This window comes from Miscanthus floridulus, chromosome 7 (assembly GCF_019320115.1).
Source record: "Miscanthus floridulus cultivar M001 chromosome 7, ASM1932011v1, whole genome shotgun sequence".
Classification (NCBI taxonomy): Eukaryota; Viridiplantae; Streptophyta; class Magnoliopsida; order Poales; family Poaceae; genus Miscanthus; species Miscanthus floridulus.
In genome coordinates, this window is record NC_089586.1 from 26,614,185 (window position 1) to 26,685,632 (window position 71,448).

At 46.8% G+C, this 71,448-nt stretch overlaps 3 protein-coding genes across 3 annotated transcripts; all 3 read right to left on the reverse strand.

The window, feature by feature from the left end:
- Positions 1 to 21,407: 21,407 nt before the first annotated feature.
- On the reverse strand, positions 21,408 to 25,867 carry LOC136462897 (uncharacterized). Its single transcript, XM_066461940.1, has 6 exons — positions 25,547 to 25,867; positions 24,945 to 25,077; positions 24,636 to 24,739; positions 23,760 to 23,904; positions 23,531 to 23,671; positions 21,408 to 23,410 (listed from the first exon to the last, which is right to left on the reverse strand). The coding sequence occupies exons 1-6, from the start codon at positions 25,585 to 25,587 to the stop codon at positions 21,905 to 21,907; spliced, it is 2,070 nt and encodes a 689-aa protein (XP_066318037.1). The 5' UTR covers positions 25,588 to 25,867; the 3' UTR covers positions 21,408 to 21,904.
- Positions 25,868 to 32,958: 7,091 nt separating this feature from the next.
- On the reverse strand, positions 32,959 to 34,724 carry LOC136462898 (SNF1-related protein kinase regulatory subunit gamma-like PV42a). The gene is made up of 3 exons (XM_066461941.1): positions 34,098 to 34,724; positions 33,637 to 33,988; positions 32,959 to 33,550 (listed from the first exon to the last, which is right to left on the reverse strand). The coding sequence occupies exons 1-3, from the start codon at positions 34,598 to 34,600 to the stop codon at positions 33,107 to 33,109; spliced, it is 1,299 nt and encodes a 432-aa protein (XP_066318038.1). The 5' UTR covers positions 34,601 to 34,724; the 3' UTR covers positions 32,959 to 33,106.
- A 267-nt stretch (positions 34,725 to 34,991) lies between these two features.
- On the reverse strand, positions 34,992 to 56,218 carry LOC136462899 (protein PECTIC ARABINOGALACTAN SYNTHESIS-RELATED-like). Its single transcript, XM_066461942.1, has 8 exons — positions 55,734 to 56,218; positions 55,568 to 55,618; positions 55,389 to 55,479; positions 54,551 to 54,639; positions 53,507 to 53,626; positions 36,280 to 36,423; positions 35,526 to 36,137; positions 34,992 to 35,401 (listed from the first exon to the last, which is right to left on the reverse strand). The coding sequence occupies exons 1-4, from the start codon at positions 56,082 to 56,084 to the stop codon at positions 54,632 to 54,634; spliced, it is 501 nt and encodes a 166-aa protein (XP_066318039.1). The 5' UTR covers positions 56,085 to 56,218; the 3' UTR covers positions 34,992 to 35,401; positions 35,526 to 36,137; positions 36,280 to 36,423; positions 53,507 to 53,626; positions 54,551 to 54,631.
- Positions 56,219 to 71,448: the final 15,230 nt, after the last annotated feature.

Consider the following 71,448-nt stretch of genomic DNA (forward strand, 5'->3'; position numbering starts at 1 on the left):
CTTCGACTTGCCCTTCACGCTTGCAACCGGTCCATCAAGCCAAGTCTTGTCTTGATCTTCTCCACCTTGATCACATGACTCAATGTCATGTCTCATGTGCATTTAAGCTCCTTCATCATCACATGTGTGAGCTTTGCAACATCTCCAAGCCATTTTCACCTTCATGGCATATGTTGCTCACACACATGTACCTGTGGACTAATCACCTGTGTATCTCACATAAACACAATTAGTCCACCTAAGTTGTCACTCAATTACCAAAACCAAACAAGGACCTTTCAGTAAGCTACATTCCCACTCTTCTCTATGATCGGATATGGGCCTACATACCTAGGTGCAAGCTTCCTCTTTACTCCGAATCGCTGCACACCTTTCATCGATGATACTTTCAGATAAACATGATCACCTACTTCAAACTCAATGGGCTTCCTTCTCTTTTTTATATAGCTTTTCTACCTAGCTTGAGCGGCTTCCATATGTTTCTAGATAGTACGGACTTGTTGTTCAGCCTCTTCGACGAAATCAATGCCATAGTATCTCCTTTCTCTAGATTCAACCTAGTTCAGAGGAGTTCTACACTTGCGGCCATACAACGCTTCGAACGGGGCCATCTTGATACTTTCTTGATAACTATTATTATAGGAAAATTCAGCCAAAGGAAACCACTTATCCCATGAACCTTTGGATGATATGACACAAGCTCTCAACATGTCTTCCAATATTTGATTCACTCGCTCCGTCTGTCCGAAGGTTTGTGGATGATAAGTAGAACTTCTAACTAAGTTGGTGCCTAACATCTTGTGCAAATGTTCCCAAAAATGAGTGGTGAACTGAGGTCTTCTGTCAGATACAATGGTTCTAGGAACATCATGGAGACATACTATCTGATTAAAATATAACTCAGCATAGTCACTTGGGTGATAGTCAATTCTAACTGGTATGAAATGAGCAGACTTTGTTAAGCGATCCACTATTACCCATATGGAATTAAAATTCTTTTAGGTAGGGGGAAGTCCAACAATAAAATCCATACTAATCTCTTCCCATTTCCATCCTGGTATTGACAATGGTTGGAGAAGTCCAGTAGGCTTCATGTGAATTGCTTTGACTCTACAACAATTGTCACACCTTGCAACATAAGTTGCAATTTCTTTCTTCATTTTGGTCCACCAAAAGCGAGATTTCAAATCTTGATACATTTTGCTACTTCCCGGGTGGATAGATAACTTAGATGAGTGAGCTTCTTCTAAGATTTGGGTTCTAAGCTCTTTGTCCTTCGGTACTACAAGTCTGTCCTTAAACCATAGAATACCCTTCTCATCCATACGAAAGTGTTTTGTCTCTTGTTCCTTCATCTTTCTTTTGATGTGGAACACACCCACATCGGTTTTCTGAAGCTCGATGATTTTACTTTCCTGGGAGCAACTAAGGGTAATACTGTGCAACACAGTAGGATGTAACAGATGTACCAAATAATAATCTGCTTCCAAGAGAGAATTGCAATGAGATTTTCTACTCAAAGCATCGGCAACAACATTTCCTTTACCCGAATGATAATGGACTTCCAAATTATAATCTTTAATCAACTCTAGCCATCTTCTCTGTCTCATGTTCAATTTAGGTTGAGTGAAGATATACTTGAGACTTTTATGATCGGTATAAATATGACACACGTTACCGAGCAGGTAATGCCTCCAAATCTTCAAAGCATGAACAACATCAGCTAACTCAAGATCATGAGTTGGATAATTGGCTTCATGCTTCCTTAACTAACGTGAGGCATAAGCAATAACTTGTCCTTCCTGCATAAGGACACATCCTAAACTGGTACCTGATGCATCACAAAACACATCAAAAGGTTTCTCGATATCAGGTTGTGCCAAAACAGGAGCTGATGTCAACAAGGTCCTTAGAGTGCAAAAAGTAGTCTCACACTCTGGAGTCCAAACAAACTTTACATCTTTTTGAAGCAACCTGGTCATGGGCTTGGCTACCTTAGAGAAATCCAGGATGAATCGACGATAATATCCAGCCAAACCAAGGAAACTTCTAACCTCATGCACTGAAGTTGGTGCTTTCTAATCCATGACTTCTTGCACCTTAGACGGATCAACCGAAATCCCTTCATTGGACAACACATGACCCAAGAAAGGTACCTTCTTAAGCCAAAACTCACATTTACTGAACTTGGTATAAAGCTTATGTTCACATAGCCTAGATAAAACAACTCTTAGATGCTCGGCATGTTCTTCGACATTTGTGAAAAAGATCAAGATGTCATCAATGAAGATAACTACAAACTTGTCCAATTCCTCCATGAATACAGAATTCATTAGATATATGAAGTATGTAGGAGCGTTGGTCAGACCGAAAGACATAACCAGATACTCATACAACCCATATCTGGTGGAGAAAGTGGTCTTAGGCACATCCTTCGATCTATTTTTTATCTGATGATAACCAGATCTCAAATCAATTTTGGAGAATACCTTTGCCTTAGACAACTGATCAAACAAAATATCAATGTGGGGCAATGGGTACTTATTCTTGATTGTCACAGCATTGAGTGGACGATAATCCACACATATGCACAATGACTTGTCCTTCTTCTTCACAAATATAGCAGGACAACTCTAGGGAGAAGCACTAGGTCAGATAAGACCTTTCTTTAACAGATCTTGTAACTGAACTTTAAGCTCTGCTAACTCATTGGGTGGCATCCTATAAGGCCTTCTAGAAATAGGTGCAGTGCCTGGCACTAACTCGATCTTGAACTCGATATCTCGATCCGACGGTAAACCAGGTAAATCATCAGGAAATAGATCTGGAAATTCATACACTACTGGAATGTCCTCAATTCTTGGGGTCTGGATAGCATTAGCAGTGTTGTGGAGTTCTAGCTCTCTAGGAAGTGGCACTAGAAAAGCCTCCTGGCTAATAGGATCCCTCAACATAACGACCCTAGTGGAAGTATCAATGAGCACTCCATGACTGCTCATCCACTTCATCCCCAAGATTATATCTATACCAAGTCCTGACAAAACTACCAGATCGACCGTATACACTCGTCCCTCTATTTCGATACTCACATCCGGTACTATTTGATTGGTAGAAATATTACTTCCAGCTGCACTAATGCAATAACTACATGTGGATAGTGTAACTATCTTCTGATTGTATTTTGATGCAAAAGCTGGACTCATAAATGAATGTGAAGCACCAGAATCAAATAGTACAACTGCAGGATGTTGATTCACAAGAAACTTACCCGCAGTAACCACCTCTCCTGAGGGTATCTCAGTCACGTTGGTGTAGTTAACATGCCCTTGACGAGCACCAGAATTCCCTTGCTTCTGATTGTTCTTCTGAGGATAAGGACAATTCTTGGACCAATGACCTGTCCTGCCATAATTCCAGCAAGGCCTGTTCGCTGGTGGAACAAAAGAATTCCCTGGTCTGGTAGTGCCCTTTGGAAGAGGTACAGTAAATGCCTTCTTGAAACTAGCCTTTACCTGATTCTTCTTCTATGGCGGCCGGTACCTAACGGCTGTAGCCGGTGGGTGAAACTGAGTCTTAGCCACGGGAGCTTTAGCTTGAGAGGCACCTACCTCAAAGGCCCTCTTGCGATTTTTGGAAGCAGCATAGACATTATTGTTATTTTCTTGAGTAAGAGCATCGCTTACGAACTCATTGAAAGTGACACTCTTGTTGTTTCCTATAGACTTCATTAGTTTAGGACTAAGCCCTCTCTTAAAGCTAGCAATTCTCTTTGATTATGAATCAACGAATTCTGGAGCATACCTTGCTAGATGATTGAATGCATGAAGGTATTCAGTGAGGGTCTTGGTACCCTGCACCAGCTTCATGAATTCATTATGCTTTATGGCCATCAAACCAGGAGGAATATAATGACTCTTGAAAGCCTCCTGGAATTGATTCCAAGTGATCTAGGCATTTTCTGGTAAGGTGGACCTATAATGACGCCACCAAATACCTGCTGGATCTTGTAGCTAATGCGAAGCATACTTTGCCTTCATCTGCTCTATCAACCTGAGCAAACGAAACTTATGCTCAAGCGTGTTCAGCCACTCTTCTGCCTGAAGTGGCTCTTCAGCTTCTTTGAAGACTGGCGGCTTGGTATCTTGGAAGTCTTTGAAATCACTAAACTGGTTGGGCTCTGGTCCCTGTCATTGATTGTGGCCCTATGCTTGATGCTGGGCTAGGGTATGCATGGCGTCCCCCAACGCACGCTGACCTTCCACGAGCATGGCCAACAAATCAGACAGTGTGGGCGATGGTGGCGGTAGAAGATCATCATCACCACTACCCCCAGCACGGCCTGAATGCAGATTGCGCGACATCTGCAGAAGTGCATCTATGAGTAATGTTGGATGCTGTCAAATACATTGTAGATGAATTGTATAATTATGCCAAACTGAACTTATTGGAGAGATTAATTTCATGCAATAAACAGAGGCACAATAATTCATCCTCATAACATCGCCAATAACTTTACTCCGCACATTCTCGCGATGCATACGCTTACATGCCAAATTGTGCCAACATCAAAGCTGGACTTTTATTTAAAGCTCACATCTGTGCCCCTTCCCAAGGGGTCTGTCCATCGGCTTCGACGCTCCAACCAAGCCACTAGGGTCTGTTTACGTGAGGCAGGACAACCACCTCAACGTCATACCACAGCATCCCACCTTCAGCCTCCCCTTGTTTCCAAGTATAACGAGGTGGCTCCACATATCCCATGAAATGTAGCACTCTCCACAGTAGGGTTGGAGTGTCAAACACGTGTAGGAATGTGTCGCTCCTGGGCGGTAGTGCTGGTGCGGCCATCTATAGTAACATTGCAACTTGGGTGTGAGAGGAAAATCTTACAGGATGAGAAATCTATAACAGAATAATTAAAGATAAGGGAGGGAGAGATGTAAAAATGTAATGGCTTGAGTGAACATGATGCATGCACGTTCCGTACGTCCTCATGAATCTTAAGAAAATTTTAAAATTCTAGCGACATAGACGGTGGCATACATACGTTCTCTCGTATACGTATCTAGTCGAGCTACATGTTGCGTTGTTAGTGTACCTGCAGACAAATTCATTGCAGCCAATCCCAACAAAAGAGAAATAAGCACACAATGAAAGCAGTAAACTAAGATACTCTCCATATATACATCCTCGGATATATATACTTCGGTATCCAAAGCTACCCGATAGATATACCCACAATTAAGTACCTTCATATGTACATGTGTGCAACATGTAAATATTCTGGTAACCACAACTAACTCTCCCCTAGACCGACAGCTAGACGGTCATGCTCTCACAACTCACTTTACCTGGGCGTAGAGGCGATTGATCCATACATTACCACCTAAGCGGATGGCATCCATACAATAGCACATCGTATGGATGACAAAATAGAATGCAAGCAATTACCCCCCCAAAGTCATTACTTAAATAAGCCACCTGAAAGTCCTTATTTGGGCATAGAGGATATGACCACTAGCACACTTAAGTAAAATTTCAGATTTGAACACACCTATATCTAAGTAGCTATAAGTTGTCAAAACTGATTTTCACAAAAAAAACCTTGGTTTTAAATACACATATGATATGTTTAATGTTGAATCTAGCTTCGATACCAGCTGTAACGCCCTTGGGCTTACGCCAATGGTTCTCCACACATCCTTACTGCCATCTAGATTGTGACCAACTGCTCACGTCCCCGGCCTAAATTGAGCTACTAGGCTTCGTGGTCGGAACGAGTTATCCAGACAGCTAAATGTTAGGCTGCGTTCAATATGACATAAGGACGTATAGCGTATCGGTCCTTAAATGACACAGACGGGGATAGATTCACACCCAAGACCTCCATGCCTTGTTGCTGCACTACCATCATCCCGTCCGGTCTCTTTTCATTATTAACACATGGTTCTTTTTCATGATAGCAAATATAGCCAACCGTGACCAGAGCTCATCCTACATCTCACATGTGACAGGAAATCACCCGACTTCTACCGGTCTAAGCATAGCTAAGCATCATTCGATCCTATACTTAATTATGATTCATAGGATTTTATCTGGACAAGGTAAGGATATAATACAACAATTGGTTCCAACCAATTCCTATACTTGATGCATCATCAACAATAAAAGATACTCAAGATATTTGTAAAAACATGGGAGGCTTAGAATGCTCTGGGGCTTGCCTTTCAGGAAAGAGGATGGTTGGTGGTCAGGGCACTCGGGCAATTCCTCCTCGGCGGCTGCTTCATCGATTTCCTGCACCTTGGGCTCCTCCTCCTGGCTCGCTCCCTCGAATTCCAGCAGCGTCACTCCCTCTGGCACACCTATTGCATGTATGCGCACGATAAATATCATGGATGCACTACCCAAAAGAATTTTAATTCCATATGGGTAATAGTGGATCGCTTAACAAAGTCTGCTCATTTCATACCAGTTAGAATTGACTATCGCCCAAGTGACTATGCTGAGTTATATTTTAATCAGATAGTACGTCTCCATGGTGTTCCTAGAACTATTGTATCTGACAGAGGACCTCAGTTCACCGCTCATTTTTGGGAACATTTGTACAAGATGTTAGGCACCAACTTAGTTAGAAGTTCTGCTTATCATCCACAAACCTCCAGACAGACGGAGCGAGTGAATCAAATATTGGAAGACATGTTGAGAGCTTGTGTCATATCATCCAAAGGTTCATGGGATAAGTGGTTACCTTTGGCTGAATTTTCCTATAATAATAGTTATCAAGATGGCCCCATTCGAAGCGTTGTATGGCCGTAAGTGTAGAACTCCTTTGAACTGGGTTGAATCTAGAGAAAGGAGATACTATGGCATTGATTTTGTCGAAGAGGCTGAACAACAAGTCCATACTATCCAGAAACATATGGAAGCCGCTTAAGCTAGGTAGAAAAGCTATACAGAAAAGAGAAGGAAACCCATTGAGTTTGAAGTAGGTGATCACATTTATCTGAAAGTATCACCGATGAAAGGTGTGCAGCGATTCGGAGTAAAGAGGAAGCTTGCACCTAGGTATGTAGGCCCATATCCGATCATAGAGAAGAGTGGGAATGTAGCTTACAAGATAGAGTTACCTTACGAGATGAGAGCTATCTTCAATGTTTTTCATATCTCTCAATTGAAGAAATGTCTCCGTGTTCCCGAAGAAAGAGTTTCACTTAGAAATATCAAGTTGAAATCAGATCTATCCTATGAAGAAAGGCCAGTGCGGGTTATTGATACAAGAGAGAGAGTAACCAGGAACCATGTGGTTAAGTTTTACAAGGTTATGTGGAGTAACCAGGGTAGTGAAAGTGATGCAACATGGGAACAGGAAGATTATTTGAAGGACGTATACCCTACCTTTTATTCAAAATGGTACGCTTTTCAAATCTCGGGGCAAGATTTTTATAAGGGGGGGGGCTGTAACACCTCAGTGTTATGGTTGCACTAAAACACTTGCATCACATGAGCATGTGCATCATCATCTCATTCATAAGCATCATTCATTCATGCTAAGCATTTCTATATGAAACATTGCTATGAAACATGTGAAACATGCTATTTTCTTTTAAGTTTCATTGTATGTATGCTTTATGATCATGTGTGATTGAGTGCAAGTGATGAATGTGGGTAACTAGAATACCTTAGCTACACTTAGAATGTCATTAGGAACAATGTTCATGTTGACCATATTGCCTAATTACACTTCCAAGTAATAGTTTGACTTGTGTTGACCCTAGAGCTCTGTTGTTTGACTATTTAAAAAGTACAGCTTAGAGTGTTTGCATGTCTGAGTAACCTAAAGAAAAGTTGTAGCAAATTATATTGGGAACAAACTTTGTTTAGAGGCCAAGTCATGAAATGTGTGGAACAGTCTCAAACATGGCCCACAAGTTAGATTTGGGGGCTGATTCTACACTTAGAAAGTTTTCTAAGTCCTACTTTGAGTTTCAGTTTTAGGGTAGGCTACTTTGGTCCTTAATAGTTTGAAAACCGTGGAGTTTTAGATGAAGTTAATATTGACAATGTTGGAGTTTACATGTAGCTCTACCACTTTGATTAACGGACCTTTTGCTAATTCACCGTGGTTTAGGATTTAGGAGGGGTAGAAAACTCGCTGACAGTCGACTGATGCTGCATCTATTGGTCATCCCGGTCGGTTAGTCGTGGCCGACAGAGCTCAGGCCGCGTGCGCCATTTGGAGGCCGTACGTCGGCGCTGCCCCACCGGTCAGGCCATCACGGACACGACGATGCCACACGCCTGCTAGTTGCTTATTTGCTTCGCCCGCGTCCATCTTGCCTCACCAGTTTGCCAAAAGCAAAGCCGACGCCGTCGCCATTTCTCTGCTGAGCCCGTGCACCCTCGCCGTCATGTGTTGCTCGCTCTAGCTCGCCCACAGCGCCACCGTAGTCCACTTTAGCACGTCCACCTCGCCATTGAGCCGAACAGTCAAGGTAGAGGCCGCCTCTCTCCTTCCCCGCGGTGGAGCTCCATTGCCGCTGAGAGTTCCGTCGAGCTCTCGCACTCTCGCCACCGCATCTCACCTTGCTCCATCTCGCCCTTAGCTCTGCCTTGAGCTCCTCTATCACATTGTCATATCCACGCAGCCACCCAACCTCTGGTGTGGCCGCACTGTCATTTCCGCCACCGTCTGAGGCTCGCCGGTGTGGTGCTCACCATGACCGACCACCACCGGAGCCCTCTCACTCCCCGTTCTTCTTTCCCTTAGCTTCCCCGCGAACCCAAGATGCTCGTACCGAACTTAGCCATGCCCTTATGGCCGGACTTCGCCGGAGTGCCGATGGGTCCTCACCGCCGTCCGCCATTATCGTCGCCATCCTAGCTAGAGCTTGGTAGCAGTTGGGGAAAGGGCATAGATAGGTGCGGCTCGTCGCGAGGAACATGCCGGTGCCCTTGGTTTTGCCGGAGAAGCCACCGTCGGCGAGCACCACCGATCCGCGTCACCGGAGAGCCACCTCCTCTGTTTTCCTTTCACTTACATGCGGGCTCGGCTGACTAACGGACCCCACGTGTCAGTGACTCAAACTTGAAAAGCTAGTTCAAATATTCAGTTTTGGATGCTGTTTTGTAAATTTGATAACTGAAGTTTGGTAGATCTAAATTGTGTGGTTCAAATTTTGTTAGGATCATGGTGAAGTGTGGTATTTAGGAAAAATATAACATGAACACTTGTAGTGGAATTTTTGGAAGATTTAAATTGAAATTTGAGATGTGTTTTTAAATGAATGCAAACTTGTTTAATTTATATCTTGAGTTCCTGTGCTCCAAAAATAATGAAATTGTGTGGGTGAGCTCTTCTTGATTATTAGAAGCTCTGGTAAAAGTTTGGGAGTCAATGCTTGTATGGTTTTTGATTTATAAATTTTCCTTTTATCATTGGATGATCCTTGTGTGAATTTTAGTAATTTATCTATGAATCCAATGACCATGAAATTTATTGGAGGATGTCCTAGTACCTTAATGATGCTAGGAAAAATATAAAATATGTTGCTTGACACTTTTCACTTGGGTTTCCTATTTATGTCATTTTAAGCATTTATGCCTTGTTATTTTTGTGTAGGATGTTATACTTGTTCAAATGATGGGAAATTTATGTAGTAGCCTATTGGAGACATGTATAAGCTACTATAATGCTTGTGGAATTTTTTGTACACTTTGGACATATGTTTATTATTTAACCTAAGTATCTAAATAAATTAATAAAAGCATGAAAATAATTTATTTAGGAATGGCCACTATGTTTTCTGGTGTTCTTCCAACATGAGTGATGAGTTAGTAAAGTGGGTTTTGTCCATTTGTATGTTTACAACGTAAGTTAATAATTATTTTCTTGCATTGTGTCTTTCTGAATAGTTCTGGGAACTTTATAAAGTTCACCATGATAATTTGGGTTGCTGAGAAAGTGGTGAATACAAAAGTTGTAGATAACTTATGTATCTATCTCCCGTTACAATTTGGTGCCATTTGGCCTAGTAGTTTGGGAGTTACAGTCGTTCAAAGTTGGATCATAATTTTGTTTGCTCTCTGCCTTATTTAGACCTGATTCGGTGTTTAATTAAATTCGACCTGCTAAACTTGGGAATCATGTTGAGGTGATTAATAATGAATTGTAGACAATTTTATAAGCTTTCCAGATTATCTTGTTGCATATCTTTTGGATTAGTACAACTCCAGTTATGGATAAAACTAGTTACTACTGTTTGTAGCCTTGACTCTGTGATTTCAGTGAATAGCTTGTTTGTTTGATATGAGTCGGTATGATGAGTTAGATGCTAGGCTAACTAAAATAACTTGTTAGTTGCAGGTACTAGACCTCTTACTGAAGATGAACAACTTTATCTTAGGTTGTTAGATCTTGGTGAGTGTGTAGTTCTTGTGTTCTAAAAGAGATATGCACATACTCAGTAAAATAGATGTTAATCTTGTATCATCATGTCTTTCATGCGTCTATCTATACATGGATGTACATTTCATCATCATCTTCCATCTCTTGTGCATGCATGATTCTTATACTATGCATATGCATGCAATAGGTGTTCCAGAGGGAGTCACGCTTCTGGAATTCAAGCAAGTACTTCCGGAGGAGCAGCAGCAAGCTCAGGAGCAGGAGGTGCAGACACCTAAAGAAGGAGCCGACGAAGAAGTTCTTGAGTGTCCCGATCACCAACCTTCATCTTTTCTGAAAGGCAAGCCCCAGAGCATTCTAAGTCTCCTATGTTTTGAAAATGGTTACTTTGAGTATCTTTATTGGTGATGCATTAAGTGATAGGAACTAGATGCAAACACTTGTTGCATATATATATATCTATTCCTTGTCCAGTAAACGTACCCTGAATCCTATTTAGGTCCAGGAGCGAATTAAAGCTTAGCCTTGCTTAGACCGGTAAAAGTCAGGTGATTTCCTGTCACCTGCAAGTTAGGATAATGTCTGGTCACGGTTGGCTATATTTGCTATCGTGGAAAATAACCATGTGTTAATAATGAATTGTGACCAGACGGGATGTCGATAGAGAAGTAATAAGGCAAGGATGTCTTGGGTGTGGATCTATCCCCATCTGTGTCGGTTAAGGACCGATTCGTTGTACGTCCTCATGTCATGTTGAACGCATGCCTATCACTTAGTTGACCGGATAACTCGTTCCGACCACGAAGCCGAGTAGCTCAATTCAGGCTGGAAGTCTGGGAAGTGAAAGTGCGCACCCTAGCGGTAGTAAGGATGTGCGGGGAGCTATTGGCGTAAGTCCGAGGTGAGATTGACCACCTGGCAGAGTGGACTCCCTGAGGGTGTGGCGCTGCTCAGAACCACGATTCCTGAGTTGTACCAAAGGTGACCTAAGGCTGCCTTCACGTGGTATGCCTGGGTTTGTGTTAGGAATACCCCTCCAGCTGGATAGGAATCGATTTGAATCGCCGTCTCTCTTGGATAGTGAGAACTTGACTGGGCAGCGGCAACGTAGATGCACTTAATGGAACTTGATGGTTAAATCGATGATGACGATGATACAACATTATACCGGATATGGTTACTAATGTTTGGAGTTAATAAGTTGCTTGCTCTAGTACAGGTGCTAATCTAGTTGACAGGTTAATATGGATAACTTGCTGCTTACTCATAACTAAATTATGCTCTTATATCACTAACCTTTTATGCAAAATGGTTGTCAAGCAAGATCCACCGATAAAGCCTTGCATACTCCTTGGTGTCATTTATTTCTGGTTTATGACGGGTAAGTCTAGCTGAGTACATTCTCATACTCAGGGTTTATTCCCCCTTGTTGCAGATGACGTGCTCTATAATGGCTACTACAAATATTGTCTCCACCCTACGGGGGATGAAGACTAGATCATGGGCATGATCATCTATGTTATCTTATCTTGTTGCTTTTGCTGGATATGACTATGGAACTGGCTTGTATTTGAACTAAGTGTGTGTGATGGTCTCAAACTACTTTGCTTTCGCTATTTGTGAACTACGTGTGAAATGGATGTAACATGTGTCTTGTTATGTTGAATTACTGTGATCTTGGTTGTATGCAAGTTGGTTTGAAATCCTTCATGATTTCAGTTGACTACCGAGTTTATATGGGTTCAAGTATGACGGTTTGATGACTTCGGTGATTGCTTTCGTACTTGTGCTCTTATAAATTGGTCTTTTTAGGACATAGACTGCCCTCACAGACCCACACAAGTCTTTTCTGTGCACTTTGTCCTCACTCGTGCGCACCCGGGAAAGATTTCCCGATCGGTCACCCATCTTGAAATTGCTCTAGGCCAAGCACGCTTAACCTCAGAGTTCTTTAGAGATGGGCTTCCGGAAAAGAAGTTGCAAGCCTCTACAAGGCCGGGCCTACTTACATCTGGTAGCTTTTTCTAAGACATAGACTGCCCTCACAGACCCACACAAGTCTTTTCTGCGCACTTTATCCTCACTCGTGCGCACCTAGGAAAGATTTCCCAGTCGGTCACCCATCTTGAAATTGCTCTAGGCCAAGCACGCTTAACCTCAGAGTTCTTTAGAGATAGGCTTCCAAAAAAGAAGTTGTAACTTGTTGGTATGAGTATCCTATTAATCCTGTTAAGCCCTGGGCCGGGATGTTATAGACTGATTTTTGCGATTGTTGTCCGAGTTGTGCAACACATTTCCCTACTCTAGTCTTTTTCTACGCCGCCTCAAATGACTTGGTGAGAGAGCGCTCGTAGTCCGATTTTGGCAGGGTCTTTTGAGATTCCCGCTTTTTCTAGTCCACCTTCTTTCTTAGAAGATCTAGAGGTAGGTAGAAGTACGGTTTCTCCGGGTTATCCCTCACTTCTCGTTGCTTTCTTACTTTTTCAAAGAAACTGTTCACATCTTTTTGTACTGCAGCATTTAATTCATTTTCACTTTTCTCGTAAGATAGTTTTTGGGGAATAACTGGATTAGAGAAGGCTTTCTTCTTTGCTGGCTGGTGGGCCAACTACTTCATTTACGGGGCAGACCTCTTAGGAGCTGGCTGCTTCTTGGTCATCAAAGGAGGCGGAGCAGCCGTTGGAGACCTCCTTAGAGGCGTTGGAGACCTCCTTGGAGGTGGCGGCGGGGGCGGCGTTGCATAATCATTGCTCGGAACACTATGATGATCTGGAGATTGAATAATTGGACTTAGGTTGATGGAGGCCCTGCTATGTGAGTACAAAATAGAATAATTAGGTATAAGAAATTGTTATTATTAATCATGCATGTCAATAGAAAATTAGTGAAAAAATTGTCTGGCAGTTGAGGAAGCGGTGGTGGACTAGAGACCCCGAGAATAATAATGTAGCGCTTGCGCCATAGTATGAATGTCTTCTCTGCTTCTCCTAGAGTCTTCTCCCCATCACCTCCTAGAATGTCAAGAGCCAGATCACTAAAACCTTTGTTAACTCTATCCACTGAGACGCTAACATATCTAGGTGGTATTATTGCCCTATAGATTCTTGGTGTCTTGGTAGGATCTGGAGGAGAAAAAATACCGAGAGCCACCATGATTGTGGCATTCTCTTTTGGAATATGTAGCTCACATGATGTAAACGGTGCAGTGATGTCATCCATGGGGAAACGTAGCATTGCGTCATCTTGATTTGGCAACTCCGTGGAAGCGCAGTTGCTTTTCAACTGATCAGGGGGGCTAATATTAATGTTGATTCCTGGATCTGATGCCTACCTTTGGGCATTCATTGCTATTTGCACTTGCTTTATGATTTCTTCCTGCATTCTAGCTTGCATGTCTTTTTGCGCTCCTGTGCTTGAAGCAACGCCTCCCGTGACTCATGAACATATTCCTCCAACCTGCTGATCCGCGCTGCTTCCTCATCGTTCCTTCTCTGTCGCCTTCTATAGGTATCTCTGTCGTTATTTGATAGAATAGAATAAAGAAACAACTTGGGCTTAATAACGCCTTATTTGACAACATGGATACGTAGACCAGCGTTAGAGCTATCTCGTTAGCTTGTGAGGCGTGATCGGATTTCTAAGCATTTCAGCTGTCATTGGTTATTTACATCTATGCATTTGCATCAATGCATATCATATAGGTACGATGATGGATCAGCGGATCGATTGAAGAATGATTGGGAATCCGAACATGGTGTAATGGTATTCTCTCCAAGAGATGATGTAATGGGCTTTCTATCCAGTTGATGGTGGATGATCTAAAGATACAAATACTAACTTTTTAATATATATCTTACCCAGGCAAGCCCCGGTGCATAACCCCTACTTTTATGCAGTTTAAATTATTTTTGTGCATTAAGTTTTAAGGAGTTGAATGAAACCCACTTGCATATATATATACATATATATACACACACACACACACACATATATATATATATATATATATATATATATATTTTTATCCTATGAGTTTTACTAGTATGACAGGATCGTGTAGATTGCTATGCTACAGGACTCCGATAGAAGTCGAGTGATTGCCTATCACTCGCGAGAGATAGGAAATATATTACTGTATTATTATCACTTTGACAATATAAATGGTGGAAAGAAAAAATGGTGACCGAGTAATTTAGTATTCTCCCGTGAGTGCTTAGTGTCTAATGGAAGACAAGCACTCCTGGGAGGCATTAGATTAGGTGGTTCTGCCACACTCAATAACTAAGCAAATAGATATCCAACATCATTTCTTGAGAGACCACGAAGCCAAAGGAGATATCAAAATTCGCCATGTGAGCACCGAAAAGCAACTAGCCGATATCTTCACTAAGCCTCTTGATGAGTCAAGGTTTTGTGCTTTGCGTAGTGAGCTAAATATACTTGATTCTCGTAACGTGGTTTGAACTATAGCACACCTTAATTGATGAACTAGCGTGGATAGGAGAAATGAATTGCAAAAGTTTAAATATTATGCTTAAAAATATTTATCATAAGAAACAAGTGCATTATGATCATTGTTTGTATTGATTATTTTTTGCTGATCATAGTGTGCTTGAGATATGTGTTCATATCCTATATATATAGAGGTATTTAGTTAGTAGCTAAATTTGTTGTACTGGGGAGTGTGGCTATGCCGCGCCTACCCTGCTACAGTGCCGCACTAAGGCAGTGCCACGTGTGGCGAGAGGGAGTGCCGCACTTTGAATTTCAACTAGAATTCAACCAAAAACTATAGTTACTATGGGGGCCATCTTACCTATCTACTTCACCTGGCCTAAGCGTGTTCTTTGAAAAAAAAAAGGGATAGAGTGCTCACAATCCCTGCGCCCTTGATGTCAAGGCGCTATAGCAGACAGAGCCTACTGAGAACAGGGGGCAACCGCCCACCAAGGCCTAATTTGAAAATAAGGGGAAGGGAAACCCAAAAATGGAAAGCCTCTTATATAGGACTAAGTGGGTAATTAAAATGACATGTCTATGGATTGTCTACTACGGAGAAAAAAAACAGGATCCCGATGGGGTTGAAATTTCCAAACTAGCCACAATGGGGCTCTAGCCAAGCTCTAGTGACCTGAGTTGTGACATAGGGCCCAAGAACTTAGGGCCGCTGCCATTGAGGTTTGTTGAAGCCAATACGTAGATTGTGGAGCACCATCCTCACGAGTGATGTTGGTATGGGCCCAGTGAACGTGTGGGCGGAGATGTTGAGGTGCCAGTCGTTAGCGATGCGTCCGGTATCAGCACCATTCTTGTAGTAAAGGTAGAATCTTCCTCTTCGCACGCCATAGGAGCGAAGATATCTCAAGCTTGAAAATTGCCCTGCAAATCTGAACTGTTGGAGTGGTGTTCTTGAAGATTTTGTTGTTTCTGCACATCCAAATTGCCCAGGACATCAATACTCTGATTTCCATGAAGAAGGGGTTGTTGATCTGAGTCTTCAGCCGTTCTAGGTTTTGCTGTGGGCTTAAGTTTGCAGTGACATGCAGCCCAATTTTTTCCCAACAGGGTGAGGCAAATTTGCAAGTGATGTACAGGTGAGTTGTGGTTTCTGCTGTGTTTGCATTGCATAAGACACAGTTGTAGTCTAGTAGCTCCATACTTCTTCTTAGTAAGTCTCTTGTGCTTATTCTGTCCTTCAAAAGTAGCTAAAAGAAGATCTTGTTTATTTTGATTGGAACTTTTCCACAGCCACTGGAATGCTGGATCTGAATGGGCCGGCATGCTTCCACTTAAATGATTGTAGGCCCTTTTTGAGGAGAAGTTGCTCGAACCCCAGATGTAAGTCTAGGAATCATGATTGTCCTGCAGTTCTAGGATATTCAGAGTGTCCTTTAATGCGGTGAATGGGTGTAAATGGAACATATTGTGAAAATGCTCTGTATTCTTTGCTTCAAAGATGGTGATGGACTTATTTTTGGCAAAGGAGTAAAGGTGTGGGTATTGCCATTTTGCCATTTTGGAATAGAATCATTCCACAAGTTTTCCCACAGCATACTGCCATTTCTTCACTAGCTTCGTGGTAGTGGACCGGCCTTTCTTGTTGCCAGACAGACTCGAGCGAGCCATACCTCAACTTGCAGGCGGTCTCGTTCGCGGCCGGCCGCTAACCCGCCTTGCTTGCCGTAAAGTTTATTAGCGGGCTTGCGGCTTGCCACAAAGCTGCGGATCTTGCGGACAAGTATTCCGTAGACACAACAAACTTGTATGTAAAACCCGCAAGACCCGCAAGACGTACAGTACAATATCTATGTATTATGTTTCCTAGGCTGAAGGGATGTTGTCCCTCATGCAGTTTTAATGAGAACAATGTCGATGTCAAGCCACTGCCGTATGTGATCATAATGATTCGTTGGCCAGCCTGTATAAGAAGCAAAAATTAGCTGTGCAGGATGAAGATACATAAGTGCATGGAATAAAGATGCTGTACTGATTCTTTCTCATCACAAAACAGGCAGAGATCATTTTCTACCTTTCTTCTTTTACCTAAATTGTCTCTAGTTAACAGCTTATTTTTCGTCAGTAGCCAAACAAAATAGGAGGGACTTTGATATCCCAAACAGAAGAAACTAAAACAGACTCGAGCGAGCCATACCCATACCAATTACCAAATTCCAACCCTCGGCCGGTCGCTGTCAACTGTCAGCGTCGGGGCTTTGCGACCCCGACGAGGAAAAACGCAGCCACTCAGGCGAAGAGCAAGAGGAAGCGCATGCGGCAGAGTCCAAAACCGAGAGCTGGAGAAGCACAGCGACGAGACAAACAAGCAACTGCCGGTGCCCAACGCGACAATGGGCGCCCGTCGTTGCCACCGCCGCCCGTTTGCAGCCTCCGCCTCCCAGTAGATGGTTCCGATGCTACCTACTACTTGTATATATATAAACACCGGCGGCGAGCTAGCGCTTGAGATCTCACATGCATCGTCGAACGCAGCCGGGCGGCCACAATCTCGCATGGTGAGCACGTGGTTTCTCACTGCGTTTTGTGCTAGCTCTAGCTAGTTTGCTAACGCGTCGGTGTTGTTGTGTGCGGCACGCGCAGGGCCTCCTGCCGCTGTTCCTCCGGGCGGTCGCGCGGCTGGCGGCGTGCCTGGCCACCCGGCCGGTGTCCGAGACGGCGGCGACCGTGCTGTACCACGCCGGGGCGCTGCCGAGGGACCCCGCCCTGGAGCGCCTGGTCTGCGACGACATGCTCGACGGCGGCGACGACGACTGCATCTTGCATTTCGTCGTCGGCGTCATGAGGTCCATGGGCTAGCCACACCTGCCCCTGCACGACCCGCCGGAGTTCAAGACATGCGCTGCTGACTTTGCTTCCCCTTCTTTTTTTTCTTCCTCCCTGTATTGATCGACAAACTTGTATGACCTACCTAGCAGTTTGGCCTCGGCGTCAATGGTCTGAACCCATCAAAATCACAGAGGAGCGCCTGGTCTGCGGCGACAAACTTTTATTTTTCTATTTATAAATAGGCTACGGCTCCCGTACTCCTTTTTTTAAAAAAAATAGGGCAAATCTCAAAACAGACAATTAAAGAAATTAATTATTTTATATTATTTTGCACCTGGATCCATAGTGGAAGTAACGTGTGCAAGTCTCCATGACTCCGTCTTCAGTCTTCACGCCGTTGTTTCTCTCGCGTCCTGCTTCTTCTTCCTTTCTCGAGCAGCGACGGCCGGTGGACAGAGCCAAGTGCCGCGCCTCCTTCCCCCTCCGTCCTTGCCCCCACCGCACCACGGGCCACCGGCCGCCCGCCGCGGCGCTGGGCACAGGAATATCAATTCTAAATCCATACAGACCATGGGAATATCGAAAACCCTTTGGCAAATCATGTTGTGTAATAGTCATCAGGATCTACTACATATGCCTTGGATAGTCCCATAATGTCTTCAACATCATCGTAAGTAATGTGGATTGCCCTTCTTCGACCAAATCTAAGACATTCGTCCTTAGCATCGTAATTTTGTAGTAAAAACTGAATAAGACTCGGACGCATCTTAATGGGTCTAATATACAGCATTCATCAGTCCAAAAGCTACAATTTTCCTTTTCTGGTCACGGTCTAATTTATCCACTATATGCCAAAAACGCTCAACCGGGCAAGGGATGTCGCCATAATTGTCTGACATTTTTTCTGAGATCAAACAAATCTACACTAGATGCAAGAATAAAGAGAGACAAAATAAGTCTACTGTACATGTAGGAATAAAGATTTTGAATAACAGATTTACCATAAAACAGTGTATCGTAAAACTAGGAAAAAATATTATCGGATGTAACGAGTAATGATGATCTTACGGCGTGCACAGAAAATTAGTAATGATTAATCCTGATCTTACGGAATGCAACAGAATTAATAATTGAGTATATCATGAGCAAGTGAAAAAATAGATCTTAAGAATCAATCACTAATCTTACGGCACGCACAGAATTAATAATGATTAAAATTAAACTACCCATGGAATAATCAACTCAACAATAAATATATCGAGAGCGAGTGAAAAACAGATCGATCACTATGTTATCATCATTTCCTCCCCTCCGTACCTTTCCCCTGTTTCCTCCCCGAGTTATCCCCTCCCTTCCCCATTCCCCTCCATCCCGCCCTTCCCTACTGCCCTCCCCTAGTTGCGCAGCAGCTAGGCCTTGCACTTTGGATCCGTATCGGCGACGAAGGAAACGGGAGGTGGAAGCGGCGTCCGACGACACTTGCGGTACGTTTATATTAGGTTGCATAAACAGGAGGCGGAAGCGGCGTCCGACGACATTTGCGGTACGTTTATATTAGGTTGCATGCCCCATATATATATATATATATATATATATATATATATATATAGGGTTCATCTTACAGATCAGAGTCCGGGAATGTAATCTTTGCGGATAGGATCGTTTTTGTTAGGATTTGATTGCACAGGTAGTTGTGATTCTTATGGATGGGGTGAGTCCGGGGGAAAATGTAATATTTCCTGATAGGATCGTTCTTGTTACGATTGGAGCCGGCGATGTTTGTTTAGATTTCGGATAGTGAAAAAAATCAGATACTACCGTGTTTGTTTGGATTTGTTTTTTTTAAGCAAATGTTTAGATTTATTTTGGATTTTACAGATACTACAGATAGAGCCCCATGTCTCTGCAGGCTCGGCAACCGGGCAGGGCAGACTTGTTCATCTATGCCAGTCGCAGTATAACCTGACCGGCTTGTATTTGATTTTCAAGAGCTGAACACCAAGTTACTGCAATTTCTAAATCTTCCATTGCACATTTGGACCTGAAGATTTAACTAACAATACTCTCCTACGTTGCAGCAGCATCCTGGTGTAAGTACCTCACTTGGGGATGCCCTGCATCCATGTATTTTGCAATGGCCGGTATAATATTCAGAACATAAAAAACGTTAAGGGGCTGTTTAGTTACCCAAAATCCAAACTTTGGCACTATGTAAAAAGAAGATTCCCCGTCACATCAAACTTACGGTACATGCATGGAGTACTAAATGTTGACGTAATAAAAAACTAATTGCACAGTTTTGTTGTACTTTGCGAGACGAACGTTTTGAGCCTAATTAGTCAACGATTGGACAACCAGTACCAAATACAAACGAAATGCTACAGTGCGCTACAGTGATTCCGACGGCGTCAACTTTGGGCAACTAAACCAGGCCTAACATGGTTGCCTTTGTATGCAACTGCTGGACGCTTTCTTAAAGACATGCAAGCCTGTATATCTTAGTACCAAGTGAACCAACAGCTTCGTTGCTGATCTTCTGCAATGCAAGTATCTGCAATGATTGCCAGAAATCTGAAACAGGTGCAGGACAGAAGATATGTACAGATGGCATTGTGCTCACGTGTACTTGTTTAGGTAGCAGCGCCTTAGAATAGAATGGCCAGAAACCTGGCCATAAAATATGGCCCTGTTTAGTTTCTCGAATTAAAATTTATTTCCTGTCACATCGAATATTTATAGGAGTATTAAATATAAACTAAAAAATAATTAATTGTATAGTTTGCGACTGATTTACGAGACGAATCTTTTAAGCCTAATTAGTACATGATTTGACAATGTGGTGCTACACTAACACAAGTGCTAATGACGGATTAATTAGACTTAATAAATTCGTCTCGTGGATTACTGACGGATTATGTAATTTATTTTTTTATTAGTATCCGAACATCCCATACAACACCCCAATGTGATACCCTAAAACTTTACACCCTGGATTTAAACAATACCTATTTCTTTTATTCGTGATTCTACTCCAAAAATTTGGAGGAGGTGTTCTAAGCGATTGTTGAGTATCTGAGTAATGAATTCATGAAACTAATTCCTTCCGGAAAGCAACTACTTATAAACAAGTTGTAAAAACTTTTGTACTGCCGTTACTTAGTATAAGTTCATCTTGACCTGCTGACTGTATTGGTTGAACTTGGCTCGGTCCGCCGGCCGCCGCTGCTCAGGAAAGGAAGAAGAAGCAAGCCGCGAGAGAAACGACGGACTGAAGACGGAGTCACGGAGACTTGCACACACTTTACTTCCACTATGGATCAGGGTTGGCCTCGGGCTGGGCTAGGACGTGCTGGGCCTAGGCAGGACCTAGGTGCAAAATAATATAAAATAATTAATTTCTTTAATAGCCTGCTTTGGGATTCATGCTATTTTTAAAAAGGGAGTACCGGAGCAGTTGCCAAATAAATAATACTGAAACAAGACCAGCGGTTGCTTTGGTTGAAAATTCAGTAGTACAGCAGTAATAAGATTGGTTCGAAGATCCCAATTGTTTTTTCCTGTATTAATAAATGCAAAAGACTGGTTGGAATATTCAAGAAAGAAGAATATTGTTGGCAGTCATTGCTCGCGAATCCACGACGCAAGAACGTGCCCAGAATGATTTTGCAGCTCTGCTGAGCAGAAGCTTTCGGCGTCGGCACCGCTAGATGCGGCAACCGTCACATGCCCTTCCTCCCCCAGGAGAAATTAAATAAGGAATCAGACAATGCCGCCAGGCTGCCTAATTGTTGCTCAAGAAAATGGCATCTGCTCCAGCCTCATCAACAAATGGAGGAAAAACTATAAAAAAGAAGAAGAAGAGATTCCTTTATCATCATAGCCGCATCAATGGGCATCTATACACCAACAATATTTGTTCTATGAGTACAACAATGACAACCACATCCAAATCGTTGTAGCTGACTACTGGTATAGAATATGGTATCCCTATGAATTGCCACATTTAACTCTTCCTGATGACAATACCCTACCAAGACACACTCCGAGCAACACAACCAAGTATACCACCAAGATAAAATGCTGCAAGAGCAGGCCGATTACATCTCGAGCGTCCTCTTATTCACATGACTCGCAGGCACCATCAGATTTCAGATTCCATGGTACAAGTTCCTGAAAGAACAGAAGCATTGCAGAAGACAGTCGTGTGGCAGCTCATGCGTTCCTCAGAGCACTGATCCGGGCAGCCAGTTCGTCGAAATCTGGCATACTTGGATGCACATTCCCTCTTGACATTTCTGGCTGCATGGACAAGGACCGAACAGGGGCCTTCGACTTCGGCTTCGCCTTTGGGCTTGCGGATTCTGAAGGCAGAGATACAGCTCTTTCAGGACGATGTGCAGATGCCCCTTCTTTATTAGATAGTTCTCCAGCTCCATCATCAGCACGTTGATCAGCTCGAGGCCGCGGGATCCGGGATTTGACTCTTTCTTTGTGCTCCTCCCTGTCCAGCCCTTTCTTGCTGTAGTGCATCAGAAGCTTATCCATCATCTTTTCCTCATCATCACGGCCTCCCTTGCGACGATCAGCACTCCGACTCCTGTGTTTCCTATGTGAACTAGGGGCTCGGGGCAGCAGATTGCCGAAATCAATTGCTGTATTCACATCATCACCATCTGACTCGTGGTCTTCGCTGGCCCCATTGTAGTCACTGTCACTTGTCGATCCGTTCCGCCTGCTTCTGTGCTTTCTTCGCTCACTAGGAATCCGGTGAAAAGGCCTTGCGTTGTTGATATCATCATCGACCCCCATGCCTTCTATGGGTAGCACATGACCACCTTTATGGTCATAATTGTCATAGGCTCCATTCCTCCTGCTTGAATGTCTTCTTCGGCCATCAGGTGCTTGGTTTGCCATCTTTTCCTCGTTAGCCATTCCAGCATAATCATCAACATGTGCAGGTGGTTTTGGAATCCTACTTCTGACCGAAACAGGGTCATAAATTGGTTCACGCTTCTGGTGGCCTGTTTCTTCAGCGCCACTATGCTTGTAACCATTTGCACCTTGATTTGCATGCTTTTCAAAATTTGGCTTAACATAAGGAGGACACATATTGGCTGCCTTCTCTGGCACAGGCTGTCTATCTTGCCTATCTTCAGCAACCTTCTCACCCATTGATACTCTGTAGGGCTTAGAATAAGGAGGAGCCTTGTTCACTGTTTTACCATTCAAGGTGCAAGTTGAATCAATTTCTTCCTTTTCTAGGCCCAGAGTTTTAAGCCCCAAGTCAGCATGTCCCCAACTACGATCAGGTCCACCAGAAAGTTTCACCACACCAACATCCTGTTTTTTTAAGCCATTGAGGTCCAACACCTCCGCATCCATTAGTTCCCTCCGATGGTGACTATCTTTTTTGTCATATTTCTTCATTTCTTTCTGACCATTCTTTTCTTTCATGTCCAAAGGAGGCAAAGGATTATCCATGTGCCTTTTCTCACTAGGTTTATCTGAGTACTTCTTTCTGCTTTTTTCGCCTAGCTGACCAATGCCATCAGGAACAACATGGATATCTTTGGGCTTTACGTTTTGTTCCTGCTTCTGTTCATAGCCTTCAGGCATAGCTTTAGTTTTTCTTTCATGAACAGCATGCCTATCAACCTTGTGTCCATCTCGTGCTGATGCTTCCATCTCCTGTTTAAGTGAACTCTTCTTTGGAAAATCCTGATGGCAAAAGAATGTGAAGATTAGAATTGAGTGACCCATATATGCTTACCAAATGATTATTCCTTTGGTAAGTCCTTGCATGTATTTGATAATGCAAAAGGTTTACTAAAACCTTACATGCTTATTTTGAGAGCCACAAGTTATCTTCCATTCCAATGCCCTGCTATCAAATGGAACTGAGAACTCTTCAGCAACACGTTTCATTACTCGCAACTTCTCTTCATTAGTAAATGATTTACTCTGGAGGTTCTGAACAAACTGTTTCACAGAAAAGTTAAGTTAATCCATATGTTCCAAACGATGGAGACCAGCTCAAATATAAGAAAAGTAAAAGCAATTTCAGCACCTCAGAATTAACAAAAGGCTCGACAGAACTCCCATATTTCTCTGTAAATATATGTCTGAGGTCACACAGTTCAGGCAAATCAGGAAATCTAGCAGCAGCAAATATTAGAGTAGACACAGATTCCAATGCTTCCTGAGGGCATTCACTGTTAAGGAACATCACAGATTCAGTGATCAATTTGGAAGAAAGTCTTATTGTAATATTAATCGAATTGATAAATAAAAGAACTAGATATTTTGATAATGATACAACTAGAAACAACCAAAGTAAAAAATATCTACCATCTGCATATCCCTAAATGTGAAAACAGTGGTATTTTGGGGGGATGAGAGAAAAATGGCAGTACACATGATTATAGTAAGCAAAATGCAAAAAGAGGATCTGGTGTATGTAGGAATATCCAAATCTTGTACAATCTTGGGATACTATGGAAATTGCTAAACCAGAAAAAACATCAAGTCAGTGATTAGCTACCTTGACTGAAAGAATTTTCAATCTTAAATGCGACATATGCATGACAACAGGAGTATGGCATGCCTTGAGCACAAATGAACAAGAAAATCAAGTTATATCTAATCAAGCTATGCACTGAAGCAATTATCTCCAAACAAGCCACTTAGGCTAGGAATCCATAGAGCACTGATCAAACTGAATATTCAAAAGGGATGATGTCTAAGTCTAAGCCACCTTAATCAGCTACAGCATACTAGAAATCAGAGCTACTGCAACAAAAATTGGATGGATTATGATGTTTCCCTTTTTCTTCCTAGCAAGAACACAAACACATGCAGAGCACATGTGTATGCAGCACTAAAACAGATATTCACAAGATGGAATCAGTGCATCACTTGAAGAAGGGTGGCAACTGACAATTACCTCTCTTTCTGCATGTGGTTGAGCAGCTTCACAATATACTCGCAGTACTGCTCTATCATATCATAGCACGATGCTTGGTTCATCTCAACGATCAGCCCTTCCATCTGCAGTTCAGGGGGAAACGGCTAAGTAATAGCAATCAGGAACATATCACTACAAACACCATCACATGGCTCTGCATTTCGTCATAAATTTCTCGTGCAATTCAGCTTCGAAGAATATTTCCATTTCGTCAAATTCGCACCAACGCAAATCCGTCCGACACCACTAAACAATTCAAATTCAAGCCTTCAGAAGTGAAGACAGTACCCGTGCGAAGGCGTGCGATTCAAGGCCGTTGGTGAGGAGGTCGGCGACGTCCTTCTTGAGAAACTTGACCATGGCTTGCTTCTTCCGCCGCAGCAGATCCAGCCGAGTCCGGGTGCACTTGATTGCGTGCTTGCTGCACCAAACAACGAATTCAGCGATTAGGAGGGGGAATAGCAGAAATCAAACAAACACAGGCCAAATCGAGAATGCAGGAATCTGGACAAACAGCAGGAAAGCAGAACATAGATCGAGAACAGGACCAGATTCTCTGCTACAAAAAGGAGGGGGGAAAGGCGCTCGCAAGTCCGGGGAACAGTTCCTTGAATTCGCAGATGAGAAGTGGAACTAAACAATTCGGAATCCGAGGAACGCAAGAACCGAGGGACGCAGCTACCCGACTAAGCGACCGAATGCAGCTAAACATTCGACTTCATTTTCTCCGCGCAAATCGGAAGGCTGAACAAATCGTCGGCAAAAGGAAGCTCAAAACAACCGATTTCGAACTCGGCTGTCCAGAAAAACAGGCAACGAACTTCGAGAGCAGCCGGGCCCGAAGCTCCCAATCACGCACCAAACCGAATCAACCGGAAAGATCTCTGTACCATTTGTTGTAGAACTTGGAGTTGAGCAAACTGTCAAACATCTTGCCCGCTCCCTCGGTCCCCCTCTCCTGCGCTTCTCTCTGTTCTCTTCTTCTGTTCTCCTCCTACAGCTCCTCCCCCTGCTTTAACCACTGGCAGAGGAGATGGTGGGAGGCAGGCAGAGGCGGCCAAAGCGGCGAGCTGTGGCGTCAAAGCATCAGAAAGAGAGGAGAAAAAGGAAGGAGAGAGAGAGAGAGAGAGAGAGAGAGAGGTGGTGGTGGTGGCCTGGTGGGGTGGGGAAGATAGCTGGGCTGGGTGGAGGTAGTGGAGAAGAAAGAAAAATGTGAGCTGTTGCTGAGGAGAAGCCAGGTGGCCATGACTCATGAGGTATATCATTCGGTTGCATTGCATGCACGAGAAATGGTGAAGAAATTTTGGCAGCCAAAATGGGTAAAAATAAGCCTTTTACTGTAGTGGTCGGATTCCAGATTTTATACGGGGTGAATAAGCAACAGCGGTTACTGTTTCCGGAAATTTAAGTTCTTCAATTGCAGTTTGTGGTGCAATTACCGCGTGAGTGAGGGGTGGGGTGTAAATTTCTATAACTCTTTCAGGTGGCCGTGGAAAGTGCAGAAAAAACGGGAAACAGAGTTCAAGGATCTTTTGTTCAGTCAAGTTTCTTTTTTAAGGCCCACATTATAACAAAGGATTAATAGAGGAATTTTGTAGCATTTTAAACCTATAGGAACTTTTTCCAAAGGGTTCTTTGGAGCAGACGATTGGCCAGGATCTGTCGCGGCGTTAAAAAGAAGGCCATCCGTGTTGATATTAATTCCATATAGATATGAAATGGTACTCTTATGACTATGATATACGGAAAAGAATTGAGTTATATATAGATACGAAGCTATAGTACTCTTCTGTTTCTCTAGTTGGAGGAGTTAAGGAACCATGGAGCCACCGTCTGTTTTACATGATCCGTCTTCCTTTTAGCTGAATTAATTCGAGCCACACTTTTCCCTTTCTCATGAAGTAAAAGCGCAAAAAAGAAATGGAAAAAAGAAACTGCATTGATTGTGCTCCCCTTGTGCGCTTGGGCACACACAATGACACGAACACAATTAGTGGTGCACTCACCACCAGAGCGTGGGCCCCACGGGCCAAAAAATTGAAAAAAGAAGAAGAAGAAAGGTCCAGCGTAGCACCGCTGCGTGCAGTGCATCACCCCAAATACCCACTCCAACTTCACATGCAGGTGGAGAATCACACTCATGACTCATGTAGGAGTAGTATAGAGCTCTAAATGATAATAAAGCTGACAGGTACTAATAATATACTACTGGCACAATTGATTACCGTAGAATAGAATGGCACCCACACCCTAATCTCCACTCCACCCGACACAATTGCTGACTAAAAATCTTCTCCGCATCATGGCCTCGTTTAGTTCGCGAAATTTTTTGAAAAATGGTATTGTAGCATTTTCGTTGTTATTTGATAATTAGTGTTCAATCATAGTCTAATTAGGCTTAAAAGATTCGTCTCGTGAATTTCGTCTAAACTGTGTAATTAGTTTTATTTTTTATTTATATTTAATGCTTCATGCACACGTCTAAAGATTCGATGTGACGAAAAATCTTGAAAAATTTAGCAAAATTTTGGAAACTAAACACTACCCAGATCAGATGGAGCGGAATAGTTAACTGACAGCAGCGGTGCACGCAGCTCCTGTCAGTCTGTCACGACGAGTCGTACCACTCCTAGTAGAGTGACCAGTACCACACGACGAGTCGACGATACGACATCGTGTAATCCAAGCCAAACCATTACTCCCTGGAACAGAACTTACTTTAATTTCATTTCAATCAATTTTAAGTCTTCGACATACGTAAATTAAGATAAATATATGTGCATCCAAACAAAACCTCAGTGTAGGAAAGAATGCAACTATAGGATTCGTGTCGATCAAACTTAATGTTTAACCAAGATTATAGTAAATAGTATTAATATTTATGTCTTCAAATAGATTTATTATAAAAATATATCGTATAACAAATTAAATGATACTTATTTTGTATCACGAATATTAGTATTTTTTTATATAAATTTATCAAAATTTAAACTGCTTAACTTCTTGAAAAGCGAGTAGAGAATTGGCTTTTCTGTGGACGGAGGGAGCAGAAGCCATCGGCTGCACGACGACTGCAACCGTGGGTTGGTTTGTACTGATCTGGATTAGCACGCGCGTTAACTGCACACGTGGCGGATGCCCAGAGGAGGTACCGTGCGCGCCCATGTGAGGCAGGGCAGGAGCTCGGATGAGAGCTTGTTAAATTGTTAATTTTGTGACGTGTGTGGGACGAGATGTGGCTGGCGGCGTGTTTAGTTGGGTTTTTTTTTATTTGGCAATTAGTGTTCAATCATGGACTAATTAGGCCAAAAACGTTCGTCTCGCGATTTCCAACCAAACTGTGCAATTAGTTTTTTTCGTCTACATTTAATGCTCCATGCACGTATCGCAAGATTCAATGTGATGACTACTGTAGCACTTTTTTGGAAGTTTTTTTTTTGAACTAAACACGGGCTAGCTTCGGCGACACTCAAAACTCAAAATGGCCCTCGTCGTAGGGTGGCCGGACGCTAGACACCACGGGCAGGCGGGCAGCTAGGAGGAGGCGCAGCGGTCTTACCACTCCGCTAGGCTTTTGATGGCAACCACCAACGACTATGAACAGAAGAGATGGAGAGGGAGGCTGCTGCGCTGCAATGCAAAGGTGTTGTCTGAATTCTGGAGGAATCTGGATGGTTTGGAGGAATACTGGAGGAATTTGTGAGAGAAAAACATTGTTCCGGATAAAAAAATAAGCTGATCAAGCCAGGTTTAAGGGCACGCGAACGGAGCCATCGTGTGAAGGACTGCACTGTAGAGGATTTATCATGAGTCGCTGGCACGTCACATGTGGGGTAGGGAGAGTGGGCCCACATGTCAACTGCTCTTTAAACGCCCCTCTGCGTTCTGCAATGCAATGCAGAGAGGAATTTAGGGCGTCCCACGTAATAGAGCCAGCTTGCCAGTGTCCAGATAATATATAAAAATTCGTTGCTATATTTGGTTACACAGTTTCCAAAGAACTTGGGTCCAGCGTCAGTTTTTTCATCCTTCCGGTTGGTGCGTACTCCCTCCGTCCCATTGAGTTTGTCGCTTGGGAATCGTAATTGTGAGGGGGGCATGGTTTTCAAACGACAAACTCAATGGGACGGAGGAAGTAGCTCAGGTGGTGGGCCAGCTTGCCTCGGTACAAACAAATAGACTAGCGATTCGTTCGTCGGTAGCGATAATCATTGACGCCGTTTGCTCCGACGAATTTGAAGAAATCTAAAGAAATTTATGAGACGAAATCATTCGTAAACAGTAAAATTTAGTCAGGAACAGTATTTGCTCCGTATCAGCCGAACGCGGCCAATGAATTTTGGCGATCCACATTGGATGAAATCCGAGTCAGCTGGCGATCTGCCTCCCTGGGGACGCCCTTAATGAGTGCGTACTCGAGTGGAAGTAAGTGCGCGATCCAAGGTACTGTGCTATCTGTACCACGCACTCGATTGCCTAACCATACCCATTAACCAACCATGTTAGTGATGTTAATGAGCATGTTCGCTTGTTGGTTTTAGCCAGCCCAAATCAGTCAACCAACCGTGTTTTTCTCTCATAATAAACCAGCATCAGCCAGCCTAAATCAGCCCAGAAACCAACCAGGCCGTGAGCGTGATGATCAGCAGGAGCGCCGCTGCTGCCACATGCTCTCCGCACAGTCGGCGAGCCTGCGCCTGCACCACGACCACGTGAATCTTCTATTCTTCCTCTTCCCGTGAATAAAAAAGACGAAATACAGATACTCTATCTATCCGGAAGCATGGATTTTGTTTCCTTCCAGCTGGTTTTGCTTGATCGAGCAAAACTATCGCAACTCTTTATCGACACTGCAGGCTGTAGGAGCAGCGTAGCAGGGCCAGGGTGTATAAAAACAGGAAGTAGGCCCCACCCAACCCAGGCCCAGGGTGTGCAACGGACCGACTGACCGCACAACTGATGTTGCCTGATTTGGAAGGAGGACAGGACAGAAGAAGCCGGAAGCAAAAGCCTGGCTACCCGGCGCAACGGTCGATCCGGGCCGGAAACGATGGGCAGCGGGGCCGGCGCGGACGGGGAAAACCGCTCGCGGGCTCGGCTTTTGGTTTGGGCTATCCGGTCCAGCGCCTCCCTCCAAACTCCAAAGTCCAAATCCAAACGGCCAGAGCAGAACGGGGGCAAACGGGTCGGGAAAGCCGGAAAGGGACCACCACCCGCCCACCCGTCGGGTATCTCTTTCGCGTGGCAGTTTGGCGTGCGGCGGTGCGGGACGCGGGGCCGGCGGATCCCGGCCGGGCACCACACATGATGGGACATCTGTCCTAGACTCCTAGGGGGGCTGCTAACCGGGGCTCAAGCTCATTCGAGGGGGCATGTGTTCGACTCGTGTGTGCGTAAACTTTTATCACGGAGATATAAATATGGTGAAAAATTGAATATTATCATTGTTTTTTTTATTTTTCTATGGGTACGGACGCACCCACAATTCTCTAATAGCTCAGAGATGGGACTAACTACACGATTTTGGTCCAAGCCACCACACCACGTCATCCGGGCCAGGCAATACAAGCTGGCTAGGGCGGCCGGCGGGGCAACAAAGGGCTGCTTGGTTCCCCACAGGCCCCCTCGCTCAGCCGGCACGGGCGACAAGAAGCTCGCTCAGCCGGATTCGGCGGCGCGCCACCACGAGGACGAGGCGACGATGATGTACATCGACGTGAGCGAACCGTGTGCGTGGCAAAGCAGTCGTCTCCGCATGTGTCGTGTCAATGCTCTCGAGTCTCGCTGTTTGCATCACGCCATATCAGTCGTGATAAAAAAAAATAAAAAAAGACGCCAGCGTGAACTCGCGTCCTCATTTCTCAGCTCGGAATTGGTGCCGCCGCGCGTGCACGCCTCTATCTCACTCCATGGCTGTACATGAACGAGGCAACCCATGTCTCCGATGTGTCTCCAACTCTCCACGCTCCATCGCATCGGCAACTGCATGCATCGTTCGCGCGTCTTGACGAGCGCATCGGCACATAGGTACCCATCTATGTTTATACTACCTGAATTTTACTCTAAGTCCACTAGTACTACCTAAATCATAGCTCTCAAATTCAGTTTAACAGTCAAGTCAATGATATGTGGAGCCCACATGTCATCCCCTTCCTTGCTTCCTTCCTTTGCCATAGACAAACTTAGCCAATGGAGGCCACGCCGGCTGGAGAAGATCGGGCGCCGGTGAAGATGGGGCACGGGGAGCTCGAGTGCGAGGCCACGGCAGCAGGAGGACTTCGGGGAGGACCGCGGGATGTGGAGGGCCGGCGCAGGCGAGGGCAAGGCGAAGGCGTGGGCGGCGTCGGGCGGTTCGGTGCGTGTCGGGGAGGAGATAGACGGAGGAAAAATAGGTACCGACATTTGTTGGCACAACAGATATAGGTAGTGGGAGGAGAAATTTATTAGACCAACAAAAGTAGATAGTTAAGTAAGTAGTCAAGTAGGTAACGTTTCTTTTTTTGCCCTCACTATCAAATATAGGATATGCGTAGTGAATTAGTTAGTCTGTTGGAGTGGTTTTTTTTTTTTTTTTGCCTGCACTACCTAAATATACACTAATACAGAGACGGGCTTTACTCCCGGTGGGGAACCCTCTTTAGTCCCGGTTCCCCATCCGGGAGTAAGCATCCGGGACTAAAGGGGGTCCTTTAGTCCCGGGTCAGGAACCGGGAATAAAGGGGACCTTTAGTCCCGGTGGGTAACACCAACCGGGACTAAAGGTCCTCCCAGCTTTAAAAAAAATAATACCTCACACCGCTGCGTCCCATGAGATTCGAAGCCAAGACCTCATGCATTGCCTCGCGCGTAGCTTACCACCCCACCTACACAACACATCTGACAATAGATGGGATGCTTCCCTTTTGAACTAACCCACCGGGAGACCTTTAGTCCCGGTTGGTGGCTCCAACCGGGACTAAAGGGTCCTTTAGTCCGGGTTGGTGTTACCAACCGGGACTAAAGGGTCTACCTTTAGTCCCGGTTAGTGTTACCAACCGGGACTAAAGGTTGAGGACTTTTAGTCCCGGTTGGTGGCTCCAACCGGGAGTAAAGGTCCACCTTTAGTCCCGGTTGGTGTCTCCAACCGGGACTAAAGGTCCCCTGTCACTGTGCCGAGCGCAGTAGCCGTTGGGCAGGGACCTTTAGTCCCGGTTGGAGACACCAACCGGGACTAAAGGTCTCTCTAGTCCCGGGCGCAAAAAATATCGGGACTAGAGCCTATTTTAGCCTCGGATGAAAGGTCTGTTCTCTACTAGTGATAGGATAGACAGTGGTTTAGACAGATGCTCTCAGCATCACCGATCGACTATCTATTCCCGCCCTTGTTCTTCCACAACAGGCGAGATCGATCTAACCGTCTAGTGCGCGTCGACTACTTGACTTTCTTCGTAATCTTGGCAACTCGACGGACTGGAAAGCCGATCGAGATGGCCGGCGTTCCCCTATGTCTACTTCGAGAACGGGAAGCCTCCTCGGTCATTTCGCACAAAAGATCATTTTTTTATCAAGAATGATCGCACAAAAGAACCGGTCATGTATAGTGTCGTGCACATCTATTTTTATATACGGAAATGTTATACAACAACTGGGTGTTTTATCACTCGGTGGCACACGAATATTTTTTGCAGCGCAACGGCGTAGGCGCCCGCCCCTTCCCACGCTGCCGCTGCCGCGCCTGCCATCTTCCTCAACTCCGGTAAGCTTCTTCCCCCCAACTCTGGGGCCGCCATCAAATTTTGTCTGTCCTTTTATAGAAAAAAAATTATTACTTATAATTTATAATTTGTTACTTGTGATTCGTGACTTGGCCACTAAATTTTGTCTTTGTCTTTTCATAGAAAAAAAAAATTGTTACCTATGATTTGTAATTCGTTACTTGTGATTTGCGATTCGTGCCAAGGAGGAAGATAAACAGTATGTATGCAAAAAAAAAAAAAAATCGTGTGTTGCCAGGTGCTAAACACACCCGGACAGGCTCGATGCTTTCTCGCGACAGCCCCCCCCCCCCCCCCCCCCCCCCCCCCCGTGCTCGAGCGCTTGAACGTTTCCAGCTCGCGGCTCGTGAGGAGGCAGTCAGGCACATCATCATCGCTTACAGTCCGACACTGATCGATCCTGCCGTCTATCACTGGAAACACCGGCAGTGCATCACGTATTTATGGTTGATGACCAGTAAAACGATGCAAAAACAGACGTGACGATGAAGGCGTGTAAACGAAATACAACGCCTGGATCGGAGCCAGAGCCAGGAGCCTAACAAAGCAACAAGGCAAAACAAGCTCGCCGGCGGCCGGCCGGACCGACCGCCGATAACACGTCTCGACCGCTCTTTGCTGCCGCGCGTACCCTGCAGCAGCAAGACAGGCGGACGCTACGGACAGACAGCCACTACCAACTTCAAAACGACACGATCACGACACGATGCTGTGCAGCTCCCGGTCCTCGCCGAGCGCGGCCTCCCGCACCGCCCGGAGGATGTCGGTGAGCGACACCACGCCGCGGAGGAGCCCTTCCTCGTCTACCACCCACAGCCGGTGCACGTGCCTCGACGCCGCCGCCTCAATCGCCTCGCCGAGGGTGCTGTCCGGGGAGCACGTCACCAGCGCCGCCGACTCCTGCTGCTGGCCGCTCTGCTCGTCGTCAGTGGCAACGGCGGCAGCCGCGGGGGTGTCGGCCGGGGTGCTGGTGTCCGTGGCGTCGGCGCCGGGGACCACGGGCCTGTTGCTCCCCCGGTACTCGGCCACCTTCCTCTTGAACTCCGTCACGCTGATCCCCAGCCACGGCTGCAGCCGCGCCACCGGACAGTTACGCAGGTCCGTCGCCGAGAACGTCTCGATCGCCCTTTGCCCGTTCCCCTGCAGCAGCACAACAGGCAACAGGAATTTCAGACAGGAGATGGCGTCGCCGGGGTGTTCGGATCGGAGGTGCGTGCAGTACTCACGTATTGAAGGGTGGTCTCTGTACCGCTACCAACGGCGGCGGCGTCCACGACGGGCACGGCGGTCAGCGATGCCGCCCGCATCGCCCTGATGGCGTCGATCACCTTGGTGCCGCCGGCGACCGCGAACACCGTGTCGTTCACAGCGCCGAGCTCGCGCACGGTGCGCGACAGCACGCCCCTGAGCTCCGCGCCGTGCGCCCTGAGGAACCTCACCACGTCCATCTGCGTCAGCATCCGGTACCCCGGCGCCGACTCCACCAGCTCCACCGCCACCACGTTGTCCGCCGAGCTCTCCAGCGGCACCAGCGAGCGGTGCACCCCCTTGCTGAACGTCTCCATGCAGTCCAGCACGCTGGTGCAACAAAACGAGCAGGTGATTACGTACATGTCGCGCACGCGCAGATTTCTACCAGTCGTTCATCGGAGAAAAAAAAAAAGAGCGTGGAGATCGGCCGGCGTACCTGGTGGTCGGGTGGAGCGTCCATAGAGTGAGGCCCTCGAGGGAGTGGCCGATGACGGAGGACACCGGCACGGCCATCCGGCGGTCGAGGTCGACCGCCTCGCCGTCGGCCTCGGCGTCGTCGCTGGCCTCCGCGATGTGGGCGAGGATGTCGAGCATGTTCACCATGCCGATGTAGTGCTTGCGGACGACGCCGGTGGCCGGGTCGGACTCGAGGATCATGGACCCGCCGGCGCCGATCCAGTGGCCCGGCGGCGCGGCCACGGCCACGCCGGAGACGCGCGTGGCCAGGAGCGCGTTGGCCGTGTGCACCAGCGTCGCGGTGTAGGGGACCTCCACCAGCCGCCGCTTGGCGCGCGCCAGCTCCACCACCTTGCGCTCGCGGAGCACGCCGCAGAGCCCCGCGCGCGCCTTCTTGTTGCTGCTCTCGTTCCCGCCGGCGACGACGCCGTGCAGCGCCAACTCCTGCCGCTGCTCGTCGGAGGGTGCTCTAAGCTGCGCCATTGCTGATCACTCTTTCTAGCTGCTCTGCTACTTCTCCTGTCTCTCTTCTGTTCTTGTTCGAGAACCAATCCAGTTCTTAATAGCTTTTGAGTGCATCGAGTTGCAGGAGAACGTGGCGGGCAGAGAGGCGGCATGGCTCTGCCGAGCTGCCGCGTGGAAGAAACGTCACGACTAGCGAGTTCACGGTATCCCACGTCATGTCGGCAGCCAAATCTCAGGTGAGTCATTTCTTGGCTCAGTTTGGTAAATCCAAAAGGAGTTTTGGAAAAGCAGGTTACTGATATTATCTTCATTCACAGATTTGTCCAATACATTTTCAGCAAGAACTGATCTATGTCAAACTACAGATTAGGCCAACAAAATACATAGAAAATCGTAGGTGCTTAACTAATGGAAGCATACTAGCTGAAATGCTGATGGGAGTGGCTACGGACTACTCCTAGCTCCTAGGGGAAGATGGCTCGAGAATACGAGGACTCGGGAAGGCCCTCAGGCTCAGGCCCTGCACATGCAGGGCGTGAGCGGGTTCTCCCAGAGATCGTAGCTGGGGAAGGTGGGCTCGGGGAGTCCCGTCCGCGCGCGGTGCGTGACCACGACGTCCTCCGCGAAGGAGGCCCAGCCCATGTCGGGGTCGCCCAAGGACTTGGACAAGAGGCCCATGTCGGGGTCCCCGATGATGAGCTTGGCGAAGTTGCCGCCGTGCGTCATCACGAACACGTCCGACCGCAGGCACACCAGGAAGTCCAGCGACGCCAGGCTCGTCACGTGCCGCCGGAACGGCGCCAGCTCCTCCTTCGTCACCTGCAAATGCACGGCAATGGCTTACTGGTTTCAGCTTGATACAATAAGTGGGTGGCCATTTGGTTTCATGGGTTCAAGCAAACAATGTGTTGCCACTGAGCTGTGGATTTGTGCCTGTGCCTACCAGCGACGCCGTAGACTCGCCCTGACGCGACGTATATCTGCGTTCCGCTCGTGTACCCCAGTGCTCGCAGGATCACAGCAATCTCACCGGGCTCAAGAGGGCAACGGCCTTTTTTTTCTCTTCTGCAGTGCCAGTGGCCACAGATGGGATCCATTCTGCACGCAGATATACAAAGAAGAGAAATTCGTTAGAATGGCATGATATTGGCCCCGTTCGGATGGAGGAGTTTGGGCTGATTCTTGCTGAATCAGCTGGGCCTTTTGTCCGTGCTTCATTTCTCCCAGGCCTTCTTTCTCAGTACAGTGTAACAGATATACAACTTGTTCGCTTAGTCATATTTAACTTATAAGCCAATGCTTATCCGTCAACGAATAATATTTTTCTCTCACATCAAACCAGCCAAAAGCCAACAGTACTTTCAGCCATGACTTATAAGCCAAACCAGCCCAAACAAAAACAGGGCGATAGCTAGTCCAGATTCGCGTCACCTTGGAGCGCCTTGGCCATACTTTCTGCCTGTAAGCGGCCATCATCGCCTTCTTCCCCCGTGTGCCAACAAATTCACAGAAAGAAAGCCCCACCATTCCTTTTTCAAATCTCAGGTGAAGAGCCCTTTAATAAGAAAAAAATGTCAATATTTTGATTGTGAAAAAAACTTGGAGAGCAACTCCATCTGCATTGGATAATGTCTTGTATAGATACAAGCTCTACTGTACACAATATCATCCAACAAAAAGGATAGTTAATAACGTACATGTACGGATTTATGTTGCCAGTTCTGTTCCTCATTCTTGCTGCAAGCTTATCGGCCATTTCCTCAATATCAGGTAGGAACTTTAATGCATGATAGTTAACTCTGCATCTTAGTCGGTTAATCTCCATTGGTACATTATCATACCTAAACATTGAAGTTTCACATAGCTTCAGACTGTTCCATTGAGAGCATATTAATGCGAAAAGATACGACCATTGCACAGAACAAAGAACAAAAGCGAAGAACAATGCACCCTTTACCACAGCATTAAAGACGATCAGATGTTCTGAATCAAAATTTTAAATGGACAGGAAAAACACCAAAATGTTGCACTCAAAAGTTTACTTACCCCAACCTGTCGACAAATGGCTTGATAGACATTATCTTTTTCTCTTTGATCCTTGGAAGTACATTATCAATATAAAACTGTGCTGAAGCATACTTTGGGATGTTCTTCACGGTACGCCTCTTACAAACCCGTAATTCAATATCATGGAAATATTGATAACAACAACACTTTAAGTCCTAAACAAGTTGCGATAAGCTAGAGTTGAAACCCAACAAAAAACAATAAGGTTCAGACACGTGAATAGATGTCTTCCAAGCACTTCTATCTAAGGCTAAGTCTTTGGGTATATTCCATCCTTTCAAGTCTCCTTTTATTGCCTCTACCCAAGTCAACTTCGGTTTTCCTCTGCCTCTCTTCACGTTACTATTCTGGCTTAGGATTCCACTACGCACCAGTGCCTCTGGAGGTCTCCGTTGAACATGTCCAAACCATCTCAACTGGTGTTGGACAAGGTTTTCAATTGGTGCTACCCCTAATCTATCACGTATATCATCGTTTCGAACTCGATCCCTTCTTGTATAACCGCAAATCCAACGCAACATACGCATTTCCCCGACACTTATCTGTTGAACATGTCTTTTCGTAGGCCAACATTCTACACCATACAACATAGCAGGTCTAATCGTTGTCCTATAAAACTTGCCTTTTAGCTTCTGTGGTACCCTTTTGTCACATAGGACATCAAATGCTTGCCGCCACTTTATCCACCCTGCTTTAATTCTATGGCTAACATCTTCATCAATATCTCCGTCTCTCTGTAGCATTGATCCTAAATATCAAAAGATATCCTTCCAAGGCACTACTTGACCTTCCAAACTAATATATTCCTCCTCCCGAGCAGTAGTGCCGAAATCACATCTCATACTAAAACCTTTGGACTCCAAAGTCTCCCGCCATTACTACAGTTTCTGATTCACTCTTGTCCGGTTTTCATCAACTATCATTACATCGCCCGCGAAAAACATACAACAAGGGATAAATAAATTTCTAGTAATATAAGGATGAGTGCAGAGAGCATATTTTTTTTTAGAATAGGGAACATAAGATAAGGCAGCAGAGCATCTAATGCAAAGAAAAGATATTTGAACAGAACCTTTGTCTTCACTTTGATTTCACAAAAAGGGCAGACCCAGTGCCGAAGGCTCCCACATGAGTGGGAGTTTGGGGAAGGAAAAAACCGAGGCAAGCCTTTCCCCCGTAAAATCCGCGGAGAGGTTGCTTCGAACCCGCGACCTGGTGACTCAGTGAGACAATTCTCAAAACTGCACCAGGCCTGCCCTTCTTCACTTTGATTTCACAGGTTCACAAAAAATTGTCTTAATATAGTAGAATGTTGGATAAGTTGTATATAAAACAACAACAACAACAACAACACATAGTCTTTCAGTCCTAAGCAAGTTGGGGTAGGCTAGAGTTGAAACCCACCAAGAACTCCAAGTCACGGTTTAGGCACTTCAATATCTGCTTTCCAAGCACTCCTATTCAAACATAGATCTCTAGGTATATCCCAAGCTTCAAATCTCTTTTTATTGCCTCCCCCATGTCAATTCCGGTCTTGCTCTACCTCTCCTCATATTATTAGCTTGGCTTAGGACTCCACAATGCACTGGTGCATCTGGAGGTCTCCTTTGGACATGGCCAAACCACCTCAACCGATGTTGGACAAGTTTTTCTTTAATTGGTGCTACCTCTAGGCGATCACGTATATCATTGCTCCGAACTCGGTCCATTCTTGTGTGACCGTAAATCCATCACAACATATGCATTTCTGCAACACTCAGTTGTTGAACATGTCGAATCTTTATAGGCCAACATTCTGCACCATACAACATAACTGGTCTAATCGTCATTCTATAGAACTTACCTTTTAGCTTTTGTGGTACCCTATTGTCATAGAGAATGCCAGAAGCTTGTCGCCACTTGATCCACTCTGTTTTGATTCTATAGCTAACATTCGTATCAATATCTCCATCCATCTGTAGCATCGATCCCAAATACCGAAAGATATCCTTCTTAGGCACTACTTGACCTTCCAAACCAGTGACGGACGTAGGAATTGAAAATTGGGTGTACAGGTTACATATATATACACATGTCGAACCAAACCATTGTGGCGTATGTAAAGCTAAATGTCCATCAATTCAAAGCAAACAGTACTAGAACTAGAGCAGAGTACATTAGTACAATTAATTAATACATACAATATTTTTGAAGTCTCAACTAATAAAGGAACATTACAAATTTATTCGACGAGCTCTTTTTTAGTCTCTTTGGCACAACAGTTGATGAGCTCTTTTGTATCCTAGGGGATGTCAGCATGTTGTTCTTTGGAGCATTCTTTAGAACAACCCTGTTAACATATTCAAAAATTTCTACTAGCCAATTGAGAACTTCTAGAAAATTTCCTTTGTTAAGAGACCCCTCACTTTCATCATGACCACGACATGCTAACCCTTGTCTCAAAAGAAACCTCAATCACTTAAGTGAATAACTCAAACATGCTTTGTACATAACTTTCTCTTCCGTGGTTTGCTTCACTAAAGTGTTTGCTATTGATGTTCCAGTTATAGAGAAGGAATCAAATTTCTCTTGAGCTAGACGGTGTGACTTGCAAGCAGCATGTTTGTCAAATTTACTTGTATAATTCGAAAGCCTAAAGCCTCTGTCGGTACAGAAAGTGACCAACTAGTGAATATTTATAGTTTTGTTGTACGTTATGATCGGAGGTTGCCTAGCACTTAATGACATAGGATTTATACTGGTTCAGACAACATGCCCTACGTCTAGTCGAGCTCGGTCGGTGACTTTATACCTGAGCCCAGGTGCTCGAAGTTTGCAGTGGGGTTACAAACGAGAAGGAGAAAGATGAGGTGTACAAGAGGTCCGGTCGGCTCCGATCGAAAGGGCCGAGAGCGATAGGAACTTCGCTATGAGCTAAGTGTTCAAGCGGGTGCTTGAGGTCCGAACCTGACGGTTCTGTGGTTGTGAGCTATTGATCTAAGAGACTCTGATCAACTAGAATCGGTCTCCCCTTGTTGGAGGAAGCGCACCCCCTTTTATAGATGAAGGGGCGGCTTTACAAGTGAGAGGGAAATGGTGCGCATGTTACCGAGCATTGCTGCCCACGCCAATGGATACAAGATAATGGTAGGCGTCCACAACACTGTTGACGTCACCGTAGTATGTCAGATGCATGTGGACGGTGGAGTGGTAGATGTCGGTACCTGCAAATACTGTTCGATGCCTAGAGACATGTGAGGAGTCTCACCACGTTCACCCTGGTACGGTAAATCCCGACACCCACAACACTATCGATGCCCAGAGGCACGTGGGGGGCCTTACCGTATGGGAGTTTTAGCGGCGCCTACAATACTGTAGAGGGAGATGTCGGTGCCTACAATATTGTTTGTGTTAGGGTGACTATAGAGTACTGTTCCGTGCAGGGTATGGTCCTTGGTACAGTGGTTTTGACTTGTGAGCCTTGCCTTGCTTTTCTCCGCACGTCTTCTGGTTCCTACCGAGCGGACGTCCCCGGTCGGATGGCTCCAGTCGGCTCTGAGTGCGTCGGTCGGAGAAGAGCGGTGAGCAGGGTTCCTGCGAACCCCGGTCGGAGATACGGGGTCGGAGTCGAAAGTAGCGTTTTGGGCCAGGCCTTCTGATTGGAGAGGCCATCTGGAGGTGGCTGGAGTCGAAGCGAACGCTCCGGCCGGAGAGGTGGGCCGAAGTAGCCGACGAGCGAACGTTGTTCCTCTTTGGCCAGACCTTCCGGTCGATGACTGGACCGCCCTTCCGGCCTGTCGTTTTAGACTCTTGGGCCGAGCCTTGGCGTGGAAGCCGGTCCCCGAGGGACCCCGGGTTTATGAACCCGACAGGAGCCACCGAGCCCACGGACGATTCGGGTAGAATTGTCCGGGGGATTTTTGTCTTGCCGACGGGTGTGCACGAGCACACCCGCGGGTGTAGCCCTTGAGCCCTCGGGCGGTTCAGGTGGAACCGTCTGGGGGGTTTTCTGTGTCATCAGGGGAGGCTTTCTGTTTTGTCGACGGGTGCGCGCGAGCGCACCCGCGGGTGTAGCCCCCAAACCCCCGGGCGGTTCGGACAGAACCGTCTAGAGGGTGTTGTTTTTAGCAGGTGTGTGTCCGGGTTTTTAGTCTGAGACGAAATTTTGTCAACCAAGGCGTCGTTGTGCAGCCAAGACGTTTTTAGGCGCAAAGATTGGATTAAGACAGAACTTACTGATCCCGGTGTCGATGCGCGCCATGGATCGGGCGAGGAAGTTAGTTCGGGCGTGAGAGAGCTCACTGATCCTGGCGTCGATGCGCGCCGTGGGATCGAGTGAGGGAGTTAGTTTGGACAAACCCTGGCGTCGGTGCGTGCCGTGGTTTTGAAATAGTTAGTTTAGGGGTAGGACGAGACCGAGACCGTGGGTCCTGGCGTCGGTGCGCGCCGTGGGACCGGGCGGGTCGGAGTCGTGGATCCCGGCCTCGGCGCAGCCCGGGTGGCCGAGGTAGTTAGTTTTTGGTTAGTTTTTGGGATCAGACGAGGCGACTAGGCGGTGCTCGTGGATCCTGATGACGCAAGTTCGGGGTCGCGGTCCCTGAATTTTTTGGAGCGCAGTCGGAAGTGTAGCCAAATGACTCGAGTTCGGAGTCACGATCCCTGGATTTTTGAAGCGCAGTCGGAAGTGTAGCCGGATGACGCGAGTTCAGAGTCGCGGTCCCTGGATTTTTGGAGCACAGTCGGAAGTGTAGCCGGATGACGCGAGTTCGGAGTCGCGGTCCCTGGATTTTTGGAGCGCAATCGAAAGCGTAGTTAGTTGGTTAGTTTACAGATCAGACGAGGAGGTGCTCGCGGATCCTGGCGTCGGTGCGCGCCGTGGGACCGGGCGAGTCGGAGTCGTGGATCCTAGCGAGTTCGGAGTCGTGGTCCCTGGATTTTTGGAGCGCAGTCGGAAGCGTAGTTAGTTGGTTAGTTTATAGATCGGACGAGGCGGTGCTCGCGGATCCTAGCGTCGGTGCGCGCCGTGGGACCGAGCAAGTCGAAGTCGTGGATCCTAGCGAGTTCGGGGTCGCAGACCCTGGCATTTGTCTTGAGCCCCCGAGCCCTGTTGGGCCTTCGTAGGGGTCGGTGTGAGTTGTGTGCGTTACCCCATCCTCGGTTCCTCACAACCGGAGGGGCTGAGTCTTGTCGTCTGTCCTAATCGCTCGAGCTCGAACGACGTCGCTTGGTGAGTTCGCTAACGGGTATGATCGAGTGGAATCCAGGTCCATCGTTCGTGACGGGGTCGACATAGCCCTCTTGTGACATTCCACTACTCCTTTAGCTGCAACCCGGTAGATGCCTGGGTCGTTCCAGAGACTGACCCGGGTGGCCTAACGGCCTCCCCTCGATGGAGATTCTATGGGCTTGGTGAGAGGTTCAGGATATAACGAGAAGGTTGAGATGACCTGGTCTGCCAGACCGGGCGAGGGCCGCACGGGGCTCATCTATGATTTTCTCCCCTGGCTCTGTTGTTTGCTCATGTCGAATGAGGCAACCGCCGCTTCGTGACACAACACGGAGCGTTGTGATGCATTTCGCTGCACGTGCGATGCTTAGTTCCCGAGCCCCCGGGCGATTCAGGGCCCGAATCGTCCGAGAGGCGCGGGCGTATGGAATGAATGCGCGTATGGATGTATGAAATGATTTATAAGGAAATAGAGGGGTTCGGTAGTGTTTACCTTGTCGAATGGAGTGACGGGGCTCAGAGAGCTTCAGTCAGAAAATATCCGACCAGGACCCACGCTCATCGTTCGTGACGGAGTCGGCATGGCCTACATGGGGCGTCCCTTCGCTTCCTACCTTGGTAGTTGCACCCCTACCCAGGAGCTATCTCGACTGCATGAGAAGGTCAGGAGCTGCATGCGACGCCCTTGAAGTACCCGTTGCGCTTGCCGAAGCCGAGGGAGCAGAACCGAGCGGATCCTTGGCGGTCGCAGTAGTATTTGCAGTAGTAGAAAATGTAAAAGTCAAGTTTGTAGGTGAGTCCCTGTGTGAACAGTTTTTTTGTATCAATGAATACATTAGTATTGCCCTTGTGACAGAACCACGATATCCGTTCTCTGTTTATATCCTAGCATAATCTTCGTTTTTATCCTTTCTCTCTCGTACCTGCCCATTTTGTCCCGTAGGGTGCGACCTTGGGAGTCCGGGGCGTGGCTCGCGGGGCTCGGCTGCTCGTATCCTTAGGGAAAGGTGGGGTGCGTTCGGTTGGGAGTCAGAACAGAGTTACGTAGGGTAAACAAAGACATGGAATGTGTTTTCGTTCGGGGATAAAGTTGTTTATTATGTGATAGTAAAAAGAAAAGGGGAGGTAATTTTTATTATTGTTCCCTTATGGAGCCCCCGAGCGACCCGGGCTGAAAGTGTTCGGGCCGGGGTGCTCTTACAGGAGCATGTGTTTAACTAAAAAAAAGTTGGTTAGACCAAATTTAGAGGAAAAACGACGTAGCTGTTCAATGTTCCAAGTGTTGGTGAGAGCATTGTCGTTGTTGTCCTCTAGTCGGTAGGTGCCTGGTCGGATTACTTCGATCATCATATAGGGCCCTTCCCATGGTAGAGAGAGCTTGTGTTTTTCCTTCGTTGATTGGGTCCTCCGGAGTACGAGATCGCCGACTTCGAGTATCCTTCCCCTAATCTTCCTTTCGTGGTGCCTGCGGAGGGTTTGTTGGTAGCGAGTGGAGCGGATGATGGTCGTTTCGCGGGCCTCTTCAAGTAGGTCGACCGCGTCTTGTTGAGCCTCCGCGGCTCGGTCGCGGTCGAAAGCCTTCACTCTTGGTGAGTCATGGTCGAGGTCGGAGGGCAACACTGCCTCAGCTCCGTAGGCCAGGAAGAAGGGTGTGAATCCCGTGGATCGGTTTGGGGTCGTTCTTAGGCTCCAGAGGATCATTGGGACCTCTGTAACCCATCGCCCAGCGTACTTGTTGAGTCGGTTGAAGATGCGTGACTTAAGTCCTTGGAGGACCATGCCATTGGCACGTTCGACCTGACCGTTAGTTCATGGATGTCCGACCGAAGCCCAGTCGATCCTGATACCGTATCCGTCGCTGAAGTCAAGGAACTTTTTTCCGGTGAAGTTAGTCCCGTGGTCAGTGATGATACAGTTAGGAACACCGAGCCGGTAGATGATGTCGAGGAAGAATTTGACTGTCTCCTCCGACCGGATGTTGGTGATGGGTTTGGCCTCTATCCACTTGGTGAATTTGTCGACCGCTACAAGTAGGTGAGTGAAACCGCCTGGGGCCTTTTTGAGGGGTCCTACCATTTCGAGGCCCCAAACCGCGAATGGCTAGGTGATGGGGATGGTTTGGAGCTCTTGTGCTGGCAAATGGGTTTGCCGAGCGTAGAATTGGCATCCCTCACACCTGCGGACGACCTCCTTCGCATCTCGTAGTGCGGTGGGCCAGTGAAAACCTTGGCGGAAGGCTTTTCCGACCAGCGACCTTGGGGCCGCGTGATGCCCGCAAATGCCGGCATGGACCTCGAGGAGGAGCTGCCTCCCTTGGTTGGTGGGGATACACTTCATGAGTACCCCTGATGGGCTCTGTTTGTAGAGCTCGTCACCGAGCGCGACAAAGGTCTTGGTGCGTCGAGTGATCCGTCGGGCTTCAGTCCTTTCGAGCGGGAGAACCTCCTCGAGGAGGTAGGCGAGTAACGGTACTCTCTAGTCGTTTTGATCAAGTGCCAGCACGACGACGTTCGCAGGTGACGTCGTCATAGAGGTGCTAGGATCGGGGCCCCCGAGCGCTGGCATGGCGTTGGGGTTGGAGCTCCCGAGCGTCGGCTGGGCGTCGGGGTGTGCCTGGATCGGACTTTCCAGGATGTGGGAGAATGGCTCGTGGACGTCGTTGATGAAGACCCCGCTCGGGGACGGATCCTGCCTGGCGGCCAGTTTTGCAAGCAAATCGGCGGCATCGTTGTCCCTTCGAGGGATGTGATGCAGCTCGATCCCCTGGAATTTGTCCTCGAGCTTGCGCACCTCTTGGCAGTATGCTGTCATGAGGGGACTTTTGCAGGAGGACTCCTTCATGACCTGATCAACGACTAGTTCCGAGTCGCTGCGAACGTAGAGTCGCGTAACTCCGAGCTCAATGGCGATGCGTAGTCCGTTGATAAGGGCCTCGTATTCCGCGGTGTTGTTTGAAGCCGAAAAGTGGAGGCGGATGGCATAGCGGAGCCTACTCTCGTCCGGGGAGATCAGAACCACTCCAGCTCCCGAGCCGAGCGCCATTACGGACCCATCGAAGTACATTGTCCAGTATTCGTGGGTGACATTAGAGGTCGGCAGCTGGACCTCCGTCCATTCGACGACAAAGTCCGCGAGAGCTTGTGACTTAATAGCGGTGCGGGGGTATACCTGATGTCATGGCCTATGAGTTCAAGTGCCCACTTGGAGATTCGTCCCGCGGCGTCGTGGTTGCGGACGATGTCTCCGAGCGGGTACGAAGTGACGACCGTAACTTTGTACTCGGTGAAGTAGTGTAGGAGTTTCCTAGTCACCATCAGCACGACGTATAGGAGTTTCTGCACTTGGGGGTACCGGACCTTGGGGTTGGTAAGTACTTCTCCGACGAAGTATACGGGTCACTGTACCTTGAGCTGGTGTCCCGACTCCTCTCTTTCAACAACCAGGGCGGCACTCACCATATGGTTACTTGCCGCGACGTAAAGGAGGAGGGGCTCTCCCCGTTCGGGAGCGACGAGAATTGGGGCTGACGTTAGGGACGTTTTGAGGCTTTCGAGAACCTACTAGGCTTCCTCAGTCCAGACGAAGGTGTCCGTCCTTTTGAGGAGCTTGTAGAGTGGCATCCCCTGTTCGCCGAGCCGGGAGATGAAGCGGCTCAAGGCAGCCAGACAACCAGTGAGCCTTTGTACGCCCTTGACGTTGCGTATGGGGCCCATGTTGGAGATGGCCGTGATCTTTTCGGGGTTGGCCTTGCGCCTCTTGTCGTCGAAGCGACGAAGGCGCTGCTTGGCGGGCTTTGAGCTCGGGATAACGCGTAGTGCGTGCTCGGCGACCTTCCGTGGTATCCCCGGCATGTAAGAAGGTTGCCATGCGAAGACGTCACGATTGTCGCGCAGGAAGTCGACGAGCTCGCATTCCTATTTGGCAGGGAGCTGAGTCCCGATCCGCACTGTTTTGGTTGGGTCGGTGGGGTCAATACCCACCGCCTTGGTTTCCTCGAGCGGGAGGAAGCCCACCGAGGAGGTCGTTTTGTTGCAGTCTGGGACTGCTGGGGTTGACGACTCCCCGAGCCGTGGGAGCTCGGACGAGTTAACGACCGCGGTTGCGAGCTCGTAGTGCTCGCGGTCGCACGCGAAGGCGTGCGAGAAGGCGCTACTCATGGTGATGACGCCGTTTGGTCCCGGCATCTTCAGCTTGAGGTAGGTGTAGTTGGGGATTGCCATGAATCTTGCGTAGCATGGCCGCCCCAAGATGGCGTGGTAGGACCCTGAAAAGTCTACCACCTCGAAGGTGAGGACCTCCGAGCGAAAGTTGGACCGGCTACCGAATGTGACGGGCAGATTGATCTGTCCGAGCGGGTATGCCTGCGCTCCCGAGATGACCTCGTGGAAGGGGGAGCCCGCCAGGCGGAGCTCCGATCTGGGGATGCGCATGACATCGAGGGTGTCGATGTATAGGATGTTGAGGCCGCTGCATCCGTCCATCAGCACCTTGGTGAGGCGCTTCTTGCGGACGATAGGGTCGACGATGAGCGGGTAGCGTCCTGGTCTCGCGACGTGGGAGGGATGGTCCCTCTGATCAAAGGTGATCGGGGATTCCGACCAACTTAGGAAGGAGGGGACGACCGTCTCGGCGGCGCATGCTTCTCTATAGCGGACCTTGTGCTGGCGCTTGGACCAGACGGCGTCGGATCCGCCGAAGATCATGATGCACTCCTTAGGCTCAGGGAAGCCGTCTCCGTCCTTGCCTGCCGCACCCTCCTTCTTGGCTGTCGCCTCTTTGCCGTCTCCCTCCTTTGGCCCCCGGCCTGTCGAAGGAAGCATTTGAGGAGCTCGCATTCCTTGTAGAGGTGCTTGACGAGGTAGGAGTGGTTGGTGCATGGACCGCCCATGAGTTTGTTGAAGTGGTCAGGCAATCCCTATTGGGGCTGCTTGGCCGTGCGATCGGCCGCGACGACCAGCGTGGAGCTGTCCGACCGGCGTCGATCTTTTTTGTTTTTCTTGCCCCTCTGCATGGAGGGGCCTTCGTCTAGGTCCATGCGCTTGGCTTTCACCTTGTCTCGGCCTTCGCTGAAGACGGCTCCGACCGCCTCCTCGCCAGAGGCGTGGTTGGTGGCGACGTCGAGTAGGTCGCAGGTGGTACGGGGTTTCAAGCAGCCAAGCTTGTGGATCAGGGACTCATAGTTCGTCCCGGAGAGGAACGCGCTGATGACGTCTGCGTCGACGACATCGGGGAGGGAGTTGCATCGTTGGGAGAACCTACGGATGTAATCCCGTAGGGATTCATTGGGCTCCTGCTGACAGCTCTTGAGGTCCCAGGAGTTTCCCGGGCGGACGTACGTCCCCTGCAAATTCCCGACGAAGACCCTCATAAGGTCCGTCCAGTCACGGATGCTGTCGTGCAGAAGGAATTCAAGCCATGCCCGAACATGTTTCCCCACACAAATGTGAAGGTATTGAATGATGAAATAGTCATCATCCACTCCTCCGGCCCGACAGGCGAGCCGGAAGTTTTCGAGCCAAATGCCTGGGTTTGTCTCCTCAGTGTATTTGGTGATGTTGGTGGGCGACCGGAAACGCTGCGGGAACGGTGCTCTCCGGATACACTGGCTGAAGGCTCGTGGCCCCGGGCCCTCAAGACTAGGGCTCCGGTCGTCTGGCCAGCGACCACGCCTGGGGCGCGTTTCACCGCTTCCCTCGATGGTTTGGCCGGGGTCCGTGTCACCTGCTGCCGTACGGTGGACATCGTTATCGTGTCGAGCCCAATGCCAGTTGCCGATGATGCTACGAGCGTCCTGGTGCGAATCGGGCCGCTCATGTACCGGCGGTTGGCGTGGAGCAGGCGCCAGGCTAGACCGTGGCGCGACTGCCGCACCCCGAGCCTGGCCTGATGGCTGTGGCGACGAGCGAATGGAGCAATCCGTCTGGCGCGTCCTCGTCCCCCCTATGGGGAGAGAGGGCGCGGGTCGGAGTCGCGACGCAGAGCTTTCCGCCTGTTGGACGACGGCGGTTTCTACTAGAACCCAAAGGTTCCGGTAGACTGCCCGCTCTTGGGGGTCGGCGGGCTCGGGAACGCCACGCAGAAGCATTACCACGACGGCGATGTTCTGGCCAGCCCGGGCGAATTGAGGGAGATCGTTCCCCTCGTTCATGATGTCGTGTTGGACCTGACGGGCACAACCCTGGGCGCTGCCCGCCGGGCCATGCGCGTGGGGCGCAACGGGTTGTACTGACGACGCCAGCGCAGGCGGCTGCTGGTTCTGCTGTCGTTGTCGTAATTCCTCGGCGTGTGCTTGCCCAGACGCGAGGGCCCCCGCACGCGGGTCCGAAGGGGCGTGAGTTTGCGTAGACTCCACAACCACCGGCGGCTGTCCCGGAGCGTCCGCCATACCACACTCCCGGGACGGACGATGGCGGGGTGCCACGTCACCAATGCTGGAACCGTCGCTATCGCCCTCGCCATCCGGGAGTTCGTGGGAAACGGCAGGAACACAGCCTGCCATTCCCACGAATTCGGACGTGAGGGGGGATGGTGCCAGCATCCTTCGGAGCCCCCGAGCGTATGCATCCGCGAAGGACGCGAGGCCATAGGGGAACCGATCGTACGGTGTTTGAGGCATGGGCGGTACATTCCCTCCGAGTGATCGGTGGGAGATAGTAAATAAAGAGCGAATAACAGTACGCATATTACTTACAGTGGGGTTTGAGCAGACAGTTTGCTCGGAATGAAGCGCAGATGCCGCGTCGTCGAAGTCGCGCGTCCCGGAGTCGATGGAGGACGTCCCTCCGATGGGTGCCAGGTCGCGAGCCTTCTCGCGGGGGTGTAGTACGCCGAGTCGGTCGGCGACAAAGTCCAGGCTTCCGAAGAGGAAGGCCTGGGATGGCTCGAAGACGGGTGGAACCCGCATCCCGGCGGGCGAGAGTGCGGGAAACTCCAACGAGCCGAAGCGAATTGTATCGCCCGAGCCCGCCACGGCGGGAGTGACGGAAAAATGGGCCATCCGATGACCAAAAAGTGTTGAACGTACAGCGTCTTCCCCACGGACGGCGCCAACTGTCGGTCGGTACAGAAAGTGACCAACTAGTGAATATTTGTAGTTTTGCTGTACATTGTGATCGGAGGTGGCCTAGCACTCAATGACATAGGATTTATACTGGTTCAGGCAACGTGCCCTCCATCCACTTGGGGTCGGTCGGTGACTTTATTCCTGAGCCCAGGTGCTCGAAGTTTGCAGTGGGGTTACAAACGAGAAGGAGAAAGATGGGGTGTACAAGAGGTCCGGTTCGCTCCGGTCGGAATGGCCGAGAGCGATAGGAACTTCGCTATGAGCTAAGTGTTCAAGCGGGTGCTTGAGGTCCAAACCTGACGGTTCTGTGGTTGTGAGCTATCGATCTAAGAAACTCTGATCAACTGGAATCGGTCTCCCCTTGTTGGAGGAAGCGCACCCCCTTTTATAGATGAAGGGGACGACTTTACAAGTGAGAGGGAAAGGGTGCGTATGTTACCGAGCCTTGCTGCCCACGTCGACGGGTACAAGATAATGGTAGGCGCCCACAACATTGTTGACGTCACTGTAGTATATCAGATGCATGTGGACAGTGGAGTGGTAGATGTCGATACCTGCAAATATTGTTCGATGCCTAGAGGCATGTGAGGAGTCTCACCACGTTCACCCTGGTACGGTAAATCCCGACGTCCACAACACTATCGATGCCCAGAGGCACGTGGGGGGCCTTACCGTATGGGAGTTTTAGCGATGCCTACAATACTGTAGAGGGAGATGTCGGCGCCTACAATAATATTTGTGTCAGGGTGGCTGCAGAGTACTGTTCCGTGCAGGGTATGGCCCCTGGTACAGTAGTTTTGACTAGTGAACCTTGCCTTGCTTTTCTCCGCACGTCTCCTAGTTCCTACCGAGCGGGCGTCCCCGGTCGGATGGCTCCAGTCGGCTCTGAGTGCGTCGGTCGAAGAAGAGCGGTGAGCATGGTTCCTGCGAACCCCGGTCGGAGTCGGAAGTATGTTTTGGGCCAAGCCTTCCAATCGGAGAGGCCGTCCAGAGGTGGCTGGAGTCAAAGCGAACGCTCCGGTCGGAGAGGTGGGCCGAAGTAGCCGACGAGCGGGCGTTGTTCCTCTTTGGCCAGACCTTCCAGACGGTGACTAGGCTACGCTTCCGGCCTGTCGTTTTAGACTTCTGGACCGAGCCTTGGCGCGGAAGCCGGTCCCCGAGGGACCCCGGATTTATGAACCCGACAACCTCCATTCACAAAACTATTCCCACCTTTAGCTGTTTTATTCTTGAACAAATAGCAAATAAAGCAAAATACAACATCTAGTTTTACACTATACTCAAGCCAACCATATGTATCAAACCAACTAGGTACAAAGCGACGTTTACCTCCAATATCTTTTCTTGGAAAATCATGTCCTCGAGGTTGACATGCCCCCAATGCAATATATCTTTTTCTCACATCAGCTTGATCATTGGGATTATAACTTGATATGAGAATCCTCTCCCCAGGATCATGTGGAAGCCAGTTAACATCATAAAATGCCTCTTCATTGATATCATAATCATCAATTTCATCATCAATTCCCTCATGTTGATCTTCTTGTATTACCGCTATTGGCACTACATCTCCCATAACTTGAGGCTCTGTGCTTGCTACCTCTGGTTCCACTGTTTGCAATATCGGTGTCGAGTTACTAGCTATAGATGGTTTTGTTCTCTTTGCTGCTCTAGTCCACAAAGACTTCAAATCAACACCTTTAAATCTCTTTACTTGACTGAATCCCTACAATTAAATATATATATATGCTTAATTAAACAAATATGAATCAATTGCAAATTTGCAACAACCAATCAAAGATGAACTAATACTGTCTACTGAGGGCTAGATGTCTAGAACACCAACCTGTGGTGGTTGTGGCTCTGAACTTGTTGTTTGAACTGTTGACGCTGCGTCTGCGTGTGGGTGCGGCATCGGTGTGGCTTGCTCCATCTCGTCCTCGACGACTGCGATATCTTCCCCCAAGCCGGTCATAGCCTCCGCTTCAGATGCCTTCACGCCGGCCATGGGTTCTTCTAGGCGCATCTCATCCTCAGAGCTAAGATCCGCGCGACGGCGACCGACAGCCGTCCGGCGCCCGCCGGCGCTTGGTGGTGCCATAGGCAGCGGCGCAGCGCAAGCGAGGAACTAGGAAGGGGATTTTTTTTGTTCGAGACGATGCAGCAGGGGGCGACGAGCGCTGGAGCCTGGAGGCGACCACGATGCTCTGGTAATTTGGTTCCCTCCGTGACTTTCCTTCTTGGGCTAGCAGGCCGGCCCAGCTAGATGGTGCACGGGAGGAGGCAAGAAACTGGCCTTTTAACACTTTCTTGGATCAAATATACAGAGTTTGGTCTACTTACATGTATTATACATGTATATGCATAGTAGCTGTAAATTTTTTCTCAAAATTATTGGGTGTACATCTGTATGTACACCCATGTCCACGTACTGCGTCTGCCCACGTTCCAAACTCACATCTCCCTCCTCCTGTATAACTCCGTCAAAGTCGCATCTCATGTATTCGGTTTTAGTTCTGTTCAATCTAAAACCTTTAGACTCAAGGGTCTACAGCCATAACTCTAGTTTTCTATTTACTCCCACCTGGCTTTCGTCCACTAACACTACATCATCAGCAAACAACATACACCAAGGGATATCCCCTTGTATGTTCTTGGTAACCTCATCCATTACCAAGGCAAAGAGATACGAGTTTAAGGCTAACCCTTGATGAAGTCCAATTTTAATCAGAGGGTAATCTGTGTTACCATCGTTTGTTCAAACACTAGTCACAACATTGTTGTACATGTCATTGATGAGGGTCACGTACTTTGATGGGACTTTATGTTTGTTCAAAGACCACCACATAACATTTCTTGATATATTGTCATAAGCCTTCTCCAAGTCAATGAAAACCAAGTGGAGGTCCTTCTTCTACTCTCTAAACCGCTCTATAACATGTCTTATTAAGAAGATTGCTTCTATGGTTGACCTTCCGGGCATGAAACCAAATTGGTTTATTGATATCTGCGTCGTTCCTCGCAGGCGCTGCTCGATGACTCTCCCCCATAACTTCATATTGTGGCTCATCAACTTAATTTTCTGATAATTAGTACAACTTTGGATATCTCCCTTGGTCTCGTAGATTGGTACCAATATGCTTCTTCTCCACTCCTCAGGCATCTTGTTCGATCAAAAGATATTGTTGAACATCTTGGTTAGCCATACTTTAGCTATATCCCCGAGACATCTCCACACCTTGATTGAGATACCATCAGGGCCCATCGCTTTGCCCTATTTCATCTTTTTCAAGGCTTCTCTGACCTTCGATTCTTGAATCTTCCGCACAAAGCGTCTGTTAGTGTCATCAAACGAGTCGTCCAGCTGAACGGTGGTGTTCTCGTTCTCACCATTGAACAATTTATCAAAATACTCTTGCCATCTATGTATGATCTCATCCTCCTTCGTCAAAAGCTGCTCCCTCTCATCCTTTATGCACTTGACTTAGTTGAAGTCCATTGTCTTCCTATCGCGAGCCCTGACCATCCTATAAATGTCCTTATCTCCATCCTTCGTACTCAAACGTCGGTAAAGGTACTCATAGGCCCGCCCCTTTATCTCACTCACCGCTTGTTTTGCAGTCTTCTTTGCCACCCTATACTTCTCTATATTGTTTGCACACCTGTCATGATACAAGCGCTTATAACACTCCTTCTTTTTCTTAATAGCCTTTTGCACATCTTCATTCCACCACCAAGTGTCTTTCGAGTCGCATCCACTCCCTTTGGTCACTCCAAGCACCTCTGAAGCAACCTTCCGAACGCATGTTGTCATCTTCTCCCACATGCTGTTTGCATCGCCTTCATCATTCCAAGGGCCCTCTTCAATGATATTTTCCTTAAAGACCTTTGATGCCTCCCCTTCTAATTTCCACCACTTCGTTCTAGCAACCCTAGCTTGTTTGTTCCCACAAGCTTGCACCAGAAAGCGGAAGTCAGCCACCACCAGCTTGTGTTGAGCGACCACACATTCTCCAGGTATCACCTTACAGTCCACGCATGTTCGTTTATCCCTCCTTCTTGTAAGGACAAAGTCGATTTGACTAAAATACTGGCCGCTACTAAAGGTCACTAAATGGGACTATCTCTTACGGAAGAAAGTGTTAGTTATCATTAGATCAAAAGCTATGGCGAAGTCTAAGACTTCCACTCCCTCCTGGTTCCTACTACCATATAACCAAACAGTTATACCTGATAACATTGTTCAATTGGCCTGATTTTAAACTAGACTGCAAAAATGACATGATATAACCAAACATTTGTGTCATAACTCATCGAGATTTTATTTGGTGGAAAGAAAACAAGGAAAGACTGGTTCAAAACAAAAGCTAAGAATGCATGGGCAGTTGAGATATATGTCATATATAGGGACATGAAGGTTCTTTAAATTTCCCACCCTATTGAGATAATACCAGCAAAATCATAAACTTTCCTGATGATATAAAGTACCCAAATATTAATACATCCGTCATTGCCAACAGTATCTTGCATGTTGCAATATCAATTTCTGAAAGCTTCAGGTAATTAAAACAGAGTAAAAAACACCTACTTTATACTGGTAAACAGTTCATCCTTCTCTGTGAACCAGTCAGGGATATCTCGGACAATCCGTACATCATCCTTCAAATAATTTATAAAATGATCAACATCGAAGATGTCTTCAAATTTCCTGCAGAGAAGATATACGTTCTAAGAACCAAGACAATCTGGCAGAAAGCAAATAGTGTATTTAAGTAGGTGATATCATGTGAAAGTGCTCAAGGGAATTTACTTCAGTACACGATGGTCAGTATGAGACCAAGAAACATTCATACCAAATATGCGTGATATTGGGAATTCCTGTCCTTGTGGCTACATGAACTAGTTCAAATATGCCAAATGATTCAATTATCTGTTGATTCTCATCAGTATAATCCGTAAAGTGGTTTGGATACATTTCCATCCAAAATTAACATAGTTTATTACCTTTCTTGTCTGTTTATCAACTACAAATTAAACTATATAAGAACGGTGATGGATTTTCAGGTGAAATTACATTTATCTGCATTTGGTCCGATCAACTAGCACATATGTTTTTTGTTTGTTGTCCCAGTAATCACTAGTTCACTACCAAAGCACTGAAGCATCATAGCAGATTTCCTCATCGAAGGACATTATATGACAGGACAATACTACAATCACAGGAGAACATGAAAAATGAAGCACTGACTTCCAGTTCTAGAAGCATACTTTGATGTGTCAGTTGGAAATAGAATGACAGATACAATCATCTATAGATGATAGTATGCAAAATCATTCGGTGTTACAAGGTGTTTAAGCTAACAAAATTCCATTACACATATTTGGAGCAAATGTTTCAATGAAAGTAAGACCTAAAATAGTCGTCTTAGTTTTGACAACCCAAACAAGATTGCAGGTTTGATGAAAGACAGATCTGTTCATTTTTAACATTCTAGTCAAAAGTTATGTTCAGTTTATGGAAAGCTTAAGTTTTAGTTAACAAGATTTTATATGATACAATTACCTATTAAATATCGGCGAGGAAATAGACAAGAAGTATACATTAGAATCTGTAACAGGAAATAATACTTACGACTGGTCTTTCAAAATTTGGTCCTGCTTCAGAACAGCCAAAATAAGTGTTGCTCTCATTATTTTAGCAATTGCAACAGCATTACATATCTGCAAAAACAACAGATAACTGAAATTCGAATTGTTTCCTTTTGAGAGAAGTGACTAAAACCCTATTCCATTTAGAAAGCTAATGGACAAGCTCAAGAAACTGGCAAGGTCTGCTAAGGGAGAACCAGACTCTGTATTTAAAAACAGAAATTTCATCTGAAACCAGCTTTAGCAGGTCACAGAAAACACACATTATCAAAAGAAATAGCAAGCCTATATTGAAGGGTTATTATAGTTATGCTTGAGCAATGAGCAGCAACCACGCTAACAGGAAAAGAAGCAAACCTAGGCTTGTATATTGCAATTAGCACTCACACACAACTAGGTGAGCAAGGCTGAGGGACAGAAGTGCATACATACAGCTATGCGTTGCTGGTTTAGTCCTCCCTCGGCATGGATAAAAATATACCCAGAGGTTTCATTCACTGATGGGACATATGCATGATATAGAAATTTATGATATCATCACTTAGCAGGACCCAGTCATGAAAGGAAACAGATGTTAGATGTGCTGTCTCATAAATCTATCATCTAACATGAAACTGCACATAACAATTGGACGAGTTCCTGAGACATAGGAAATTCAGTCTTTGCACCAGATCAATAAACACTAGTTCTGAGAGATTGAAATTTGCACAATGTAGGTTATTGACCTCAAAGTGATCAGGGTGATGAATAAATTAGGGATGCAATATATGCTACATTGCTGTTTTTTCTCTTTAAGAAGAAAGCATGAAAGGTATACTCGCCTGAGGGCTCACAGCTGCGTCGCTCTGCACAGGGCTTCCAAGATGTAGTGGCAGCACGTGGATTCTCCCATAGAGATGGGGGTTCCTTCGTCTGCACCCAAAGCAGAAAATCTTCAGACCAAATGTTCCTGAAGCGAGCACGAGTCCCAAAACCCTTGGAGCAATGAAGCACACTTCACCTCAGGGCAGTGGAGCGTGATCCCCTCCTTGTGGCACAAGTATGGCGTGTTCTAGGATCAGACGGGCAACAACAACAACATCAACAGAATGTCAGTGGCAAATCGGAATCCTGACGAGCACCAATTGAATGGCATTGGGAAGACATGGGAGGGGCCAGGAGCTCACGAGGCGGGACCAGAGCAAGGGCGCGCAGAAGATCTCGGCGGCGAGGATGAGCGCGAGGAGGGCAAGCAGGATCCGGTAGGAGGACGAGACAGCGAGGGACCTGGGGTCCTCGAGTGCGAGGAGGGAGCGGAACGGGGACGTCAGCAGGTGGGCGCGCTTGTGGTGGTGGTGCGAGAGGAGAGGGGACGAGCGGTGGGCGTCCTTGCCGTCGTCGTCGACGCCGCCGCCGCCGCGGCTGCCGTGGGTGGAGGGTGAGGCGAGGAAGGGGGACGACGCGGCGGAGGCGTCGGAGTCGCGCTTGGCGGGGGAGTTGGACGCGCGCGCCGCCGTCGAGTGCCGCAGCTCCGCCATGGCCGCCGCCGCCACCACCACCGGCCGCGGCGAGCGGGAGTGGGAGTGTGCACTTGCTTCCTGTTGGCTGACGAGCCTGTCGCACTGTCGCTCTCGCCGCTCGCGACCGCGGCGAGCTGTGGGTGTGGCAGACAGCGCCGGCGGCAGGCTGTCAGTGAGTGAGCAGCATGCCAGCATAGCATGGCGGCGGAGATGGGCCGAGTAAAGGCCTGTTTTCTTTGGGCTTACTTCTTTTAAAAAAGTGATGGGCTTACTTTTGTAAAACCTCCGGATTGTGTGATATATAAACTTTCCACATGCGCCCTAGTTCATATAAGAAACGAGCTTTTTTTGAGAAAATATAATAAACGAGCTATTTTTTTGCCAAAATTTTAACCAATTATTGGCCAACCCAATTAATTTAGAATAATTTTTACCTCTAGCTAATTTAAACAGGCTCTAAACTGTATACCCAATAATTTTATTCCTCCAATTGATGATGGAGGTTGGGTCAAACTATATTAGCTACCAAGTGAAAATTCGTGAGTAGTTAATAATACATTTAATGCTATGTAGGGAGTAATATAGTTTTAGAAGTATCTATGATAGGGCATGTTCGCTTGAACTTATCAGTCGACTGACCGGCTAGAATCTACAGTATTTTTCTCACAACAAAACAACTTGAGCCGGCTGAATACCAGCCGAACCGGCCCTTATCTTTATTACCACGCGACACAACCACTCATGTTTCTGTCACACTTCGTTTCACTATTCAAGTATCCATCTGTCTTACTCGATCATTAGCAGTAACCCCTGTATGCAAATCTATCGTTTATGCTGCCATAGTATGCACATCTGACTTATTTGTCATTAACAGATGTCATATTATGGTTTATAGCACTGAACAAACATAACCTTATCGAGGATATATAGTTTGATTACTTAACTTTTCTAGGCGTAAAAAATATTCAATGTATCCTTGTCGTGAATTTATAGATATCTTTTTTTATTGTTCTACCATGCACTTGGGGTGAAAGATTTCTCCTTGCTAACTAAAATCCAACCTATTGGATGTAAGACGAGCAACGCTGATCAACTTTCCATTCTTATCTACTCCCACACCACTTCGCTTTTTAATTTCTGACCGTCCTCTTTTTCTCGAGCACTCTCTCCCCTTCTGCCATTGGTGGATCTTGCTCCTGCCCACAAATCCCAAACTTAAACAGTTCTTACCCACCTCTTGAATTTAGCGTCCCCCCCCCCCCCCGCCAATCCCTTGTCGGTCTTGGACGGATCTCATCACTAGATTCACGCCATCATCACCCCTCCCAGTCAAATTGGGTGGTGGTCAAGAAATCAATCATGATGGCCGGTTGCGAATCTAGCACGAGAGCTTTTTTGGATGGGTGGTGGAGGGGGGATTCAAGCCACCCTTCCCCTGTGTGAAACAATGAACCTCCTTCAAAGCCAGCCTCCCTCTCTATGGGGGTATTAACCTCTATACCCTTACGGCTAGGCTTGGGTCAGCCCGGACCAGGGGGTCTGGCCCACTAGAAGACGACGCGCTGCCTAGCCAATCCGCTCAGAGTCTCGCGCAAGGAATCAAGGCAGATTTGGAGATCAAGCAAGATCCTGGTCGATTAGAATATGAATCCTTATCTGGCCACCTATGGCAATTGTAACTGGTTAGGATTAGTTTTCAAATCTGTAACCCTGCCCCCTAGACTATATAAGGCAGGCAGGGGACCCCTCTTGAAAAACATCTCTCATTGACATACAGCAATACAATCAGACGTAGGACGTAGGTATTACGCCTTCATGGTGGCCGAACCTGGATAAAATCTCGTGTCTGTCTTGCGTCACCATCTTGTTTGTAGCTTGTGCATCTGTCTGTCGATAATCTACTACCTTGGGCATACCCCTAGGTAGACTGCCGATCATATTTTGTCGACAGTGGCACGCCAGGTAGGGGGTGTGCGTACTGCTCTCTAGACGAACAAGATGGTCATCATCCCTGGTTCCATGGCTATGCCGAATGGCCTCACGTTCACCATCGGCCAGATCATCTGGACCACTGGCTCCGACAACTTCATCGCCATGACCACGGAGGAGGCGCGGATTCAATCTGCGTCGACCACTGCTTCACCTGCATCGGCTATGGCTCCGACCACACCAGCATCGCACGCCGACAACCCGTTGTCCACTTCCTCGCTACAAAGGGAGGCAGATCGACAACACCGACCTGTTCGACTCCATCGATCGGGTCGGCACCAAGCTTGCTGAAACCCAAGCTCTGGTAAGTTCGATTCAAAATCAATCTAATGAGCAGGTAACTAGTACCCACAATAGATCTACCCGACCAGCTCAGGCCAGTCATCCTACACGACTCGGTACGGATCTCGTGGTCACGTCTACTCCTAAAGGGCGCTCCGTTCATCGCCGACCAACCCCTACGATGGGTCTCCAGCTCTCCGAGTGCGAAGCCTCGATGGAGAACTACTAGGCTCAGCCCTACAACCTGCGCAACTTTGCCAACATGGTCCGGATTGAGGAGTATCAAGAAGGATCAGTCCACACAGTTCAAGAGGGCGGCTCAAGCCCCCCATCCGGCATCGCATCTAATGGCTCCATCCACACCAAGCTCCAGCATCATGACAATGAAGGAGTTGAATATGATCTGCATATCCCAGACCATGCCCTGGGGTTCCCACGATTCCCATCCTTCCCACCAAGGCGAGGAGACTTGATCAATGTTGTTAGTAATGATGAACCACCGGCAGTTGGTGAAACAGAACAAGAAAGGCTAGCACGCGAAGCATGCAATATTGACCGGTTTAATCATAGACAAGCCGAAGCCGAGGCAGAAGAGGAGGCACGACGCATAAGGTTCCAGCCACGCAATCTCAACATCACCTTTGATAGGGTAGGGGACAAGCAGGTCTTCAGGACTCCAAGTACCAACGTAGCTGTTGCTATGGCAACAATGCAACGACTACCCAATACCCTAGAAATCTCGGTAGATCGTGATGATATACAAGCTTACCTGATGGCTGCTATGGCCCAGACCACAAAGATTACAAACCAAGCCTGGGCTTCGTCCATCTTAGTCGAATCAAGCCGCAGTCGCTAGTACTCAAGTCACCCACAGTCACCCAACCAACGTGGCTTGCGCAACAACGACCCATTAGACAACCGTCAAGGCGGAAATGGTGGTCATGATGGTGGTCGGGATAACAACCGCCACAACTACCGGGACAACAATCGACGAGACAACCACGACAATCGCCGTGATAACCATGGTCGCAGGGTCAACTAGCGTGGCAATCGGGATCGCCATGACAGCAATAATGATCTCCGCCATTCCCTCAGAGAACGCGATCTACGCGATCGCATTAACCAAAGAGCCAATGATCGTGCATCCCACGAAAGCTATTGCCGTATGGAATATGATACTACCCACGGCCCTCTGGGTTTGAAGCAGTTTACTCCTCGCCTTTGCCAAGTCATATGGCCCAAAAACTTCAAGCTCGAAAAACTCCAGAAGTACGACGGCAAGGAAAACCTTGAGTAATGGGTCATGCTCTACGAAACCGCATACAGATCAGCCATGGCTGATGAGCACATCATGTCTAATTACTTCCCAGTCACCATCAGCCATGCAGGCCACCAATGGCTGGTCAGCTTGCCGATGAAATACTTTGATTCTTGGCAAGAGCTCAAGCAAGCATTCATCGACAACTTCATTGCTACTTGCGAACAACCCAGCAACAAATATGATCTGCAGTGGATTCGAGATCGCAAAGATGAGCCACTGCGTGAGTGCGTCCGATGCTTCTCGGAGATGTGCATCAAGATCTCATAAATCTCCGACAATGAGGCAATCGAAGCTTTCATCACTGGTCTTTGCTTCCACGATGCCCTAAGGGACAAGCTCCTCTGCAAAAGACCTAAATCGGTCACAGCGCTCCTAGCCACTTCTAAAAAATATGCGGATGCCGATGATGCTAAAAAGATAATCATCAAAGAAGCAGCAAGGGTTCCATGCTCCAATCACCCCCACACCGCGACAACTACCGTGACAACCGTGGTTGGAACGACAATTTTGATCGCCACAACCAGCACAATGATTCCCGTGACCACCGTGACCAGCGTAATCAGTGGCATAATCGCCGTGACAATTACAGGGGCAAGCATGCTCGGGAAGATGACGGCGAAGTCAATACCGTTAAAAAAGGTGGCGGACATCGCAACTATGAAGAAGACTATGCCAAAGCATTGAAAGGACCCTGCCAGCTTCATCCCAAGTCAAACCATACCATGAAGAATTATTGTATTCTCAAATCTATCTACACGCGCCAACAGGCTCTGGATACATCCGACAAGCCTAACGACGCAGGGGAGCAGCGTAACAAGGATAACGATGATGAAGACGTAGATCCCCATCACAAGTACATTAAGCCAACTGACCGCGTCCACACCATCATTGGGGGCAAAGTGTCCATCGAGACCAAATGAGAACGTAAGTTGCTCGCCCGCGCTTGCTTGAATGTGGCAAATGCCGACAACCTCATCGCCGATCTATGGCTCCCTCCTTGGTCTCACCGCGAGATCTCCTTGAGCAGAATGGACCAATAGGCTGCAATACCTGAGCCAGAGCATTTTCCTCTGGTTCTTAATCCTTGTATCAACAAGGTTCAGTTCGATAGAGTGCTGATTAACGGCGGCAGTTCCATTGATATACTGTTTAAGAATAGTTTGTCCACCTTAAAGATAACCCAGGCTGATCTCAAGCCATACGAGGCACAGTTCTGGGATGTTCTCCCCGGACAGAGCTCCACACCTCTCGGGCAGATCACGCTACCTGTGCAATTTAGTACCCCAGACCACTTTCGCACCAACTACGTCAACTTCATGGTCGCTGACTTCGAAGGCACCTACCATGCTATCCTTGGCCGACCAGTGCTCACCAAGTTCATGGCCATACCTCACTACAGGTATTTGGTGCTCAAGATGCCTACTGAGAAGGGGGTTCTAACTCTCAGGGGCAACGTATACGTAGCTTACACCTATGAGGATGACAGCTTCAAAATAGCAGAGGCTCACGACCTCTCTATTCACATGGCCAAGACCACGCTCGACACTAAGAAGACCCTAGCCGACCACCTAGAGATCCCAGAGCTCGAGGCTCCATATAAGAACATCAAGTCCAAAGAGCACAAAGCGATCCAGCTGGTCGACGGTGATCCTAGCAAAACAGCCCTTATCGGGGCCAACCTAGATCCTAAATAGGAAGACGCGCTCATCAGGTTCTTGAGGAGCAACGTGAGTGTGTTCGCATGGAAATCCGCTGACATGCCTGGTGTACCTTGGAACTTGATCGAGCACTCCTTAAATGTCGATGGCAAGGCCAAACCTATCAAGCAGAAGCTACGACGGTTCACTCGTGACAAAAAGGAGGCTATTAGGGTAAAAGTTACACAGCTTTTGGCAGCCAGATTTATCAAAGAAGTGTATTATCCGAAGTAGTTAGCCAACCCGGTTCTTATACGCAAAAAGAATAATAAATGAAGAATGTGCATTGATTACACTGATCTCAACAAACACTGCCCTAAAGACCCCTTCGGCTTACCTCACATAGACGAGGTCGTAGATTCAACTACCGGTTGCGAGTTGCTTTCCTTTCTCAATTGCTACTCTGGTTATCACCAGATCGCTCTCAAAAAGGACGACCAGATCAAGACATCCTTCATCACACCCTTCGGTGCCTACTGCTACACGACCATGTCGTTCGAGCTCAAGAACGCCAGGGCTACCGACCAGAGCGCCATACAGGCCTACCTTAAAGATGAGATAAAAGATGACCTCGTCGAGGCTTATGTTGACGATGTAGTTGTTAAAACCAAGGAAGCATACACCCTTGTTGACAACTTGGAACATACCTTTGCAGCCCTTAACACATTCCAATGGAAATTAAACCCAAAGAAGTGCATCTTTGGTGTTCCATCTGGTATACTGCTCGGCAACATCGTCAGTCACGACGGCATACGCCCTAACCCAGAGAAAGTAAAAGCTGTCTTAGACATGAAGCCACCCAAAAAGGTGAAGGATGTTCAGAAGCTTATCGGATGCATGGCTGCACTCAGTCATTTCATATCAAGATTAGGCGAGAAAGGACTACCGTTTTTCTAGCTGCTCAAAGCATCCAAGAAGTTTGAGTGGTCGGAGGAGGCAGACGCTGCCTTTACACAGCTAAAACAATTCCTTACATTACCTCCGGTCCTCACTGCTTCTAGAGAAGACAAAATCCTCCTGCTTTACATTGCAGCAACTAATCGAGTGGTCTCCACTGCCATGGTAGTCGAACGCGACGAGCCCGGCCACATCTACAAGGTACAACAACCAATTTATTTCGTCAGTAAGGTGCTCAATGAATCCAAGACTAGGTACCCACAGATTTAGAAACTGATCTACGCCATACTAATTACATCCTAAAAGTTGAAACACTACTTCGATGGATATCGTGTGGTGGTCATGACCGAGTACCCTCTGGGAGACATCATTCGCAACAAGGATGCAAACGGGCGCATCGTCAAATGGACAATGGAGCTATGCCCTTTCTCCTTGGAATTTGCAAGCCATACTACAATCAAGTCTCAGGCACTTGTCGATTTCATCGTCGAGTGGACAGACTTAAGCACACCTGCCTCTCAGGGGCCCATCGAGTATTGGAAGATGTACTTCGATGGCTCTCTCAACATCGATGGCGCTAGAGCAGGAGTCCTTTTTATATCACCATCTAGGGAGCAGCTCTGATATGTCCTCAGGATTTATTTCCTAGCGTCTAATAATGCCACCGAGTACGAAGCATGCCTACATGGTCTGCGCATTATGGTCGAGCTTGGAGTCAAGCGTCTCTATGTTTACAGAGACTCGGCTCTGGTCATCAACCAACTCAACAAGGACTGGGATACGACCAGCGAAAAGATGGACGCATACTGCAAAGCGATCAAAAAGCTAGAAGGTAAGTTCTATGGCATCGAGTACACACATGTGGTCTGGGACAGAAATCAAGCAGCAGATGCACTGTCAAAGTTAGGATCATCCCGAGCCAAAGTCCCACATGGTGTATTTGTTCAAGACCTGCTCATGCCCTCCATCAAAGAAGAAGATCCCGTGGTCGACAAGCCTCTAGACCAACTATTGGTGGCTACAGTTTTGGCGTCAAACACCACCAAACCACCTCCAACCACTAAGGAGCCCGACTAGAGAGTACCTTTCATCAAATACCTGACAGATGGCAGCGGTTACATCAATCGGACAGAAAACGAACGCCTGATGCGTCGCAGTAAGCAGTATCTACTCGTCAATGGCAAATTGTGGCACAAGAACGCGAAAGGAAGAAATCTTGATGAAGTGTATAACCTAGGAGGATGGTGAGCATCTCCTACACAAAATCCACTTTGGCTCCTGTGGCAACCACGCGGTCTCGAGAACGCTGGTCGGCAAGGCTTTCTGAGCAGGGTTCTATTGGCTGTCAGTCATCGCCGATGCAAAGAATCTAGTCCACCGTTGTGAAGGTTGTCAGTTTTTCACCAAGAGAATTCATGTACCAGCTCACAAGATTCAGACTGTACCAGCCTCTTGGCCCTTCGCATGCTGGGAACTAGATATGATCGGGCCTTTCAAACTGGCTCCTAGAAAATTTACATACGTCTTTATGCTGATCGACAAATTCTCCAAGTGGATAGAGTACATGCCCCTGGTCAAGGCATCTTCAGAAAAGGCTATTGCATTCCTTGACCAAGTCATTCACCCTTTCGGCATACCCAACAGCATAATCACTGATCTAGGTACCCAGTTCACCAGGAACGTCTTTTGGGACTTCTGCGATGAAAGGAGCATAGTAGTAAAATACGTCTCGGTGGCACACCCTAGAGCTAATGGATAGGTCGAGCGGGCAAATGGTATGATCCTAGATGCACTTAAGAAGAGGATGTATAGAGAGAATGACAAAGCTCCTAGAAGATGGCTCAAAGAGTTACCAGCCGTGGTCTGGGGTCTCAGAACCCAGCCTAGTCACAATACCGGCGTATAACCATACTTTATGGTTTATGGCGCTGAGGCAGTGCTCCTAGCAGATATAGCCTTCAGATCAGCACAGGTAGAGAATTTTGATGAAGACAAGGCCAATGAAGTATGTGAGCTAGAAGTGAATAGTGCAGAAGAGAAGCGGCTCGATTCTTGCGTACGTATAGCCAAATATCTTACTGTTTTGCGCAGGTACTACAACAAGAACATCAAGGAGTGGTTCTTCATGGTCGGGGACCTGGTCCTAAAGTGGAAGACGAATCAGGCTGGTGTTAACACTAGATTTTGGTCGACTTTGGAGGATGACAGGTGGACCCGCATGCGGGAAGAAGGATATTCGGCAAACAAAACGAGCGGTCGGCTAAATGCTTGTGCAGTCGGTTACTTCAGAAGGTGGTGACTCCATTCGGGAAAGCAGAAGATGGCAGGCAAAGCCGATCGAAAAGATGAAAGTTATAATAATAAAGGACTCTGAGAGTTTAGGGCAATGAATCGTAGTTTCCAAGTTTGTTTAAGAGTTCCTTTGTAAATCGTAGTCTTTTAGGACTCATGTTTTGTCTAGGGTATAAATATTGACCCTCGACCATTGTAATAGGGGTTCACAACCAAATCAATACAACTGGCCCCGTGCCAACTTTCGAGTCCTTTTGTCGTGTTGTTGAGTTCTTCGAGAGGAGTCATCGATCCATCGACCTCCGTAAGTTCTGACAACCTTGTTATCATGTTTAGTATCATGCGGTGGATTTAGACATGATGCAAGTAGTCTTGTTTGTTTTCAATGATCGTGCGGTGGATCTTTGCTTGACAATCAAGGAGTCTTTGCTTATGCTTTGTTTATGAGTAGATACCGTGCGGCAGGCGTTTGCTCAATATACTTAGTGAAAGCAAGACAGTTATCGGCTCTATTAGATACGGCAAAATCTAAATAGATTCATTAAGTTATCCTGTGTTGCCTGTTTTAAATATTTTATATATTTGTAACACACTTCTGCCCAATCTAGATTGATATTATTCGGCCCTCTCTTATGGTTTTATTCGTGCTTCAATGATCATTGCTTTTCATATTACCTTTGCAAATAGATAACATGCTCATAATGGCTGAATTATTTTAATCTAGATTGTCACATGTCGTGGGTTCATGCATGTTAATTACGTTTAAGCTTTAACGAAACTAGGTGTCGTGCGGCAGATGCAGGTTTTAGATTAGTTTAATCGTGTTTATTTGCATGTTTCTTCTTCATGGACCCCAACTCGGCTGGACTGCTGAGCTTGGTTATGCATTAACTCATAATTAATTTTACTTGTTCAAATATGTCTTCCCATGCACATGCATTCGGCAATCGGATCTTTACGTGTGTTCATCTTACGATTAGCTAAATGGTTTATAAACTTGTTGGCAGACAGCTTCATATAGCTGTATGTCGTTGTAAGTGGCTTCAGGGTCGTATATATGGAACTGTCTGGTCTCACCCGACATGTTCTCGTTTGGCATTTAACTGTTTTATCCCTTGTTAGTTTTTTTTAGGTCAAACTGACTGGCACGTTTCCGGATCATGAAGCACCCGGGGACCCGATTGAAGCCACACTTTCTGGCTTGCTGTGTGTGAGGTACAGTGTGTCACATTTTGTGTCAACACACTTTTTGGCATGCTCGATGGGACAATCTATTAGTTCAAGATGGCGTCTGAGATCAACAATGATCATGTTCTGGATGTGAGCATGGCAGAATTGCCAGATAATTACAGGGATTTAGTGCTACAAGCATGTGAGCAATACCAACGGAAGTGTTTGATGTCTTTTTTCAAAAACAAGAGCAACAAAGTGTTTCAAAAGCAGTCAATGCCAAGGGTTCTTTTTCCACATCAAACTGATTACACTGAAGAGGAGGATGCTCAGAAGATGGCAGCCCTGGTTTATAAAGCTATGGGAGAAACCATGACAAACCATCACACAGCTTTTCTGAATACCTTTTGGGCAATCATGATCAGTACTTTTGGTCCAATGGTTGATAAATACTTTGAAGAAAATGTTGGCCCACTTAGTGGACCGACACTTTTCAATGTTCCAAAGCATCAAGAGAAGCCTGTTGGAAAAGAAGGAGCATCGACTTCAAATATAGGTGGATTGACTCACACTGAAAAGCAGTCACGTCCCACCTATGGCCAGGTGACATTTGGTACCACAGAAGAAGTGCCACCTTCAGCTTATAGAGTTTCTCCAGCATCAAACAGATTGCAGAAGAATATGTATAGAGATGGGTATCAAGAATTTACTGATTATAATGCTATCAATGCTGTGCCAAATCCAGGGTATAGGAGTGTTTCAGGATTGCCTTCTAGAGTGCAAGTACAAGGAAATCAGGATTCAGGCATTGATGTTTTGATGCACAGGATGGCTGATATGATGCAAAATCAATTCGGCTTGAAGCCAAAAAATCAATCCTATTCATACAAGTCTCCTTATCCAGAGTGGTACAGCAAAGTGGTGTTACCTCCAAGGGTGAAGCCTCCCACAGATTTGACCAAGTTTTCTGGTCAAGATGATACTAGTACCATAGAGCACGTCAGTCGGTACTTAATACAGCTTGGAGAAGCTGCTTCAGATGAAGCTTGGAGGATTCGGTATTTTCCTTTGTCTCTTATAGGACCAGCTTTCACATGGTTCACGTCTTTACCAGCTCATTCCATTGGTACGTGGGCAGAGCTAGAGCAGAAGTTTTATTCATATTTCTACACGGGTACTAATAAGAAGAAGTTGGTCGATCTCATGAGTCTGAGGATGAGAACAAATGAGACACCATTAGAATATCTTCGCAGATTTAGGGAGACCAAGAATATGTGTTATTCTCTGAATTTACCAGATGATCAACTCCCTGGAATAGCTATAGCAGGAATGTTGCCGAATATCAGGGAGAAGTTGTTCAGCATGGAGTTTGATGATCTTGGCCAACTTGCACAGCGTTTAGCAGCTATGAGTAATTAGGCCCAAGGATTCAGGAGAGATAATCGCTTTCAGAAGAACAATGCCACTAATGAGGTGTATCAAGGTTTTCTGGAGGAAGCGACTGAGTATATTGATGAAGATGAGATAGCTGCAGCTGAGTTGAATTGGGCAAAGGAGCCTACTCAAATTAGTCAACGCTGGTTGAAACAACAAAAGGGAACCTATGATTTTGATGTTACTAAGGCAGACCAGTTTTTTGCATTATTGATGAAGGAAGGACGCATCAAGCTGCCAGAAGGACATCCCATGCTACGTCCTAAAGGAGTGAAAGACAAAAAGTATTGTGGCTTCCATAACACTAATTCTCACTCTATCAATGATTGCCGAGTGTTTAGAATACGAATCCAGAAAGCTATCCAAGAGGGACATTTAAAGTTTGATGGCAAGATGAGAATTGATGATCAGCCTTTTCCACAAAATATGATTTCTTTCTCTGTGAATATGGTCTCTGCCAATGATCTCAAAGGTAAAGGCAAGATGAAGGTGTTGACTTCTGATAGAGCAAAGAAAAGTGGTGCTGTTGACCCGGATCGGCAAGTCACCAGTAGAGAGCTGCAGCAACGAGTTCGGTTTTAGAATAGCCGAACCGAGAAAGGTCAAACTTCCAAACCCAGAGTTACATCACGTATTTTGCTAAACAAGTGGCAGAGAGAGCAAGAGAAGGAATACTATAAGAAGTAATGGCTTATGCAAGAATTTGAAGGAAAAGAAAGAGTCATAGCTTATCTTAGCCAAAAGCTGTTAGACTCGGAAACAAGGTATTCGGCTACAGAAAAACTTTGCTTGTGTGTGTATTACTCATGTACCAAATTTTGGCACTATTTGTTGAATGCCGAATGCATGGTAGTTTCTAGTTTTGATGTAATCAAACATATGCTATCAATGCCAATTTTGAATGGAAGAATTGGCAAATGAATTTTAGCATTGTCAGAATTTAATTTAAGGTACGAATCGGCAAAGGCGGTAAAAGGTCAAATTATTGCCGATTTTATTACCCAACATCGGGATCTTTCTGTTGAGGCGATAAGCATTGTGCCTTGGGCCTTGTTCTTCGATGGATCATCTTGTAACAAAGGTGGTGGTGCTGGTATTCTCTTGATTTCCCCACAAGGAAAAACTTTTGAGTATGCGGTTCCTATTAAATTTCATGTTACTAATAATCAGGTAGAGTATGAAGCGTTGCTTAGAGGGCTTCGGCTTCTTATAGAAGTAAAGGCCATTGCTATTGAAATCTTTGGGGATTCTGAGTTGGTGATTAATCAACTGAGTGGTCAGTATGAATGCAAGAACAATGTGTTAAGAGAATATTATGAGGAGTGTAGAGAACTTTTGAAGAATTTTCTGGTAGTAACCTTGCATCATATCCCTAGAGAGTACAATGAAGAAGCAAATAAGTTAGCTCAAGCTGCTTCTGGATATCGAGAGAGTCAGGAAGTTTTTGCTATAGAAGAAGGTGTTTTAAATACTGATCAAGTAGATGGTGATTGGAGATACGAAATTACCAATTATCTGAAAGGTCCATCTCAAAAAGTTTCCCGAAAACTCAGGTACAAAGCTCTCAAATTTGTGTTCCTTGATGATCAGTTATATTACAAGTCCATCGATGGAGTATTGCTCAAATGTTTAAGTCAAGAAGAGGCCAAGAAAGTGATGTATGAGGTTCACGAAGGATTATGTGGTGCACACCAGTCAGCTTATCGGATGAAGTGGATAATTAGGAGAACTGGTTATTTTTGGCCGACTATGTTGGAGGATTATTTTGAATATTACAAAGGGTGTCACAATTGTCAAAAATTCGGCAATATTCAAAAAGTTCCAGCGTCTGCTATGAATCCCACAATCAAGCCTTGGCCGTTCAGAGGATGGGGTATAGATTTAATTGGTCAGATCAATCCTCCTTCTAGTAAGGGACACAAATTTGTACTCTTGGCCACGGATTATTTCACCAAGTGGGTTGAAGCTATCCCTTTGAAGAAGGTAACGTCAGAGAATATGATCAGTTTTGTTAAGGAACATATAATTCACAGATTCGGGATTCCTCAAACTATAACAACTGATCAAGGAACTCAGTTTACTTCTTCAGAATTCTATGATTTTGCCAAAGATATGGGGATTAAGTTGTATAATTCTTCTCCTTATTATGCACAAGCTAATGGTCAGGCAGAAGCATCAAATAAGATTATGATTAAAATCATCCAGAAGAAGATTGATGAAAAACCAAGGAGATGGCACTTGGTTCTTAATGAAGCATTGTGGGCTTACCGAATGGCTTGTCATGGGTCCACTCAAACGTCTCCCTATGAACTGGTTTATGGGCATCATGCTATATTACCATGGGAATTACAGTCAGGTTCAAGGCGAGTTGTGTTATAGAAAGAATTGGTAGAAGAAGATTATAAGAATCTAATGATGGATGAATTGGAAGATTTACATTTGATTCATCTCAAGGCATTGGAAAATATTGAGAAAAATAAAATACGCGTTGCCAAGTATTATAACAAAAGGGTTAGGCTGAAGCAATTCGCAGAAGGAGACTTGGTTTGGAAAACTATATTGCCAGTTGGAACAAAGGATAGAGCGTTTGGCAAATGGTCTCCAAATTGGGAAGGTCCTTTCCGAATAGTAGAATATGTACCTAGCAATGCATACATATTGAAGACTTTATTTGAGGAGGAATTTACCAGAGCTATCAATGGAAGATTTCTTAAGAAATATTACCCTAGTGTTGAGGTTGGTTCATGAACGTAGATCAGAAAAGCCGATAAAAGGGAAATCGCCTTTAGCCTAAAAAATAAAACTGAGAATAGCCGATATTGTTCATATCGCCTTTAGCACAAGATAGCCGATGCAGTTTGCATCGCCTCTAGCACAAGAATGTTTATGCAAGACCGGGGTGTTTTAGCATTTTTCTGACAGTCGCAGGCAGAATTTTACCGAAAAGAATCAAAGAAATAAGTATTCTTCCAAAAGACAAGTTTATTTACAGAAGTCCATCCTAATACAAACTACTCCTCAAATAACTTGTTGAGGATGGACTGGGGATTTGTGGACTCGGCAAGGGTGACGGCATGATCATCGTAGACCTCCAGACGCTCATCGATGTCGTCGATCTCGTCCGGGCGTCCTCCAGCGAAGCCGACTGGCTGGAAGGAGTAGTCTTCGTTGGTTCGGGAGGTCATTACCGCCAGCCCGAGAGAAACACCAAGGTGCACACCTTGGATGATGGCCTGATCAACACGGCCATCCACAGCATCAAGGCGTGCCTCGGATGTCTTCCCCTGGGCATTCACCTTGTCGGCAACCTTGTTCGCCGCCGCCTTCAGGCAGTCGTTCTCCGCAGAAAGAGCTGGGCAGAAAAGAAAAAAATGGGTCAGTAAGCGGGGGAAGCCAGAATGATAAAACCAAATGAAGGTATCAAACCGGTTATGGCGTCGCAGAGTTGCTTCCGCTGGTCCTCCCATTCGGCTTGCTCGATGTCGAATTTCTTAGAGATGTCGCCTAGCTCCTCCTGGGCCTCGTCCCTCTCCTGGCGAAACTTGAGCACTTCCTCATGAGAATATGGATGGTGTGCATCTGCTGGTTCCACCGGGCCCCAAGGATTGGGATGATAGGAGCTTGAAGAGCTGGAGGATCCGAAAGAGCCGGATGATAGAGTTCCCGGTTGAGCTGCTGTCACCGGAGGAAGGAGATGATATTGGCTGGAGCTGATGACCCTTATCCTGATGAATGAGGAAGAAAAAATTGAAACTAAGAGATGAACGAGAAAATCGCAAGGGGGCAAAAAGCCGATTTGTACCCACGGCGCCGGCAGCGCGATGCTCTGCTTCCTTCCGCCTCTCTGTCGGCAGGTTGCTTGCCACGGTCGCCACTGTTCGCCATTTGCTTTGGTGGAGGTTAGAGTTTTCTTCTGGAATGAATTGAACAAAGGAAGTGGAGGAGACAGGTATGAGAACGCTAAAACGGAGATAGCGATGAAGGCTAACGGAAGGGTCTATTTATAAGCCGGAGCGAAGAATCGTGGCGAATTTCACGAAGTCATGGGGCGAGAATGCCGAACGATGGAGTAGGGTTTTTCCCTTTCAGCTGGACCGCTACTGGGCTGGGCCAGGCATGGATTAAGTCAGGCGTCGTTCGACTATCTCCCTGATTTGTTGGAGCCAACATTGTTCAGCTATACCCTCACAACATTTAAATTAGGATTCGTTCGGCTATCGGAAGAATGGAGACAATCGGCTACATTCTAATTGAGAAATTTAAGGGAAAATGGCCGATTGCTTTTTCAAACGAATGAAAA

Bases quoted from the DNA above. Each gene is read 5' to 3' on its own strand.
- LOC136462898 (XM_066461941.1), bottom strand. From the start codon at position 34,600: ATGGCGCAGCTTAGAGCACCCTCCGACGAGCAGCGGCAGGAGTTGGCG. The intron at 33,989-34,097 runs GTACGCCGGCCG...TTGTTGCACCAG, and splicing joins ACGCTCCACCCGACCACCAG to CGTGCTGGACTGCATGGAGA. The intron at 33,551-33,636 runs GTGAGTACTGCA...GTGCTGCTGCAG, and splicing joins CAGAGACCACCCTTCAATAC to GGGAACGGGCAAAGGGCGAT.
- LOC136462897 (XM_066461940.1), bottom strand. From the start codon at position 25,587: ATGTTTGACAGTTTGCTCAACTCCAAGTTCTACAACAAATG. The intron at 23,905-24,635 runs GTAATTGTCAGT...GTTCCTTAACAG, and splicing joins AACCACATGCAGAAAGAGAG to TGAATGCCCTCAGGAAGCAT. The intron at 23,411-23,530 runs GTAAGGTTTTAG...TTTTGCCATCAG, and splicing joins GTGGCTCTCAAAATAAGCAT to GATTTTCCAAAGAAGAGTTC.
- LOC136462899 (XM_066461942.1), bottom strand. From the start codon at position 56,084: ATGGCGGAGCTGCGGCACTCGACGGCGGCGCGCGCGTCCAACTCCCCC. The intron at 55,619-55,733 runs GTGAGCTCCTGG...GTCTGATCCTAG, and splicing joins CCTTGCTCTGGTCCCGCCTC to AACACGCCATACTTGTGCCA. The intron at 55,480-55,567 runs GTGAAGTGTGCT...CTTTGGGTGCAG, and splicing joins TCACGCTCCACTGCCCTGAG to ACGAAGGAACCCCCATCTCT.